General features: G+C 41.1%; 7 protein-coding genes and 1 pseudogene across 13 annotated transcripts in view; 4 read left to right on the top strand and 4 right to left on the bottom strand.

The window, feature by feature from the left end:
- The window catches only part of LOC115674569 (ABC transporter A family member 1), a 24,252-nt gene extending 21,238 nt beyond the window's left edge, over window positions 1-3,014 (top strand). For 4 of the 6 annotated variants that reach the window (XM_056302722.1, XM_030596981.2, XM_056302724.1 and 1 more), the window contains 5 exons: window positions 285-421; window positions 512-953; window positions 1,075-1,208; window positions 2,573-2,631; window positions 2,710-3,014. In XM_056302722.1, coding sequence (XP_056158697.1) covers window positions 285-421; window positions 512-953; window positions 1,075-1,208; window positions 2,573-2,631; window positions 2,710-2,791 — 854 coding nt within the window. In that variant the 3' untranslated portion in view covers window positions 2,792-3,014. The remainder of the gene's footprint in view (window positions 1-284; window positions 422-511; window positions 954-1,074; window positions 1,209-2,572; window positions 2,632-2,709) is intronic. The other 2 variants (XM_056302721.1, XM_030596983.2) reach the window with 1 other exon arrangement.
- Window positions 3,015-10,568: 7,554 nt separating this feature from the next.
- LOC115674586 (heat stress transcription factor B-3) lies at window positions 10,569-12,995 on the bottom strand. Its single transcript, XM_056302720.1, has 3 exons — window positions 12,864-12,995; window positions 12,453-12,747; window positions 10,569-11,340 (listed from the first exon to the last, which is right to left on the bottom strand). The coding sequence occupies exons 2-3, from the start codon at window positions 12,705-12,707 to the stop codon at window positions 10,816-10,818; spliced, it is 780 nt and encodes a 259-aa protein (XP_056158695.1). The 5' UTR covers window positions 12,708-12,747; window positions 12,864-12,995; the 3' UTR covers window positions 10,569-10,815.
- A 7,331-nt stretch (window positions 12,996-20,326) lies between these two features.
- Window positions 20,327-28,729, top strand: LOC115674837 (thioredoxin reductase NTRC). Of its 2 annotated transcripts, none has more exons than XM_056302884.1 (10): window positions 20,327-20,718; window positions 21,332-21,539; window positions 21,668-21,773; window positions 22,296-22,561; window positions 25,278-25,557; window positions 26,593-26,700; window positions 27,232-27,318; window positions 27,438-27,542; window positions 28,070-28,200; window positions 28,441-28,567. In XM_056302884.1, the coding sequence occupies exons 1-10, from the start codon at window positions 20,415-20,417 to the stop codon at window positions 28,481-28,483; spliced, it is 1,638 nt and encodes a 545-aa protein (XP_056158859.1). In that variant the 5' UTR covers window positions 20,327-20,414; the 3' UTR covers window positions 28,484-28,567. The 2 variants fall into 2 exon arrangements, with proteins under 2 accessions (XP_056158859.1, XP_030453209.2); XM_030597349.2 differs by having other exon boundaries at window positions 20,328-20,718; window positions 28,526-28,729.
- Window positions 28,730-34,377: 5,648 nt separating this feature from the next.
- LOC115674570 (protein MIZU-KUSSEI 1) lies at window positions 34,378-35,634 on the bottom strand. The gene has a single exon (XM_030596984.2). It carries the CDS (start codon window positions 35,445-35,447, stop codon window positions 34,542-34,544), a length of 906 nt encoding a protein of 301 aa, XP_030452844.1. The 5' UTR covers window positions 35,448-35,634; the 3' UTR covers window positions 34,378-34,541.
- Window positions 35,635-40,273: 4,639 nt separating this feature from the next.
- LOC115674672 (kinesin-like protein KIN-14L) lies at window positions 40,274-49,043 on the top strand. The gene is made up of 20 exons (XM_056302798.1): window positions 40,274-40,454; window positions 40,687-40,771; window positions 40,872-41,029; window positions 41,270-41,416; window positions 41,500-41,755; window positions 42,187-42,278; window positions 42,365-42,436; window positions 42,996-43,088; window positions 43,517-43,591; window positions 43,864-43,945; window positions 44,400-44,495; window positions 44,680-44,853; window positions 44,975-45,081; window positions 45,308-45,488; window positions 45,603-45,765; window positions 45,887-46,137; window positions 46,852-47,015; window positions 47,641-48,305; window positions 48,472-48,653; window positions 48,749-49,043. Exons 2-20 carry the CDS (start codon window positions 40,696-40,698, stop codon window positions 48,823-48,825), a joined length of 3,111 nt encoding a protein of 1,036 aa, XP_056158773.1. The 5' UTR covers window positions 40,274-40,454; window positions 40,687-40,695; the 3' UTR covers window positions 48,826-49,043.
- A 135-nt stretch (window positions 49,044-49,178) lies between these two features.
- On the bottom strand, window positions 49,179-53,456 carry LOC130134582 (xylan glycosyltransferase MUCI21-like). The gene is made up of 3 exons (XM_056302799.1): window positions 52,216-53,456; window positions 52,075-52,152; window positions 49,179-51,104 (listed from the first exon to the last, which is right to left on the bottom strand). The coding sequence occupies exons 1-3, from the start codon at window positions 52,412-52,414 to the stop codon at window positions 49,759-49,761; spliced, it is 1,623 nt and encodes a 540-aa protein (XP_056158774.1). The 5' UTR covers window positions 52,415-53,456; the 3' UTR covers window positions 49,179-49,758.
- Window positions 53,457-53,563: 107 nt separating this feature from the next.
- LOC130134945 (uncharacterized) lies at window positions 53,564-54,846 on the top strand (annotated as a pseudogene).
- Window positions 54,847-57,427: 2,581 nt separating this feature from the next.
- Window positions 57,428-60,378, bottom strand: LOC115674673 (xylan glycosyltransferase MUCI21-like). Its single transcript, XM_030597145.2, has 3 exons — window positions 59,516-60,378; window positions 59,307-59,384; window positions 57,428-58,899 (listed from the first exon to the last, which is right to left on the bottom strand). Exons 1-3 carry the CDS (start codon window positions 59,727-59,729, stop codon window positions 57,575-57,577), a joined length of 1,617 nt encoding a protein of 538 aa, XP_030453005.1. The 5' UTR covers window positions 59,730-60,378; the 3' UTR covers window positions 57,428-57,574.
- Between the last annotated feature and the right edge of the window lie 8,695 nt (window positions 60,379-69,073).

The following is a 69,073-nucleotide window of genomic DNA, read 5'->3' as shown; positions in this document are numbered from 1 at the left end:
TGAACCTTGACATTGTCTGAGTTGGTATGGAATTGTTAAAGTACTTTAGTTGTTTTAGACATGTATGGTTTCTTCTAGATGTTTGTTCCTGAGAGCAGGGGTGAAAGATGCTTGGACTATCGTGCCTAGATTTATCCTATCAAATCCTTTATATAAACGTATTGCAGGTGATGTGAACTATTGAGAGTTATTTGCTTTGGTCGATAGGCATTGGTTCTGAGAGGATGTACACTTTATGATACCTCATTAAATTACTGAAACACAAATGTCTTTTGCGGTGATAGGTATGGACCCCATTGCCAAACGGTTCATGTGGGATGTGATATCCCGTTTATCAACCAGGCGAGGAAAGACTGCAGTTATTCTAACGACTCATAGTATGAATGAAGCTCAGGCTTTATGTACAAGGATTGGAATAATGGTACTGATCGAAATAGTAGTTTCCATGAGCTGACAATAATATTTTCATCAAGGGTGGGTTAATTGTGTTTTCTTCTTGTTATAATTGAAGGTTGGAGGCCGATTAAGATGCATTGGGAGTCCCCAGCATTTGAAAACTCGTTTTGGCAATCATCTCGAGTTAGAGGTATGGCAATGTAAAGGAAGTTCTTATGGCTTTTGCAAATATTCATTGCTGCATCTTTTTCTTCAGGTTAAACCTACCGAAGTTGACCCCATTGACCTGGACAACCTTTGCCGAATTATCAGAGGAAAACTTTTTGATATTCCTCTGCCCAGAAGCTTACTTGATGACCTTGAAGTTTGCATCGGGGGCATGGACTCCACTACTGCAGAAAATGCAACAGTGGCAGAGATTAGCTTATCAAAAGAAATGATAATGACAGTTGGACACTGGCTTGGCAATGAAGAAAGGACCATGACACTTCTATCGGAGGTACACCTTTCTGACAGGGTTGTACGAGAACAGTTGTCAGACCAGTTATTTCGAGATGGTATAGTCTTCTTACGTTAATTATAAAGCTTTTGTAAGCTCCAAAGTTACAATCATATATTCATTGGTTTATTACTGAAGGAATTAGCCCCATCCGTTTGTTTGTATTGATTTTCGTGCAGGTGGTATACCATTGCCTGTATTTTGCGAGTGGTGGTTAACCAAAGAAAAGTTTTCAGTCATCGATTCATTTGTTGCATCATCCTTTCCTGGTGCGAAATTCCAGAATTGCAATGGGTTGAGTGTCAAATATCAGGTAAAGTCATGATGACTTCATAGTTTGTCGCAGTTTGCGGGAATATATGAATCTGCTGAATGATACCTAGTTTATGTCATTTACATTAGTTGTGGCAGGAAAAAAATCAACTGAAATGCCGTATTTTGCAGACATCTTAGGTTGTCATGTTATCTATATATTGACTTCCTTTTCTAACTCCAGTTCTGAGCAATAAAATGAGTTGCATCTAATATGAATAAACTAATTTTGCGATGAAAGAGGTGTTGTAAGATAATAGTTGCTAATTCCTTGGATCACCAGTTCAAACATTGAAGTTCCACCTTCATGGGATAACACTTTTGACCAATAACCTTGATATATCAATTATTCATTTTTCACCAAGTACTTTCGATTGTATCGATAATTTCATCCCATCAAATAATGCTTAAATAGTTCATTTTGTTTTCCTTAGAAAGCTTAAGAAAATATTTCTAGGATATGCACGAAAAACCTAGTGAGGTTTCAACTACAAGACGTGTTGAATTCAACAAGCGGATCCTTTTAAACCCTGGAGGCTCATTTTTTATGTCATACTGGTTGCCAGATTTGACAAAAGGGAGTTCTTTAAACTCAGGTTATCTGATGAGACTTTTTTTTTGGTTGAAAAAAGAAAATCCTGAACTATGAAGCCATTTTATGATTTGGCGTTTTCAAATAATCTCAGTGAGAAGTGAAGATGCCCTGCCTATTTCAAAGGGATTTGACTACAAAAGAGTTGTTGGTTATCCGCTAACCAACACACTCATCCCCTCCTTTATTCGGCCGGTGGGACTGGTTGTGAAGAAAATCTTGCATAGGCACAACGTAATCTATAAGCTATATTTGCCTCCCAACCCGATTTGGATAGAAATCCCTTAAGTCAACCTCTAATCGGTGCGTGATACACACCACATTGGTAGCTGAAAACACGTGTTAATTGTTAGATAGTCAGATGAACACATTGATTTTTTGTTAGCCAGGTAAACAGTATATAAGTTGCTTAGAATCGATCTTGAAGTGTTAAATTTGGACTCCTTAACTGTCATGTAGCTGCCTTTGTCAAGGCTGCTAATGATCGCTTTAGCCATTTGTGACGATTAACCATCTCGGGAAGCTTGTTTGTCGGCAAAGTGGATCAGAATGTTGGTTCAAGGTTAATTGTTTCTCTTGGTGGCTGGTTGGCCACTCTGACTCTGGTCATTGTTGCAGAATAACACCAAGTTCGTGGGCAAATGCATGTCTTTTTTCCGTTGTCGTTCTTGTGTACTTTTGACTAGTTTGTTTTGTTCCTCGCGAGACTATTCTTTAGTTTTTGACTTATGTTATTCAAGCAAGATCGAAATTCATCAGAGTATTTTCTGCAGTTGCCATACGGAGAAGGCTTCTCACTTGCCGATGTTTTTGGGCATTTGGAAAGAAACAGGTAACCTTTGTTTCGTGGTTGTTTCGTCCTTCTCTTTCTTAACACGGTTACTGACATTCTGAACTCCGTTTTTGTCAGGAACCGGTTGGGAATATCAGAATACAGTATTAGTCAGTCTACTTTAGAATCCATATTCAACCGTTTTGCAGCAAATGCCTGAAGTATCAGCAATTTTGCGTCGATTAGATGGAGGGGGAGCGGCAAAAGATGCGAGGTATAGGCCACAAGTTTACCGGCAGGAAGAGCCGTCTTTCTTGAGCGCTTCCTTTGTACAATTCTATTAGCCATTTGTGAATAGAACAAACTGGCACATTGTACAAGAATTGAAGTTGTGGTCTCATCTAATCACTAAAAGCTGCCCCATCAAAGTTATTAAGAGTAAATGAGCTATTGCCTCCTGAAAATATGTGTGGCGCGGGTATTATTTTGCGGGGATTTGGATGCTGCAGCTTAGAAAAAATCTATCGGTTTGGGATCTTGAAAGTGAATAGGAGGAGACGGAAATTGGCAGAGAAAAAAGTCGATCCAATGCGCAGAAAATACACGGAACCTCACTGCATGATGCGTAATGCGGGATCTCTGTTTCTGAACAGTGTCGCTGTTTAGATTGTGGCTTCTTAAACGTTACTTTTTTTGTTCCTTTCTCCTCCACCGAGAAGCCGAACGTGGGTCTTCTTTACTGCTCAAAACACAAACATCATCAATTCGAAGTCAAATTAAGATGGCTGGAACGTCTAGGTGCTGCTGCTAGCCTCCAGAGACTTGGCTCTCAAGTCACGTTCGCACCTTAAAACCCTCCTGAGATTTCTCCCATGTCCCTGTCATATCAGCCATCACTAAGCTCCGAGAGAATGGTTTAAAAAGTAGACGCGTGGTATGGTCTTTTCTAGCCTGCAACAAATAACAGTAACTCCCGCACGTTCTTCCTGCTTGGTGTTCGAGTTTCACTCTACCAAAAAAGCTTCCTACCTCAACTACAGTTAGATAAACAAGTGCTCCAGTTGACTTTAACTCTCGAAGACAAATGATCCACCAGTGGTCCCCTCCCTCTCTCTCTCTCTCTCCTCTTCAGCAAGTTCTTTTGGGAGGGCCCATGTACGTATTTTGAGAGACTTTGGGAAGAAAAAAACAGGCTTCAACTTTGTCATCATTATGTTAAATTGTCGTTGGCTGAGAAAGGTATGTTAGCCAGGACTCGTTCTCTCTCGCCTACACGGATGCGGATAAATATGTACTTGTGGTCTCTGTTCCTTCGGAAGCTCCCGTTTCGGTAGGTTATCCGAGTCCATGAGACTAGACAGTCTAAACTGACCTACCAAATTCTTCCTAGATTGTTGACGCTTGAGAAGGGATTATCAATCCAATCAGCTATCTACTCCATGAGAAAATTTGCCAACTGCTTTGACATTGGACGTGGGGTTTTCACCTGGAACATGGAGAGGAAAACGGCAAAGTCGAAAACTTGTGCGAGGACTACTTAAGATCGCATCGTCAAATTCAACGCCCGCTAGAGAAAACAACATCTACTCCCATCAGTGGCCCTGAAGTACATTTGCGAGGGAGCTGGAGGAGTTCTCGTTGGTCAAGGTTGGTTTGAGGTCTTCTTGTAGGAAAATGGGTCATATGTATATGCAATCCAAATCAAAGATCAACCGTGTAGACATGCATTCTCCCTTTCTTTCTTCATCATATACCGAAGAACCCATTTTCTTCCCCACCTAATGCATGACCAAGTGTGGTTTTGACTTCAAATCTTATGTGTTTTTGGTAGGCTAGATAGATTCTTTGTGCGCTAACCGCTGCAGTGACGACTTCGCAATGAGAAATAAAGTGCATAACTTCAAAACATGCACGACTTATTATGTGGTTCATTCGATTGAGAGCACGTCTATGGGGTTATATAAATCGATTAGATGCGGTTACTATAGATTGGATTGCCATGATGGTGATCCAATCACTCAAACATTCTTAGAATTTTCCTTATTTCGATTATACCCTATAATCATCACAAAATAGCCAAAGAGGAAGCGAATTATTTGTCGCTCATAAAGATTCTCCGACGGCTCTCCAAACTCACTCCTGTGTTCCAGAGTTCAAACAATGCTATATAAGGTTAAACACTCGTTTCAAATCAATTCCACGTAAGCGTGCTCGAAAAAAATATGGAGCTCTTTGGACATCGCATGTTCATCTGACGAGTTTCCGTCGGGCTCTTGGACCCCTGGTTGAGAACTCGGCCGCCTGACTAGAGGCTCGAACAGTTGCAGCCAAGAGCCTGCAGCATACCGTAGGTTTTGGACGAGTCAGGGGCTTAGGGCATCTAGCGTTGTGCTAGCATTGTTGGATCCACGACCCTGTTTTCTACTCACATTCTGATCATTTTCTTCGTGCAGGATATCCACAAACCCCATTTTCGTGTCGATTTTATATCTAATCGGATCTAACTTGGAGCCACAACAGATACTGTACATGTATCACAGCCGCAACTCTGCTCTAGAACAGTTCTAATCAACCCAGACTAGTTCTTACTACCAACCCTAAATATGGCTAAATTGCTCGTTACGACTCAAATGCCTTCTCGTGGCATTGCAATGGGCACCAAGGAGAATCTTCCACGCTATGCCCTAGCTAACTTAAAAACAAACGAAGCAACCTAGTCTGCATAGTATCTTATGGTTATAGGATACTTTCTCTTTGGCAAGTTAAGATCACACTTTGAATAAGATAAGATTAGTTGAGTCCATCAGATAATGGGGAAAACTACCAAAAAAGTCTTAAATCTATTGTAGTTGTACCAATTTAGTCTATCTGACCAATTTAGGATGGCTGGCACTAACGTGGACGCCGGCTGACGCGAACGCCAGCTGATGCTGAAATTGATAATTTTTAATTTTAATTTTTGTTTTTTCTTTTCTTCCTTCTTTTCTTTTTTCCCCATGGTGGCCGGCAAGGCTCGTTGGCCCCCACGCCTCGCGCCCAGATTGCGAGGCGCGGCTATGGGCGAGGCCAGCCTCGCCAAGTCGCCTTCAAAGGCGGCCGCGCCTCGCGATCTGGGTTTGAGGCTAGCCTCGCCGGTCGCGGGCGAAGTTGGTGGCAATGGCCGCCTTTGCTCGCGGCCGGCGATAGCCACGAAGCCCTCGTCAGCCATTATGGGGGAAAAAAAAGAAAAGGAAGAAAAGAACAAAATTAAAAAATAAATTAAATATTGAATTAAAAAAAATATTATTAAAAATTATCCGCTTCAGCGTCGGCTGGCGTTCATGTCAGTGTTGGTCGGCCAAAATTGGCTGAATGGACTGAATTGGAATAAATGCAAAAAGTTTATGACTGAATTACAAAAAAATATTTAAGATTGGATTGACACCATTATAATAGATTTACGACTTTTTTGATAATTTTCCTATTAAACAAAACCAGGGCAATGATTACATGACTAGTATCCAAACTTCACGAGTTGAGGCAAGAAAGAGGGAAACAGCCCTTGTCTGCCACTGGACATTTCCCTCGTTGGAACGGATCAACGTTGGAACAGCTACATCTAACAGTAACCCAAACACCACAATCTATCGACAGGTCTAAGTCAATAAAGCAAATGACCCGTTGATTCATTCTCTGCTGTTGGAGAAGTGCTCGTGACTGGAGAAAAAAAAATAGAAAAGAAAAGAAAAAATTATTTAAAAAAATCAAATAATTTTAAGAAAAATTCCAAGAATTGTCTATGTCAATACGGCCGTGCCACGTAAGACAGCTGGTGTCCACATTAGTGATTACCACTTAAGATTCACCGAAAGGATTACATTGGCAAATCTTCAAAAGGCTTAAGATTAAATTGATCAAATTAGTTTAGAATTGAATTGACATCCGTAATCGAAATTTGGATTGGTCAAGTAGATTTTAAAATGCCCTATTGAAAATGTTTGGCTCCCACCGAATATTTATTGCATGGGATTCAATTTAATCAACGATCAACGGTTTACGCAATGTCATGCACCTCTTCCTGTGCCGTCAAATCTTCCTCATCATTAATTTTTCTTCATTTTTTTGGGGTAAAAAAAATCATTTTGCCGGGTCAAAAATTCTCAATTTTGTTAAATCGTCATCACGTTCCCATCATGAATCTTCATATGTCAAATAAGATAGCCGCTCTTATCTTCACCATCCTCTGTTTTTTTCCCTTGTTTTCGAAAATATTTTACGTCTGCATAATTGTTTTTCAGGAACTCCAAAGACTAATGATATAATCATGAATTTCGTGGCGCGTGTGTCCTATGACTTTCTTGCTCTATATTTGGAGGTTATGATTGACTCTGGAGTTTTATATAGTATTTAAAAAAGTACATCGATTTCGTTTTTCACGTGACAGGGTGCATGTTATGTTTAATATCCGATTAGGTCTGAGATTTGTTAATCTTTTAAGGGACATATAGACCCTCATCACCGACCACGCCGTTCCCCGCAAAAGAAAAATCAAGGGAAGCATCGCCGACCATTTGAAATTTCGCAAGAATTTTCGAGATAATCGTCAGATCAGTCCTAGACCTACTGTAAATGCCGACTCAGTCCTAAACTCTTTAAATTTTGTCTATTTAGTCACAAATCTTGAGCGAAATTTCAATGTAATTAATCCGATCAATTCTCGTCAAAAGTCGTCGATAGGATGGCTGGTGATGACTAGAACCGCTGCATGACTAATCTTAAGCAAAGATTGACCGTAAGAGTACATTAGAATATCTTACAAAGGCTCAAGACTGGATTAGAAAAATTGGAAGGTTTGAGATTGATTGGGTAATTTATCCGAAATTTTCTATTTAGGCCGCAAATTGATGACTAGGATGCCGACCGTTTTACATGGCACGGCCGATGCCGATGTGGACATTTTTACATATTTTTAAATAAATTTTTTCACTTTCCTTTTTCTTTTTGAGGGTGGTCGGCGAGGGTCGCCCTCACCAGCCACAGGCGAGGTCGGCCTCACTGAGGCAATGCTTGGGTGAGGGCGAGCGTCGGCGAGGACCCCCTCGCTAGACCTGGCGAGGCCAACCCTCTCCCAAGCCAAGGTGTCCTCGCCGCACCTCTCCTGGGCGAGGGCAGGGCCCAACGGACCTAGATGACATCGACGGTGTGGGAGAGATCGGAGTGGAATCAAAGCGTTGAGAGAGAGAGAGAGAGAGAGAGAGAGAGTCGAATGCTAGATTGGACAAGCCGAAGCCGAACGGAGAGAAGTCGTTTGCGTATAGATTCATCTCCGATTCGATGGTGGTGGTGGTGGTAGGTAGTGGATTGTGGAGAGGTGAAGTGATGGACCTCGGCGAGGGCTAAGGGAGGGGCCTCGCTAGCGACCGGTGACCTCCGCTAGCTAGCTACTGGCAAGGGTAATAAGGAAAAAAGATAAAAGGGAAAGAAAACTCGAACTTTGCTTTTTGTGACACATTTACCCCAATGTATTTAGTCCATGGGCATTTTCGTCTTTTTTGCTTTTTCTTTTTTTCCTTCCTCCGTGAGGGGGCCTCGCCGATCCGCGAGGGCCCCTCGCCGGCGCGAGTGAGGCCGGCCCTCGCTGGATTCGGCGAGGGCGGCCCTCGCGGCATCGGGCGAGGTTCGCCCTCGCCGGCGAGCGAGGCGGCCTCGCCCGACTCGCGAGGTCGACTCCTCGGCGCGAGCGAGGTCGACCTCCCCGAGTCCGCGAGGGCCGCCCTCGCTAGCCCGGGCGAGGGCGACCCTCGCCGGCGTCGAGCGAGGTCCGCCCTCGCACGGGCGAGCGAGGCGGCCCTCGCCGGCGTCGGCGAGGTTCGCCGCTCTGGCGAGCGAGGGCGGCCCTCGCCCGATCCGGCGAGGTCGTCCCTCGCCGCGTCGGGCGAGCCCTCTCCCGGATCGGGCGAGGCGACCCTCGCCGGCCGAGCGAGGCGGCCCTCGCCGTGCGCCGGCAAGGGTCGCCCTCGCACAGGCGAGCGAGGGCGCCTCGCCCGATGCCGGCGAGCGGACCTCGCTCGTATTGGTCGGCGAGATTGACCCTCGCCGGCGTCGGGCGAGGCCGCCCTCGCTCGCCCGCGAGAGCGCCTCGCCGACGGCTGGCGAGGGCCGCCTCGCCGGATGCGCGAGGACCGCCTCGCTCGACGCCGCGGCGAGGACCCTTCTTGCTGGATCCGGCGAGGGCAGCCCTCGCCCGACGCCGGCGAGGCACCCCCCTCGCCGGAAAGGAAAAAAAAAGAAAAAAAAAAGAAAAAGAAAAAAAGACAAAAATGCACATGGACTAAATACATTGGGGTAAATGTGTCACAAAAAGCAAAGTTCGGGGTTTTTGGTGTCACAAAAAAAAGTTCGGGGTAAATGTGTCACAGATGAAAAAGTTTGGGGTTTTTTGTGGTTTTTTCCCAAGATAAAAAAGAAAGAAAAGAAAAGAAAAGAAAAGAAAAGAACAAATTAATAAATAATTAGAAAAAAGTATTTAAATTTTTTAAAAAAGATCAACTTCAGCGTCGACTGTGCCACATAGGATGACCGATGTCTATGTCAACAATTTTCGATTTAAATTGATCAGATGGACTGAATTAGTATCAATGTTAAAAGGTTTGAGACTAAATTGTTCCAATTGAAAAGTTTAGGATTGGATTTTTATTAATACAATGGATCTATAGCTTTTTTGGTACCTTTTTCCCGCTAACTGCTAAAAGAGGTCCAATCAAAACCGAGGGTCTCACAGCTACAAATTGCTGAGCATCGTCACGTCCTAAATTTCTTCGATTCATTTCGCACTAATTGCTCATTTGCAAATCAAAAGACTAATTAAAAATTTCATGAAAAATATTGACAGGTTACCAATAAGTCACCTGAAAAAAAAAGAAAAAAGCAACGTCTAATTTTTTTTTGGAAAAACCACCAAAAACTCCAAACTTTCCACTTTGACACATTTTACCCGAACTTTTTTTTGTGACACCAAAACCCCAAACTTTGTTATTTGTGACACATTTACCCCGATATACATTATCCATGGGCATTTTCGTCTTTTTAGCTTTTTCTTTTCTATTTACTTTTTTTTTCTTTCCGGCGAGGGCCCTCGCCGGATCCGGCGAGGGGGCCCTCGCCGGCGTCGTGCGAGGGCCGCCCTCGCCGGCGTTAGGCGAGGTCGCCCTCGCTCGCCCGAGCGAGGGCGAGCCCCGCCGACGCCGGCGAGGTTCGCCTCGCTCGGGCGAGCGAGGGCGAGCCTCGCCCAGCGTCGGGCGAGGCTCGCCCTCGCTGCCCGCGAGGGCGAGCCTCGCCGGCGTCGGGCGAGCCTCGCCCTCCCTCGCCCGGGCCAGGGGCGAGGCTCGCCCGGCACGCCGGCGAGGCTCGCCTCGCTCGCCCGAGCGAGGCGAGGCTCGCCTCGGCCGGATCCGGCGAGGGCCACCCTCGCGGCGTAGGCGAGGCTCGCCTCGCCCAGGCGAGCGAGGGCGAGCCTCGCCCTCCCTCGCCCAAAGCCGGGGCGAGGCTCGCCCGCGCCGGCGAGGCTCGCCCTTGCTCGCCCGGGCGAGGCGAGGCTCGCCCGACGCGGCGAGCCTCGCCTCTCACTGGGCGAGCGAGGGCGAGGCTCGCCCGACGCCGGCGAGGCTCGCCTCGCTCGCCCGAGCGAGGGCGGCCCTCGCGGATCGCCGGGCGGCCCTTGCCCGACGCGGCGGGCCCTCGCCGGAAAGAAAAAAAAAGTAAAAAGAAAAAGAAAAAGCTAAAAAGACGAAAATACCCATGGACAATGTATATCGGGGTAAATGTGTCACAAATAACAAAGTTTGGGGTTTTTGGTGTCATAAAAAAGTTCGGGTAAATGTGTCACAAGTGGGAAAGTTTGGGGTTTTTGGTGGTTTTTTCCCTTTTTTTTTTCACCAACAACTTTGTAAATCTTACCCATACTTTTTAAAATTTACCACCACAGAAAAAAAAAAGTCTCATTTTTTAGCACAGAACAATAGAATTATGCTAATATTCAACTTGATGCCGCAGAAAGTTACACATCTAGCTTGATTCACGAACTACTTTCACATTCGCATTTCAATATATACATTCATACAGTGAATTGTATCATCTATATAAGAAAACTTATGGCCACTATTTCTTTCTTCCTTAAAATCATAGTGGCCTCTTTTTTTTTTTTTCCCTGAATGATTATTTCTCACTATTCTGTAATCCGATATATATCCTTTTGAACTATCATCATCACTTGCATGACTGAGAGAGCAAAATGCTTGCGCTCTCTCTAATGCCTGCACCTTTCCTCTTCCTCTCCCCTCTCTGATCTCCCTTAACCTCCAATCTCACCCCAAACAACTTCAACCCTTCACTGCTATTGTTGTTTTCCTTCTCTTCCTCCTCTTCCTTGGCGCCCTCGCCCTCGTGTCGCGCGTACTTTGCGACGAGCTCGAGAAGCTCCTTGCACTTGTGCTTCATGCTGGTGAGCTCGGAGCTCAAGGCCCCGTTCTCCTTCTTGAGGCGCTTGTTCTCGTGGACGAGGTTGCTGTACTCGGACGACGATGAGGTCGACGACGACCTTTGGTCCTCGTCGGAGGAGTGATTGTTGTTATTGTTGTCCTGATGAGCTTGCGCCGAAGGGTTTGAGTTCCCGTTCTGCTGCTTGTTGGCCCACGCCTTTCTGCGGCGGATTTCGCAGAGCAGCTCTCTCTCCCCCTTTCGGAACATGTCGTTGCAGAACTCCCATCGGCTCGTCGCTACTTTCCGAAAGCCCTATTTGTTGTGAAAATGATTCAAAATAATTATATTAGATTGCCTTTGTTGCTGAAGGAATACACAGATCAATTCTCACTATTCTAATGACATGACAAAAACTAATGAAACCGACAAACGAAAATCGATATAATTATATATCATCAACGAACCAAATACGATAAACCATATCGAGGTAAATATTAACACCCAACTTCTCATTAATGAAATCGAATCAAAGTGCAAACTTCGGTTGACGTGTAATTCTGCATAATCCATGATCATAGGTGCAGGTTTTTCACTACACGGGCAAGACACAGGCGAGAATAATGGGACCGAGTGCTTAGAAGTCAATCTTGACTGCCAGATATCTGTGACTGGAGAAAATCTATGTGCATGTGTAATCTTCCACTATTGGTTCAATTGATCATCAAGCGTATAGATCATGTTACGACTTTGACTGGCTTATACTGTCCAGAGGATATTCCAATACTTTGTGCTGAGCTTTGAATAGTCTGCATTCGGATTACCTCAGGTTACCAAAATGGGTAAATATACACATTTATATATGCGTAAATATATATTTTTATATATGAAACCTCTGGCAAGATAATCAAAGTTGAACTTCATTGATATGTATATCAGATTTAACATAGATATCCAGTCAAACTAGCCTAGCTAACATGCGGTGTAGAACGGAGACTAACGACTCTTCTTTTCTGCTCATCTTTATCTTATTGTCATTTTCAACTTTTTTGGTGGAGCTACCTTTCTTCTTTTTTAAATTAGTCGCCCGGCGTTATACGTTATACAATACTTATGTACAAGCTATTTTCTCTCCTTAGTTTCTCCCCCCACATCCTACGTGAAAAATTTCACCGCCCCATTAACTTCGAGCATTTTTTTCTTCTTTGTTCTTTTTTGGAGTTAATGAACTTTTAGTATTTGCATGGGACTTTCTTTTCTTCCTTTTTCCAATTCATATGATACATGATGCTGAAAAATTAAGTCTAAACATAGTTTAACTATTCACATGACGCGAAAAATCGTTGACCGTTTTGAACTCTAACGGACGATCTATGTAGGAAGATTGAAAAGAGGGAAGCAAGCAAGCAAGCCTGATTGTTACGTACATAAGTGTTGAGCTGCCTCACGAAGCTAGAGAAGTTGCTGTGCTTGAAGAGCGTCGGGAGGAGATCCCTCGCAAACTCCGCCGGCTGCCACACGACAAAGGCGGTGCCGTCGGCGTTCCACGATATCACATCGTCCGTCGCCGGGTCTTCCACGAGCATGTACGTCTTCAGCAGGAACGGCGGCGGCGTCGACTTCCTCACGTACTCCAACAGCAGGCCCTTCTTCTCGGAAATATAATCACCGCTCGCCTCCATGACGATAACGATACAATATTACCTCTGGATGTATCCCTCTCTACAGATTGACCAACAAAGAGAGAGAAGTTGAAGAGAGAAGAAGAAGCTCTGATTAATAAGGACGAGGGAGATGATTAGAGGAGAAGAGAAGAAGGGCAGTTAAGAACTCCCAACCCCAGCAATAGAAACCCAACACGAATCCACAGTTCATGAGATTTGCAAGAGTCGCTTTTGTTCTCTCGTTTTCCTTCTCTCTCTCTCTCTCTCTCTCACACAAAATAGAAGAAAAATGGTTGAAAACGTACGTGGAAGGCGCGTCTCTCTTCTTATATATGGTCGAGAAAGATCATGGAAAGCTCCTAACTTTGCAAAAATTTTCTTTATTTTACTTCTTTGTTTATGTCTAGTGTGTGCGCAGGAAAATACGGTGCAAAGGGTGTAGACTTCTTTGGAGAGTCAAATAAAATAATTTGACGTTCCGCACGTAACCCTAGACAAAGCATGGGTGGAGCTAGTGCTAGTCCAAATAGAACCACCACCCATTTAATTTTATTGCCACACCAACTCCCTTTTGGCTTAAATTCCTCATTTGGATGGCGTACGTTGTTTGACCGGTCGTGCACGGCCCAAAGAAATTTTTGCTGGACAAAAGGGCATGCCATTCATAAACGCGGTTTTGCAACTTATTTATATCTTGAAATGTATACAAAAATATGGGGACAAAATAGTCCAAAAATTCCTAAATCTATCATATAGCAGTAAATTTAGTTCTAAATCTTTTGACAATTCACCACTGTAGCTTTTCATGTCAGCGATATCCGGTAATTACAACTTTCTCTATAAATATGCATGTGTGTACTAGTTAGTGTGGATATATATCTTCCGTAATGTCAATTTGAGAGGAGTTTCTATGCATATGCTGCATAAAATCCCGAGTTATTCGATTAGCTATTTATAGAAACCTCTTACTCATCAAATGTAGATGGAACATCATTCGTCACATGATATCAACAAAAGTTATCTCGTGCTTGGAATTGCAACATACTTAAGTTGTTATGCCATGTAATCCTCGGCGGCACATTATGTACCCAGAACGTCTATCTAGTTTAGGTGATTCTCGTCGGCCCCTGTGTCTTTGTAATCTCGTGTGATTTATCGATATAGTCATATGACCCGAAATAGGACACAAACCCTAGAGGACCCATGGTTCAGATTTGCAGGACTTGTAGTCGGAATAGTGAGATCTTGACAAAGGCCAATTCGACCACTGATATAAGCGAGACAAAGACAAGAACAAGATCAATTTCTTCGATCTGATCCGGGAAGTTTCTATGAGATTGTGTGCTGATAAAAGCTTGCAAGAAACTTATGTATAAATACAGATATTTTATCTATGCACTTCACACCTTCCCGTGGGTCGAGGCTTGAAAAGCTCTTGATGTGGCCCTTAGTTTTTCTCCATATAAATTAATTACTTGTTTAACTTCTTCTGTTGTGCTGTACTTTCTTCGTTCCTTTTCTTTCTTCGAATTGATCAAATTCAAATTTTAATAACTAACGTGAGAGTTCTTCTATCTAAAGAGCTTCCGACTGTTGATCATGAATTTCAACCTCCGTGATCTCACGCCTTGGACGTCTCCTTCTTCTCCATCTCCTTCTCCTTCTTCTTCTTCTTCTTCTTCAAAGAGAGAGAGGGGTCGCTTTATTGACTTTCTACGATGTTTCATATCTGAATTTCTCCAGTATGCATTACCTCCTCCTCACCCTCGTTGTAGAAACGCGTTACGTGGAAATTTTAACACTCAAAGTCAAGGGGACATTTGCGGAGAAAAAGCTGGGCTTGCGTTGGAATTTGGCACAGTGGACCAAAAATCATATGGTGGAACTTGGAAGTTGAGGTCATGCTTCAAGATGAAGAATCCACACATAGCAAGCTTGCCATGCGAAGATAAACGGGAAAATTACCAAAAAAAAGTTCTAAATCTACCGTACTAAATCTTTCAATTTGGCCAATTTAGTCCTAAACCTTTTGACAGTTTGCCAATGTAGTCCTTTCGGCCAAATTTGGCCAGAAATCTGCGATGTGTATGCCGGCCATGCCGTCGTATGGGTACGACCGGCATTGACGTAGATAATTTTTGCAATTTTTTATAAGAAAATATAAAATACTTAAAAAATCAGAAAAAATTAAAAGAATTGCAAAAATTGTCTACATCAGCGTTAGCCGTGCGACGTGGGCACGGTAGAATGGCCGGCGTCCATGTCACTATTTTCTGGCCAAAATTGATCGGAAGGACTATATTGGCAAATTGTGAAAATGTTTATGACTCAATTGGCCAAATTGAACGATTTAGGATTGAATTGATAATAGTATAATATGTTTGAGACTTTTTTGGTAATTATCCCGAAGATAAACCGCAATTGAGTAACAAATATATGTTAATTCTTCTTTATGACTACCTCTAGCTCTAGCAATGTCATTTCGGTTGATAAATTGACTTTTTCGGCTTAGAATGCTTCGATATAACTGTCGCTTGAAATTTCCAAGTTTGAATAGTGGACTTTGGTTTAGAATTAAACACCGCGAACCATTAAAAATACGAAATAAACGTTTGAAGTCATCTTGTATCATTTTCGTTTGGAAAAAATGAATTGATTTCCCTAAGGTCAAGTCAACAAAGGCCTTTCGGTCCAGTTTAAGCAAGAACAGGCACCCTCTTTAAGTTCTAGGAAAGTAAACCTAGAAAAAAGGGGTCAAACACCCATGTCGATCATTTCTTTCTTCCAGATCCTATTACATAGTATACAAAGTAAATTTGGAATATGGTTTAGTTGAATGAACGAAACTAGAGATTGTTTAAAAATAAAATAATCATGATTGACGAAAATCAGCTGTGGTTCAAGACTGCGAAGTCCCAAAAAACATATATGGGATAATAGCACCAATAGTCCATGAACTTTGATTTATTGTGTAATGTGGTTCCTGAACTTTTAATTTTTGCAATATGGTCCTTAAACTTTTGGCCCATTATGCGATGTCGTCCCTTGAATTATAATATGTTTAATGTGATCCTTGAATTATTGGTAAATGTTTGATATAGTCTCTATACTATGAAAACGTTTAAAATTTCAGCAACTGTATTGAATATTGGATCAAAGTTCAGGTATCACATTGAACAAATTAAAAGTTCAGGGACAACATTGCACATTGGACCAAAATTCAATGACCATTTGTGTCATTTTCCTTATATATGGATCATAAACCTATTGTACGTGGTCAATTCAGTCATAAACTTTTTAACTGTACCAATTTCGTCCTAAACCTTTAATTGTGCCAATTTAGTCCCAAACATTTTGAGAATTTGTCAATTTAATCGTAAACCTTTTAACGAATTACCAATGTAAACCTTATAGCCAATTTGGGCCGAAAATCACTGAGGTGGCGATCAGTCAGCGCCGACGGTCCTAAGTGGTGTGACCTTGGCGTGATTGGTGCTAACTTGAATAATTTTTTATTGATTTTACATATGTTCTCTTATCTTTTATTTTTCATAGGGTCGGCGGCCACTAGGCAAAGGGCTGCTGGGCACTAGGCAAGGGCCAGTGAGGGTCGTTGGCCCTAGGGTGAGGGTCACGAAGACCTCGCTAGCCCGCAGGCGAGGGTCACGACCTTTATTGGCCTCAACAAGAGCAAGTGAGGGCCGCGATGCCTTCGTTGTGGCCCACGAGGGCCTAGGCAAGGGCTAGCGACACCCTTGCTGACTCGCTGTGTGAGTGAGGGCCATGACGCCTTATCAGTGGCCAGTAAGGGCTTGGGTGAGGGCTCTCGATGCCCTCGCCAGCTACAATGAGGGCTCACAACCCTTGCCTAGATCTAGTGACCTCGCCCGACCCTATGAAGAAAAAAAGAAGAAAGGACAGAAAAAATAAAGTAATAAAGTAATAAAAAATTAGGAAAATTTCAATAAAAATTAAAAAATTCTGTACTATAGTGCTAGTCGCGCCACGTAAGATCGTTACGTCAGCGATTTCCGGTCAAAATTAGCCGAAAAGATTACATTGGTAATTCGTTAAAATGTTTAGAATTAAATTGACACAATTAAAAAGTTCAAGACTGAATTTACTGTCATACAATAGATTTATAACTTTTTAGACAAATTTAGATATATACACACATATATATATTTATAGTCCACCACTTGTGGGATAAGAACACTATGAAGCACATCATTTGAAAAGGTAATCATGTGTGCAAATTCGTTTTGACCCGGTCGGGAGAATGAGGAGCCGAAAGCGAATGATGGAAGGAACAAAAATCAATCGATCAATCAATTAATTAATCAATTAATAACGATTTATTGATGTAAAAATAATAATAATTTGGGGGAAGTTTTGGAAGGTAGTGAATTTTTGGTGGGCAGCTGAGCTTTCTTGACTAGAGTTTTTCAGAAAACTCTTTCTTGGTTTCATACTCTCTCTATCATCGATTATCGATTGTTCATCTTTTGGTTCGAAATTGCCGGTTTTGTCACTATACGACGTCGTCAAAGGAACAATCCATCCGCAGATTCTGCTCCCATTGGCTGATCAAGGTATTGCGTGGGGAAGGCCCCGCCAATCATGACCAAAATTTAATTTTTTTTTTTTTAAAAATGCTAGGGGTGTGTATCGGGACCGTCCAAAACAGGAACCGCAATATTTTTGATCGATTGATTCTAGAGGCCATTGGTCCGGTTCCTGATTCCAGGATGAGAACTGAACCAATGGACCGGACGGGCTACATTTTTAAATTTTTTTTATTTCTTAAAGAATAGTCTAAAGTAAATCCTAATATGAGTAATCTCTATTTTACAAACTCCTCTTTCTCATCTCACCGTATTGTCCACGGTGTTAAGCTTTGCAATTGTTGGTATTTGCTTTTTGCATGGCAAAGCTTCTCCAATCTAGATTTCTTTTGCTTTGTATTGTGCTTTTGTTTGGAAGGAGAACATTAGAGTCACTGATTCCATCAAACTCGATTGGGACCGATTGGTCCGGTCCCTAATTCCTAGGTGGGACCGGACCGGACCGAGAATCCGTCACCCCTAAAAGGATACTGTGAGCACCCCTTGAATATGAAGTTCATATTTTGGATAAATTAGCTATAAAATAATCGATTATATTGGAAGCAAACTAGGATTGACTAACCAAAGGGACGATTTTTTTTATTTTTTGGCGAAATATTGCTGAAAATTATTAGATGTGTTCTTTCTAGCAAGTATAGCCACAAGCCGTCGACCTGCAACGATCTTGTTGTTCTGCTTAAGAATGAAAACATGAGTGGAAGTTGCTGATGTTTGCCCTTTTTGTGTAGTTATAATGCTGAACATACTAAAATCGTTTCACGAAGTTGATTCGTCAAGCTACACGTCGGGCTATGAACGGGCCCTCTAAACAAGCAGATTCGCGTTCAAGAGCCACTAATGACCCGACACATCGTTTAGCGAATTAGTTTTGTGAACCGGTCTCAATAACTCTAGTATTTTCCTTTATGTTCAAAATCTTCGTATTTTGCTGCCGTGGCGTGATTAATCAAGAAGCCAAACCTAATTTTGCTCCTTTTAATCTAAGCTTCCGTGCCCACAAAATTTACAGATTTGGTAGATCGAAGCACGCACCGTTTCCAGTTTTGGGAAACTGATGCAATAATTTGGCCAAGAGGGCAACCAACTTGAGGCCCATGGTTTGATCGATTTTTTTTGGTCGAAAAGGCCCATGGTTTTGATTTGAATGATGTAATGATACTAGCAGCAGGTTGCGAAGGTAGAAGGAAATGTAGTGCATGGGCTCTCAGTATAAAAGTGCTTCTGTTTCTCCCTTTCTTCCGTTTAGAATTAGAATGCGCATGACAACGATTTTGTGCCCGAAAACTGATTTTGCTCAGAAATAATTCTTTTTTAATTTCGTACCCGGAAACAATTTCTAAGCTTTTGAATGCGTTTGATAACTGCCCATAATTTCTATTCTTAGAATAGAAAAAGAACAGAAATGCGTTTGGTAACTATACCAAATTTCTTTTTATTAATAATATTTTAAATATTTTAATATTTTTTTCTTTTTTTTTTCGTTTTTTTCTTTCTTTCCCTTCCCTTCCTTGGCCATGGCCGGTTGCCGGTGTCGGCGACCGGCCACAGGCCAGGGCCGGTGAGGGCGTCGCGGCCCTTGCTGCAGCCACCTAGGCCCTCGCCTAGGTCGCGACAGCGAGGTCGGCCTCGCCAGATCTGGGCGAGGTCAAGTCTCACCATGGCTAGGCGAGGCCTCGCTGTCGCGGCCGCGAGCCGCCCCTGCCCTCGCAGTCGCGGCGGCGAGCCACCCTCGCCCAAGCGGCGAGGGCTGCAACGCCCAAGCGGCGAGGGCTGCGACGCCCTCGCCGGCCCTGGCCTGTGGCCGGCGGTAGGCGAAGAAGAAGAAGAATAACAAACCAAGAAGAATCATAAATGGAAAAATTGTTTCAGAATCAAGAAGTTACTTTTTTTTGCTTTTTTATTCTATTCTAAAACTGATTTTTGGAACAATTTTTTGCACATTTGTGCTCGAGCACAAAATATTTAACAAACGGATTTCTGTTCCCAAACTGATTCTGGGAACAAAAGAACATAAATTTTCACTATTTGACAACTTGGCAAACGGGTCCTTATTCTCCAATCTCTTACGATCGAGAAATCGACATTCGAGTCGTGTACTAAACTAAATATAGACCATTAAAGCTTCACCAAGCTGCGTGATTAGGTAATCCCCGTCTAATTGCTTCACTAATTTGTGTGTTGTGGTGTAATTTGAATAGGCTTAATACATAACTCAAATAGATAGGGACTTATCCCTGTATCTTTATTGGGTTAACGATAAACACGTACTTACTTAAATGCGAGAGTATCGACATTAAAAAAAAAAACGCACGAGTTTTTGAGAATTTCAATAATTTGAAATGTATGCCCAACGAGAGAATCTAAGAAATTTTGGGAGCATAGGCCTGGGTGAGAATGGTTTTAGGGTAGAACCTAAAACTAGAGAGCCGAACCAATGAAAATTTGTCCTGTTCCAGATGTCACTGTATGCAAGGTAGGTTCTAGGTTCCAAAATTGAAGAACCTATTTTGAAGAGTAGGTTTCAATTCTACGCAAGTGGAATTTGGAACCTAAAACAAGTTTTTGTGTTTTTTTCTTGGTCTACGCATTCACGCAATCCTGGGGTATTCCTTGGCGACCGATAATGAATGTATAATCTGAAATCAACAGTCCGAGCTTTGATTTTATGACTGAGACTTTTACTTTGTTAATATTTCATATTTTTCGTGTGTCTAAATATAAGTTGTGGTAAGTAGATTGTAGTAGTAAGCCGTGATCATTAAATATGACGATTATGTGGAATTTGGGTAGACCTTAGAATCGATCTAGAACTTGTGACGGGATAGATTCTAAATTTCAAAAAATGAAGAACCTGTTCTAACACGTAGATTTCAGGTAGAATTTGTACGAATTCTAGAACTGCTTATCTCCAGTACAAAGTATGTCCATTTACCAAAATGGAGATGAGCGAGTAGCCTCTTTTTTTTTTTGGCCCATTCGCCCCGTTGTAGATAGGAGGCCAAGCCAGAGCGCGCGACACAACCAACACGTGGCCTTCAACACTCTTTCAACCGCTGGTCGTCCTCGAACCATTTTTTTTCTTTTGTATGGTCCGAAACCAATGGCTGCGAGCGCAACCGCGAGGATAGGAGCCACCGTCGGGATCGCGGCCGTGCCGACACACCGAGTCACCTCCACCGCCACCACCGCCTCCGCCTCCTCCTCCTCCGCCGCGGCCGCCGCCGCCATGACTCCGTCCGTCGCCGCCTCCCTCCCCCACCGCCACTCCCTCCTCTACTCCAACAGCTGGTTCTCCGCTCGCCGCCCTTCCTCCCTCCGCCTCGACTCGCCCCGCCCGCGCTCTCTCCTCCCTCTCCGGGTCAGAGCTTCTTCTTCCGACGACTCGCCCTCGTCCGGTTTCTCAGGTCGGTGCTCTCGATTTTCGTGTCCAATTGCGTGCCTTAGTGATGGTAGGTGGTTTGGTTCGTGAGAATGTTGCGTCAGCGATGTGTACGATGTGGTCGTGGTCGTCCCATTGCCTCCTCCTGGAACATTGGAACAACCTGTGTTGACTTTGGATAGCTCCGACAGCGTGAAAACGTGCCTGCGATCGCCTTTTAAGTTTTCGTGTCCGTTTCACGTGTTGAGTTAGGCTCCATCAAGTTGAGGCGTACGTCTTTTGTATCCATATCATATCTAGTACGTGGTGCGGATGTTGTGTGCTGGGTTAATGCATTGTGAGTCTGTGACTGTTACATTTAATTGCTTCTGCTGTCTAAGGATTTGAAAAGTAGGATTTGTTCTCTCCTGCCCAAGTTCGGTATTGATTGTACGGGCTGATTTAGACTGCCTGAATGGGTAAGCATTTGGTGTGGGAATTTCATCTTAACCATTGTCTGAGCTCAGCTCTTTATAACCGTAAAAATCCTGTGTGCAGAGTTTAACCTGTTTATCTTCGATTCTGGATAGTCAATACAGAAGAAATGAGATAGGTGACAATCTTAATTGATATTTTCCACCCCTCTCTTGGTTTTGCAGCCAGAGGAGTGGAGAATGTGGTGATCATTGGTTCAGGTCCTGCTGGATACACGGCAGCGATATATGCTGCCCGTGCCAATTTGAAACCGGTAGTTTTTGAGGGGTTTCAAGTAGGTGGTGTACCAGGAGGACAGTTGATGACTACCACTGAAGTGGAGAATTTTCCTGGTTTCCCTGATGGAATCACTGGTCCAGATTTGATGGACAGGTAAAGATATATGCGGGACGCAACTTTGTCTCTCGTATGTCGTCATGTATACGACAACGGTTGTATTCTTCTTTCAATTTATGTGATGGTGCTGATGAGAATCTGGCATGGCATGGTCCTGTTATTAGGATGAGGCAGCAGGCTGAGCGTTGGGGAGCAGAGTTACATCAAGAAGATGTAGAATTTCTTGATGTGAAGAATAGCCCTTTCACTGTGCGAAGTGGTGAACGTGAGGTGATCTATTGACAATTGTTTATTGGAAATACTGACTTGAAAGGAATGTTTTTGAAATGCAACTGATTGACCATGCTAAGTTTTATGCCTTAGAAATAGGTTCTTTTGCTAATATCTGAGAGAACTCTTTTTGGGAAATAATGTATCCTTCATGGCTAACTTTTCTGTATAACGCAAGAATAAGATTCAAGCAGAATTTAGTGTACCGAATCTGAACCATTAGCATATATTACAGAAGAATTTTGAGCATTAGAATCACATGCATATTATTACCACTGTAAAGCAAGAAGTTGCAGGATATTTATTGATAATCAAATAATCTGGTGATGAATACCCTCGTTCTTCTATTGTGATGTTCTATGTGTCCTCTTTTACTGAAAGGGAAAAGAATTATGTTTTAACCAGCTAGCTTTGTTAATGTCCCATTATCTTGTTCTTGCTGATTTGTAGTTGGCTTGGCTGCTGCTAAAAAATTGCATGTATGAATGGCTAAAAAGTTTTTGCATTGTGGTTGTATTCCAGGTTAAGTGCCATAGTCTTATATATGCTACAGGAGCTACAGCGAAAAGACTTAGGATACCCCGTGAAGACGAATTCTGGAGTAGAGGAATCAGTGCTTGTGCTATCTGTGATGGTGCATCACCACTCTTTAAGGGGCAAGTGCTCGCTGTGGTTGGAGGGGGAGATACAGCTACAGAGGAAGCACTGTACCTGACTAAATACGCTCGTCATGTTCACTTGCTCGTACGTAGGGACCACCTTAGAGCATCCAAAGCAATGCAAGATCGGTGAGACTCCGTCGATTATTTCATGTTTATATCACAGAACTACTTAATTTTGTGAGCACTGACAATTATCAATTGCTTAAGTAGGTTGAAATATGTTGCTGACATCGTTGAAAATCTTTTATATTTCATCTCTCTTTTAGTCAGTGATTTGTCATAACTTATATTTTTTTCTATTGTGGTCCCTTCTGGATCGTTCTTGACAAAGCATTGCTGCTTTTTTCTTTGCTTGAAAAAAATTGTCTTGCATCTCCTTTTGTCGTAGTTTTACCTAATTCATGAACATTTATGCTCTGAACTTCTAATAACCAGGTCACTAGATTATCCAGTCATAAGCTTTCCATAGTTGGTCATTTCATAGTAGATTGTGAAGATTGAAATGAATGAGACCTCCTCTTGACAGACCCTTAAAATGACAAATCAGCATCTTTCCATAGTTGGTTAATTCAGATTAAATTGTGAAGATTGAAAAGAGACCTCCTCCTGACAGACCTTTAAAATCACAAATTCAACATGCAAATGCTTTTGTATGGTGCACCTCCGGTAAAGTTCTTGGAGAACTTACTAGATGTATGGCCAAGAGTTGTTCCGCAACGAAAGGCTTTCTGTTTTGGGTGGGTTGGTGTGTTGGCTTTATAAATTCCTTTTTTTTTTATATATAAAAAAGGAGCTGGTGCTGGCAGTGAAATGAAAATCCCTCCTTTCTTAGTCATGTGCATGTTGGATTGCTGAATCAAACTGACGACTGGCTCCTCTGTTCTTGTATAATCCTCCACTTTCACAGTAACTAGTTAGCTCTCCGCTCAATGCCGCAAGCAAAAAGAAATGAAGCTTAATAAATTGATGGGGAAATAGAAATTTCTCAAAATTTTGTTTTGGTCCTTAAGTTGCGAGGTGACAGCCTGTGAATACACTGATGAAGGTATCTAGAACATAAATGTTGACTATTTAATTTCTTGAAAGCATGATTAAGGTAATTTCATATACAATCCTTATCTTAAGAGATCTAATTTTAGGAGATAATGGTTTGAAATGTTATATTCTTGTTTGGTCATTATATAGCAATCGATATGATATGATAGAGTGTTCAAGACATTATAATGTCATACGAAAGTTCCCTTGAGAATCGATATCTCAAATTAAAATGGAATCATATCAGTATAACAACTCCAAAACAGCATTCTATTGAACATTCTTATTGCTTTCATATATCAATTTTTAATTTTAGATGGAATCTATTAGCAAAATTACATGAACCTAAGCATAGTTCAAGCGCTCCTTAGTCATAATTGCCAAAGGTTTTTTATTTATTCTGCGTAAAAATATTTGGCATATGGTTGAAGCATAATACAAGAGTACCAATTTATAATTGTTAAGATTGGTTTGTTTAGGAAAACAGATTAAAATAAAAGGAAGAATAGTGGAGAAATAAAAAAATAAACATGGCCAAAAACTAAGTCGAATGGAAATGTAGTCCTAGGTATTAAGAGAAAGTTTCCAAATCATTTAGGTTGAAATGAAGTTATTTGTTTATATGCATGAAAACCTAGTTAGACTTGGATGGCCGGTTACATGTGACGAAGAGTTAGCATTCTCATGGCACCTTTTCAGTACAACAATTTGTTTGTCGCTTAAGTTCTAAGTTAATTAGTCATTTGATTTCGTAAGTGCGAATTATTCAGATGCATGATATTGAATTTTTATTTTGTATCAAAACCTTCCATTTTAAAAGATTAACAATTATCAATATCTAAGGTCACTTCGAAGTCTTTTTACAAAATTTCAATATTTTCATATACTTTTCCATGTGGTAACTGGTAAGTAGTTTTTTGGCTTTTTACCAAGCGAAGCCAAGCTTACAAATTATTTTAGGCAATAAACTTAAGAAAACATACTTAAAGAGAATGAATCAGATTGAAATAACTTTATAACTTTAAAGAACTTTTTCTAGAAAACTCTATTATTAAGGAAAAGATAAGCGAATAGTTTAAAATGAAGATGAAAATCTATATATAGATATGAACCGTATATAAGTGTAACTTGCAATTTTGTTGATAAAAGTATTTAAATTGTTATTCCAATTAAAAAATAAACCAAAAGAAAGGACTAGGTGAATTGTGAATATGTAATGAAGAAAAAAATGAAAGGAGGGCTTGAGTGGGTGACACATGTCCACCCCAAAACCCTCCTTTCATCTATTTTAATAGATTGTAGATATCAGCTGCAGGTGTTCAACTGAGCTTTTTAAATGGGTACAGACCACAGTTCTATATACTGAGAAAATTAACTAACATCTTACTTCTTGACCTGCAAAAGTATGAGAGAATACACCACTTTCCTTACTATATAAAATGTACATTTTGATACGCAATTACTTGTAAGGATCTCGATCACTTGTTTAAGTGTACAATATGTTTCTAGGAATAGTTGTCTGCTTATGCAAAGTTATTGTTAATTTGTGGCATCGACTTACATTCTGCTAAAGAAAATTCTGGTCACCATAACACAACTTAGCATATCATGTCATAGACTCTTAGAATATTAAGCAAATCACCTAGATACCATATCCGGAAGGTACTGCAAACGTTTTTGGGCAATCTTCTCCTTAGATTTGCTGCATTAGTGTTGGGAAGTTTACCGTACTAATGAACCATCCGTATGTTGAGTTTTCAACTTCCTGAATGTTTGTTTAACAGGTTGATTATCGCGAATGTTTCAGAGTGTACAATAATCCAAATATCACCGTGCACTTCAACACGGAGGTTGCCGATGTTGAGAGCAATTCAAAAGGTCAAATGTCTGGCCTTCTACTTAAAAGAGTTGACACGGGGGAAGAGTCTGTGCTCGAGGCAAAGGGTTTATTCTATGGTATAGGCCATTCTCCAAACAGTCAGTTGTTGGAAGGGCAGGTTGAACTTGATCATACGGGTTACGTGTTGGTCGAGGAGGGTTCTGCAAGGACTTCCGTACAAGGTGTATTTGCTGCTGGAGATGTACAGGTAATGAAGTCGAGATTTATTTGTGCTTCAGCATTTTTCTACTTTAGAGTCTTTCGAGGCTTGTCAATTAACATGTCAAGCCTTCTTACTTGCTCTGCTCCTACTCTGCTGCTTTCTTAACCATAGGAGCATTCTTACTTCTGTGGACCCTATCTGTCCACCTTTTCTTTGGGGTCCAGCAATCCAGTTCAGCTTGCACATAGACTGATAAAGCACAGAATGTATATCAGAGCTCTTTAGTTAACGTGTCTTTTTATTTGCTAATTGATGAGCTTATTAGGGACGGTTAAGTGCATTTTTTTTTCAAGAATGTGGAATGATTGATGTTAGAATAATTAAATATCAAACCACGTCTTTATGTAACAGCTTAAGCTTTTAGAACAGTTGGCAGTAGTCTCACAAAATCTCACATGGTATCAGAGCGAGAGGTCTTGAGTTCAAATCTTTCTAGGTCCCATTTACCTCCTCAATTAAATCTGTCCATGCTTAGTACTAGGCAAAAAGACTAGACTAAGCGTGAGGGGGAGTGTTAGAATAATTAAATTTAAGCCAATGCTTTATTTAATATGTCACCACCGTATGTTCAATGCTTATGACAGAAAACTGATATTTCGTTCTGACGAATTATGTATTTGCTTGATTGAACTTTGGCCATTAGAATATGATATGATTTAGCATGCCAGGCCCAGCGATTATGTTAATCAAGATCCAATAGTGAGGCTATTCTAGCGTAATATATTTTAGAACATGGTTTGTAATCAGTCAGTCCCTAGGTTATTATGATTGGGCTCTGTACATTATCGTGATTCAATTGGCCCACTCATTCGAGTTCAGGGGTTTGGTGCATTTACTGGCATCATCATAAATTCACAAGCGTTGCCTGTAGCTATGCCCCAGAGTTCCTAAAATGTTGTGAGCGCAATATCTGAATAAATCACATTCTCTTGTTACACTCATAATGTGGTAGTATCTTTGCAAAATAATCATATGATCTTCTAGATTCCTAATAATTGTTAATCCGTGCCTATTAAACAGGACCATGAATGGAGGCAAGCCGTAACTGCTGCTGGATCAGGATGTATCGCTGCTTTGTCGGTGGAAAGATATCTTGCAAGCAATAATCTGCTTGTGGAGTTTCATCAGGTATTTGAACTTTGGAAGAAATTTCGTTGCAGTTCCACTATTTTCTTTTTGAGAAATTTATCAAACTAGTCTGCCATGTTCAATATGGCTCTATTGAGAAAGCTACAAACTACGGTAATACTTATGCTCATTTTTTCTTCAGAATTTTGGCATAACGAGAGAAGGAAAGTCTATAGCTAATGAATATTTGCGCTTGCCTTGTCTTTTATATGTGCATTTAAGATGTTACACGGTTGTTTGACGCATTTCCTGTAGCTTAGATTTGCTATTAGTTGCTCTATATGTGTATATTGTACATCTTCAATGGCCTAGATGTGCTCTCGGTATCTTGGTCAGCTAAATTATCTTCTGATTGGTCTTTTAGATTTTCATAAGCCACACTGTTAGCTGGTCTGAACCACTTCGTTGTGATATCTAGTTTGCTTCTTTGAGCTGTGTTGGAATTCTTTGCTGTTCTGGACCCATCAATGAAGGGGGAACTTTTAATTATCCGAAATTGATGACGTCCTCTTGATGTAAACTTTTTGGCAGCCTCATACTGAAGAAGTTAAGAAAGAAATTACAGATAGAGATGTGCAAGAGGGTTTTGATATCACACGGACCAAGCACCGGGGGCAGGTGTGCTTTTGTGCAGATACGAAAATTAGCACGTGATGATTAATATTTCCCTGTTGGAAAATTTAAAGTTCAGGCCTTTAGTTTTTCCTTAACTTGTATTTTTGTTTTCCCTAATTCAGTATGCTCTACGGAAGTTGTACCATGAAAGCCCTCGGCTTGTATGTGTACTATATACAGCACCAACATGTGGTCCCTGCCGAACTTTGAAGCCTATTCTTGGCAAGGTACTTTATGGTGCTCCCTTCAATTCAAATTCCATGGCATTTCATAAATGTATTATGCCTGCACAGTTTGCTTTCCTCTTCCTCTGGCTTCTGCGCATCAAATTTGGAATTATACTTTTGGAGATGGCGACTCTGCATGAGACTTCTAATTTCTTTCTGAGGAATAAAAGTTGTTGATGAATTGTGAACTACAAAGATCTAGTAGCTCAGAGAAATCAGAATGCGCTTTCAGGCGATGGCTGATTTATAGATGACCATCCTAAGGTTTGAGTGTGGTATGAATAGCTTCGTTTTGGGTCATTTTCAACAATTGCTTTAATCTCACTCTAGGTGCTGAGTAGTAAAATTGGGTGCTGTGCTAGTGACACGCTATTCCTGTGGGGATGCACACGAGATTTCTAGCTGTTATAATGAGCATATATTGATTGTTTGTCTCTGCATTTAATGGGTCTTATTTATTTTGCAAATTTCTGATTGTGATCACCTGTTTGGCTAACTATGTTGCTTTATCTATTTCCCTCTAGCAGGTGATAGATGAATTTGATGAAAATGTACATTTTGTTGAAATTGATATCGAAGAAGATCAAGAAATAGCAGAAGCAGCAGCAATTATGGGCACACCGTGCGTGCAGTTTTTCAAGAATAAGGAGATGATCAGGTTAGATTATTATTTTCTCTCATTCCGAACTTCTTTATTTGCCTCTGCATCTGGGCTTCATATCGCTATTATAACTGAGCTAGTTACTTGCTTATTCTGCATGTTTGGGAAATATATTTATATTTTGGTTCAAGATCAAACAAAGTACTCCTGTCTTGTTTGCTGTATTTAGGCAATTCTATGACATCTTCGATCACTTTTGACTATCTCGTCCCCATCCAGAGAGTTCTTTCTATTCAGGAATAGCCATTTGGCAAATTCACTGTCTCCGTCATTGAGCTAGCTCTGATTGCTGGTGCAAAATTATTCTATGCTGGTCATACAGGATGATCTCAGGAGTCAAAATGAAGCAAGAGTACAGAGAATTTATTGAGGCAAACAAATGAGAACATTTCCCGTACTTGTTTAGTTGCTGCCAATGTCTGCCTATTCAGTTTTGTTCCATCCAAGCTAGCCGGTCGAATAATGCCCATTCTATTGCTCGATGAGATCTTTCTATTTGTTAATCCCAATGGATTATCTCTACCGAGTTCCAAAAAAGCAATATAGAGGATTTAACATTTGATTGAATCATTGAAAATCTCATGTAAGTTTTGATAGATTTATAGAGGGAGAAGTGGAATCTTCTCGAATCATTCTTGTTGCACCCTCCATACATGCATGGTTAACTCAAATTTTGGTTCAAATGTTGCATGGATATCGTGGATTATTTCTTTCGATTGTATATGTCGAGATTAGGACTGATGACATATCATATATCTGTTATACTGTATACGGGATGCTTTGTCGTAAGGGAGAGTCGTTCTGTGATTGATCCTTGGTAAACAAATGAAGCTAGCAAACTCTTCGGGTCAGTCCTTCGGCCTGTGCAAATCCAACCTCCACTTCTCGAGACGCAAAGTGATAACACCTTTAGCAGAATGGCAACTCAGTCAGGTTTTATTAATGTCAATTTAAAGTTGATCCAAACTTTTTGAAAGTTTATCGTCTGTTTTACCTTGATTTAGCTGGCTATTTGGAAAAATCGAGCCGATTATAGTCAATAAGTTCAATTCTCAAACATTACTCAGCTCAAAAAAGGTCAAAATCTTAGACACGAGTTCAACATGCGTGATGTTGGTGCGATGTCAATATTTTCGTACTGAACTTGATTCGATACGAGTTATTTAGGCTATAGGTACGGTTCTAGAAGTGCAAGAAAATTAAAACGACGTGTTATTTGTGTTGGCACATTAGTTAGTAATCTATCGCAGAAAACAATCAGGAAGAAGCGTGTCTCGGATTGAAATATAATATTCTATACCTGTGCTCAAAATGTGATGTGAAAATTGGGATCAATGACGTGCAATGTAGCAGTAGCACTCGATGCGGCTTTGCGTGCGAATCACTCAAATCTAGTATTGAAAAGCTCAAATTCTGACTCCCTTTTGCGGTCGAGCTACTGGAACTTGATTAAGAACCCTCAAGTTCAATGCTTTCGACCAAAAAATAAAAGTTAGATATTTCGATAAATCGAGCTCAAGTACTTTTAATTCAGTAGGTTTGTCTAACTTAATTTCCCTTCTTGGTCACATCTATCCTCTCATCTGTTGGCACAAGTTGGACTTTTCTGTCCAATTGTCGACACTAAAACAAGAGCATTTCAGCAAATCTCCATATCCTCCGAGATTTTATTGCCCATGTGCCTCTCTTCCTGTAATGACCCTTTTCTTTTCATGATAGTCAACCATATTCTCAAAACCTTTGACTTTTGTTCTCATCTTTGTTCCCCCACAAAGATACTTCATATCCTCTTGTCCTAGTTTGTGCCCTTCCATTATTTTCATGCACCATGTGTGGCACTGGCAAACATTTACGGACAGTGATGAGTTTTTTTTTTGGTCAGAAAAGTCGATCACATCCTAGAAACGATAGTGCCTGAAAATATTGATTTTAAAAATGCATGTGATCTTGGTAAAAAGGAAGTCCTCGTCATCGACATACCGAGGGGCTAGCCGGCTCTATGGTCTCTTCAATTGCTCAACGCCAAGTGTAAGTTTTGGGAAATATACACTACAATCCTGGAGATTCGACATAAAGTTTCACATGTCGGGTCGACCCAACTAGAGTATCACAAACTTTATTTTTATTTTTGCTATTTCGTTTCCCTTATTTAAATTCTCAAATTCAGCACTGCTTCACATTCTACCTTTTCTTCTCCAATTTGTCTCTCTGATCCTTTTATGTCAGTGAGATGACTCTCGCATCCTTGGATCTTGTCCCTAATTCTTCGCTTAGCTGTTTTGATGTTTTATGTGCACGTCCACATGGGTGACACACCCATGTCCTTGCATGCGAGATCTGTGTAGATATGCCCCTCGATCTTCTCTCCTTTCTATATGTGATCTTGGGTTGCATATATGAATAGCACATCTTGTCGTCGACTGTTTGTTCCTTGGTGTGAACTGAGCCACATCAACTTGTTTTTTTATCTTGCTTTGCACTCGGATTCATTCAGAAAGAGATAGAGAGAGCGATATCTATACGAGTATCCTGCCGGATCTCTAGGTGACGTGCTGTGATCTTCAATCGATAAATATATTCTTGCAAGGAATTTATGTCATGATACAACCTTCAACATGTAATTTAATCTCCATATGCATGTGTTTTAAGAGCAAAAAGAAAGCGGTTGCTCCAAATTTTACGACGTATGATCACTTTGATCTAATAGAATAAGTCCAGGCGAGACTTACTCTATATGATATCGTTGTTTATGGATCTAGCCAATGTGGAGGATTGCTGCCACTTCTATCCATGTTTTATTTTTTTTTCTTTCTTGCTTTTGTTAGATCCCGGTCAAGAACGAATCTAGACCAAGTAAATTGGGGAGCCAAATGTGTGGATGGTGAGTAGACAAATTATTTAATGAATATATCATATTGATTAGTGGGTAATTTTAGTTAGTGAATGTACGATGGAGAATTCTCTTTTGTATGATTAAGATCTATTATGTGACAAAGATGTATCTTTTTTGAATATAGAAAGATGTTTATTTATAACATAAATAGTAAAAGATTTCTGACTCGCTTAATAATCTTTAAGCATGACAATAACTCTTGACTTTTTACGATTATAATCACAAGATTCACAATGTCTCTTATAAGAGTCAATAGATGCAAACTTTCAATGGATACTTAACATTACCAAAATTACATCTAATAGTAAATAAAATATTCCCATAGGCACAAAAAATATGCTATTTCTCAAGTCGGAAACAACCAATTGCATTGCATTGATTTATCCTAAAGACATGCGAACTAGTGGAGTGCCACACCGTAGATGGTGACTGATATGCCCTTAGGCACGGCCATACAGTCTTTCACTATGAAGTTAATTATAGATGGAACTCGACCTTGGTTCCATAAGAGCAACTCACATGCAAAATGAGTAACTTCAAATATGCTCATTGCTCGAGCCCGAGTCTAATGTTTGTACAATAGTATCCGAAATTGATCAAAAAGATATACATTGGTAATATTTCATCTCAACGTGGTGGCTTTCCGGACCGCCTAGATCCCACCTTATGGTGTTTGCATTGTAATGACTAAGAGAGCTCGCGCATCTTTAATTCCAAGGTTTCTCCGAATTTTTTGATCCCATCACAAATGATTTGGCAATCTCTCAAGTGCAGGTCTAGCTATTTCATAGTGCTCGAGGGTGTCGTTGTTGATTCAAATGACAGAGACATTGTTACATGCTATTTCTCAAGTCCGAAACAATTGGTTACTTAATCATCTCATACTTCGTAATCAGAAGCATCGTCATTTAGCTTTTAAGTTAGAAGGTATTGAAAAGTTCCTACAAAAACTTTCCAAGGCTATGAAACTAGAAGAGATCTAAGGAATTTCGGGAGTCAAATTGAGGACGCATTTGTGAATTGTTCTTGCTTTAGCCTAATTGATATGGTAGCAAACCATTTCGACTCCTTTTTGTAGACGATAAGCTATATGGGTGAGCAGTTTTAGGTGGAACTTGGAACTTGAAACTTATCTATTGAAACAGGTTCTTCATTTTTTTGAACCTCGAACCTATCCTATATACTTTGGAACCTGGAAGTTACCCTGTCACGGGTTTCAAGGTCGATTCTAGAGTTTACCTAGGTTCCACCTGTATAATTAATTGATTTTTAATGATCACCACTTACTATTACAATCCACTGATCATGCTTTTTTTTTAGACACACGAAGAATACGAAACATTAACAAAGTAAAAGTCTCAATCATAAATTAGAAGTTCAGATCAATGGTTCCAGATTATACACTTATCATCAGACGTCATAGAATACTGCAGGAGCATGCGAAGACATAGATCAAGAAAAACACAGAAATTTGTTCCATGTTTCACTTATCTAGAAACTACCCGTCGAAACAAGTCCTTCAATTTTTGAAATCCGATACCTATACTGCATACCCTTGTTCCTACCGGTCCACTTTCAGATTCTACTCTGAAATCATGCTCACCCTATTACGATACCCGAAAGTAATTAATTATATTATAAGCTGTCGCTTGTTTTCCTTAAGTGTGGAAAGATTGGGAAGATATCAAGGGGGTGGACGATGGGTTCAACGCTTTCTCCACAAATAACGGGAGTGAACAATGATGTGTCCAAAAAGTATTTTTCACCCTATAGTATAGTCATAGGGTAAGATGCTCCTCTTTGTTTTAGAGCATAAAGTTTAAGGAACTTAGTGGGGCCCACCCTCTCTTTTTCAACGAGTGTCATTTCATCCGGACGGTGGGGGCGCGCCCACCCGATCGGTGCCTCCCCCACTTCCTCAAGATAAAACGCTCCCATTTTCTCCTCCTTCATCGAGTGGTTTTTTCCTTTTCTTTGTACTTTTATAAAAAAATATATCTTCTCAAATCATGATTCCACGAGGAAGGGAAAGTGGTCTCTCTCTCGATCGATTATGTCGTATCATTTAAGAGGTGTAATTCTTGCATATAAAAACCTATTATGCGAATTGATACTGTACGTTCAAATCTATTATCGTCGATATATATTTTCTTTTGAAGGAGAACTTTATGTGTCATCTAACCCTTATTTTTCCTTGAATATCGAATGTGGCAGTTCAAAATCCACTGAACATGAACATGATGGCGTTGCAGACATTAGAACCAAAATCTAGGCTAAGTCGTATTTAATAATTAATTGGACATTGATCTTCGATCGACTAATTAAAATCATGAATTTCCGGCTATCACAATCTTGCTAAAAATTCCACAGCGCGCATTATGTAAGCGCTGTGAAATTTCCAAAAGAGAGTAACTTTGGGAATAGACTATCCACACGTTGATAATTTATAAGAAGAATATGCACCTTCAATATGTTGCTAAGTCTATTTTTATAACTTCCATTCTTTTCGTGTCTAATAGAAATAGGAAAGGAAGACACGTAGGAGATTTGAGTTTTATGACTATAGTTCCTAAGTATAACGATGTGATGACAACAACATTAAAATCCCTAAGACTTCAACTTTACATTTACTAAACAACAACAAAAAAAAGTTATTCATCTTATACACCGATTTTGTCTTTGTGTACATATGTGTGTACGCGAAAAAAGTTATAAACAAAAGCATTATAGGTTGATTGTGTAAGCAGAAAATTGGCAGTAGAGGTCAAATTCTGCGGATTATATAAATATACTTGACTTAGAGCATGCTCAATCCTCTATTTCTTCAATTCTTTTTCTTTTTATTGATTTATAAAAGTCTATGTTTCTTCTATGAAAAGAGCGGCAGCATGCGCGCAAAGAATTAAACTATAGAGAGCGATGATGATAGGGGAAGGCGAGGATGATCAACACGCTGATAAAGACTTCTCTTGCAATGGAAACCCACCTTAGTCAATCAAACTAATTAATTAATGGAAAATAACAGCTCACCGAGAAATGAAATTAAAACTTTTTTTTCTTTTCTTTTTCCTGCATGCATGTGTAGAGAAAGGTGAAAACAAAAAAAAAAAAAAAAACGAAGTGTACATACACGCACATACGTCTAAAAACATCATCGTCGTCGTCGGATGCAAATAGAAAAACAAAAGAAATCGCATGGGGTTGAGGTCATGCGCGCTAAGTAACTACTACATATTAATATTGAATTACACCATGATATGTATAATGTATCACTGACCATCTTTCTTCTTCTTCCCACACCACCACTTTGAAAAATGACTAATTGACGATGAGAACTTCAGCTCGGCGGACAGCTGACGGCGGCTTTGATCATTCCATTAGCCCTCTTTACCGGAGAGATTGGAGACTGAGTTCACTTCACGTCGCTTTCTCTCTCTTGTCTCTTTCATAGTCTCAATAGGAAGATGCTGAGCTCGGGTCCCCCGTTGCCGTCCGGGTTCAACATGTAGAACGCCTCCGAGTCGCGGCTCCCGACAACGCGCTCGAACCTGGCCCTCATGTACAGCAGTTCCCCGTCCCCGCCGCCGCTGGCCTTCTGGCCGTCGTCCGCCAGCACTGGGATCACGCCGGCCCCGACCGACATGGTCCGCACCGTCCTCAGCACGTGCAGGTCGGACTCCGTGCACGTGCGGGACGCGGCGTACCCGCACTTGCGCCCGTTGCAGTACATGGTCCAGGCTGGTTCCTGGAACAACCTCGGCGGGCGGTCGGCGGCCGTGGAGGCGGTCTTCTCGCACTCGAGGGCGATGCGGACAAGACCAGAGGACATCTCCTTGACGAGGGCGGAGGTGGAGATGGCGAGCTCGAGGAGGAGGACGGGGTCGGACTGGGGGCCGTCCTGGACCGCAAAGGACACGTGGCCGCGTCGCTGGCCGAAGAGGGTGCCAGTGACTTTGCGGCCGAGGGAGGTGGAAGAGGAGGAGGAGGAGGAGAGGGAGAGATGGCGGGGGAGGGAGAGGAAGCGGCAGGCGGCGGCAGGGGCGGGGATGAGGCTTTGGAGCTGGAAGGAGGAGATGAGGCTGAGGAAGGAGCGGAGGAGGGAGGAGATTTTAATGTAGCGATGATGGGTTGTTGCTGCCGATGACCTGGAGGAGGATTTGCGGAGGAGGAGCTTGTTGTCGGAGGGGGCAGAGGCGGCCATATCTTCATGGTGGGATCGAGAAGGCGGCGGTGTCGGCGATGACGGGGTGCATGGTCGAGGGAAGCTCGAGGAAGGAGTGATTCTTCTGGCGCTTCTGTAGCTGCCGCTGCTGGTGGTGCTTCTCTGGAGAGCGAGTTCTTGTGATCTCATAGTGCGTGCGACAGAGAGAGAGAGAGAGAGAGAGATGAAAGGACAATTTGACGAAATGGGAGAGAAAGTGGAGAAAGCTTTTGTTCTGGTGTTGCTCTGTAGCTTCGTACAGAGAGAGAGAAGAAGAAGACTTAGAAGAGGAATATTGGGGAGGGAAGGGGGACAAAGATGATGATGGTGTTGGGGGGGGGGGAGGTGGGGAAATATATATATAAGGGGAGACTCTGGAGGCTTTGTGGGTTCGTGTGTTTTATTATGATTATCATCATTTGCTTGTGCATGCTCATCCATTTTTCTCTCTACCATTTCTTTCTTTCTTTCTTTTGTTTTTTTATCTCCGCCAATTGTTATACAACATATACCCAAAAGAATAAATGTTTACCATGGTTGATGAGTTCTACTGCATATGTACATGCAAAGTCAATAGGGTTCTGTGTGCTTCTCCCCCTTCAGGAGCAGATTGGCCCAATGTAAATATTGCTGTTGAATGGAGAACCTCTAAATCTAAATCTAACCTTTCAAACATCAACAAGTGACGTCACATTCTTGAATTGATTTTTCTCTTTCATCGTTTTCCCATTCTGGCCCTCCTCCTGTGGCTATGGGCGCGCGTCGTGCGCCCGCGTGTGGGATATACTCAAATGACTGAAACGAAAGTCGTAATCAGACCGGATCATGAGTTTGGGCAATTCGATGGCCCGATCAAAGAGCATACCGGACGAGAAGCTACCAAAGATGAATTAACAGTATAACTCAACAATTATTTGATAGAAAATTATTTAACAATTATGAGAAGTTTACTAAGATGAAACACAAGCGAGGGCCAGCCCTTGCCCAAATATATCCAAACTAAGATGGAAATATTGAAAAGAAAAGATGATCCCCAAAACACTCGGCGGAATAGGTAATCGCTCAATTCATATACAACAAACCCTAATTTTAAAACAGAACGTCTTCCACGCAGAGTAATTATGGGAATCACCCTCGCCACTTGAGGATTGAGCCTTATTGGATATACGTGAACGAGACCGTCTGTGTACATTTATAAAAATTAATCTGAGTCAGAAATTTTGGATACCACATATATAAAGAAAGGGAAGCACACGATATTATGTCCTCATGTGCCCACCATACATCAAATTCTTAATCTTTGCCATCAATTTCATCGAGCAATAAAACCGGCCTATTCGAATTCAGGCCAACACAACGGCTGTGATTTTGATTGCTGATTTTTGTCTATCGTTCTTCCTCGAATCACATAAACGTCGCAATATATCTTGAGATTTGTCTTCTCTTGGAGGCACATAACATTATTTTTGTGGGCGTATCATGTTGACCGTCGGGATTAGAATCACCACACAAATATGCCCAAATATGCCCAACGGCCCTCGGAAGTGGTAGGAACATGATGAAGACGTAAAGCATAAACTATGCATATCATTGTTCCCACGCTCATCAATACATGTAACTTTCCCCCTTTGAAGTGGTGTTGAACTTCGGCTTTCTCTCTCTCTCTCTCTCTCTCTCTCTCTCTCTCCCTCTCTCTCTGCAAGAACAGTTGTAAATAAGCTTTGTTGCCTTCGTTACCGGGACATCAATGGGCAATTTTAGGGTTTCTTTTATGGGTGGAGGGGCATTGGCACCTTTTACCAAATGGAACGACCTTTTCTTTCCCATCTTATAGTTGTAAAATAAGTTTTGTTGCCTTCATTACCAGGACATCAATGGGCAATTTTAGGGTTTTTTTTAAAGGGTGGGGGGGCATTGGCACCTTTTACCAAATGGAATGACCTTTTCTTTCCCATCTTGTAGAACGCCTCATCATGTCACCTTTATGCCATTCATACACACACACACACATATAAATATAGTTGTCCAATTAATTTAGCATCCCAAGTTTGCTAATTCTTATGCGCGTTTTGCTTGCTGGGTCCTCGTTAACATTCCACTTAAGAACCCAAAAGAAGAAAGAAAAAAAGAAACACAAATTTGTTCGACCATAGCCTTAATCATGCTTAATTTCATGATATAGTCTAAGGAAATGTTAATGGAGTTGCGTGAACTATGTATTGTTCGAGTGACGAAGTATATGGGAACATAGGTCAATGCGAAAATGGATTATATATGGCTGAAGAGGACCATAGTTTGTACTTGGTACACGTCCCTTTTCGAAAGAAACAAGGTCGACCTTATTAATAATAATAAACCCTAACAAATTATGATAACCGGTCGTTATCATTAACGTAGGTCCAATGTGGAGATGCGATAAACGATAGATTAATCTGATTTTCTTCTCTTTTTTTAATTTTTGGACGGTTCCAAACAAAGGAGTATCAAATGCCTCATGACCAATCGGATTGGTGGCCTAACAAAATTTGCGAGGGCTCGAATTAAAACCCTCAGGGTCGTGCCACGCGGGCAAGAGCATGGTCAGAAGAGGACGTGAAGTTGTCCTTTTCATGCATGCCATCGTCTTCATTTGTACGTGATTCAGCATCGAAGCTGTGTCATGAACAGTAGGGAAATCAATCATTTTCGTTTGGATTGATTGATTGATTTCAAGAGCTTTGATCAGTTTTTTAAAAGGGTGGACGAACCCGTCTCGTTCCTTAATGTCTTAGGAGGCCATATGATATGATTTGGTCTATGGAAAAACAAAATCTATCTATGTTATCTATAGGTCTCCAGATCAAATTGATGATTGATAATTAAGGTAACAGTGATACTGGCCCTACGATGTCTGTGCCAAATTTGAGAAATCGTGTCATCAAAGATTATCCGAATTGAGATTTGAAACACTTAGTATTATGACAACGTGATTTGTTATTCGACATGGAGTAAGGTGTAGTACGAGAGGAAAAGGGCGCAAATTCGTCGTCACGAGTTCCTGCCATTTAACTGTAGTTGGAACAAAATTGGAATGATTGTCAAATACATGAAAAGCAATGAGCTAGTTACTTATAAAACCCAACAATTCATGAAGCAGATTAAGCATAGTTACTATAGAGAATCCCTAAAGTTAAACTTAGTGCAACCTAAAGTCAATATAAGTGGGTAGCGTTGAAACTTAATAACGGGACCTGTTGGATTCAAATCAAGCGCTTAACCACTCAGTCAATCTCTTGAGATAATTTTCACGGGACTAATTAATCAACTAAATTCGTATCCAAGAAGTAGTAGTGGTGGTGTCTCTATAGATTAGCTTTGTTTTTTAAAAGATGAGGTTAGATTGCACTTGTGCTTGGGTGGACCATTTAGAGGCATAGGACATAAGTGGGAGACCTTGACAAGCTCTAACTACTTAAAGAAGCAACTGCACTAATAATGGTGTACCTTCCGTTCCGCAATGTAAAGGGCATAAAGGATTCATTAACAAACATAGTTCACGAGTAACAAATATCAAGTGGGAATTTAAAATCGATGAGTTTTTAGTCTTCTTTTTTTATAACGAGAAAACCCTCTTTGAGTAGGTTAATCTCAGGCGATATGATGGCAAACTAACTTGACGGGCCAAGACATGTTGAGCATCCGACACAAGAGTTTAGTTGTGTCGGTTCGTGAGTGAATTTCGCCGAACCACTCTTTGTACAACCTAGAGTTGTTTCATTATGCAATCTAGATTTTTTCAAGCTGCTACAACGAAAGTGCCACAAATAGCTCTCCCAGATCAAGCACTTGAGATGACCGTGATCCAAGAAGTTGTGGCACGTATATAGCTAACTGAATCAATTAATCAACTTGCTATATTATTAATATTAAGACGAAATCGATCATAATATAGAATCCGCAAGAGATTTCTTGGAGTAATGAGTCACCGTAACTTCGGATCTTTAGCTTATTCGTGTCATCAAGTTGATTCTGCCAATCCTTTGTCGGTAATATAAAAGAAACAGCATATAAGTAAGAAAGGACTGTATCATAATTAGAACCGTTCGATTTATTGAGCATCTACTCCCACATCTATATCCATATATTATTCATCTCGTAACAAGTACGAGCTTTGTTGGAATTATCGGGAAAAAAAATTGAAGGTTGGAAATTATTTTCAGTTTGCTTTTATTGTGCGGAAAATCAGAGGTATAAATATGTCAAGCTATTTATTGATCATCTCATGAATTAATTGAACTCAACACCATTCTTCTCGAGTTTGAGATTTTGAGAAGCTCGAGCATTTGATTCACTTGAGATTCGAAATATTTAATCTTTTTTCCCAACGCAGTTCAATACACACACTGAGTGCAGCGAAGGGTCTACTCAGCACAGATTCTGCCCTTCTAAAAACTGCTCATAACTTTCCTTATTAGTAGTCGATCCACTGATAATCAAAACGACCGCTCCGCATTCGATTCCTTCTCGACAGAACTACTTGACGATAAGGAAATAATTCCTTGGGAATCCCCTCGTTCCGATGTAGTTGACCTGCCTATGACGGATCGAAGAGGAGAATTTAAGTCCGATGAGCAAATGTTTAATCTAAACAAGATTTATTAAAAAAAAAAAAACCATGTACTAGGATTTGTGCACCTTTGACCATTTAGATGTTCGATATTAAATTAATTAAAGCCGAACATCATCGTACTAAAAGCAAAGGCCCACCGCTCGTTCCCCGCATTTTTCGGGCCCAAAGCCCAAATTGCGCATCCCAAGCCCCAGGCCCAACTCAAGACGTCCCCTCGAAGGGAATCGCAGCCGTCCGCCTGCGCCGAACTCGACGGCCACGATCTCGATGGGTCGAAGTGACCGTGCAGCGCACGTGCCAGCGAGAGAGATGACGATGATGTCCCCACAGATTTGAATTCAAAAAATGTCAAACGCAACGTTACGATTCTGCAGCCTCATGAGGCACGGACTCGAACCCCAACTCCGAATCCTGAGTCACAGTGCCACTTTCGATCCTGAAAGGGCGATTCAGAAGTAGGAAGTAACTGAAGCAGTATCGGCGATTTCGCTAAGCGGGTCCGCTCTTTTCTCTGACTGAAAGTCTCTGTCCGAGATCAAGAACAGGAGGTATATTCTTGGACCCATCGCTCGGGAAGCATGAATGTCTACGGATATGTCGAGGACCCATTTGCTTTCTGCTTGTTCATTTCATCCTTTGCCCGTTGAAAAGCAATGGGGAGACGAGTTCTTGATGATTAGTGCGAGAATTCATTTTCTTCTTTTCGTTTTGGGATCATGGGACGCGAGTTTGGCATTTGATTCTTGATTGTAATTCTGCATGTCCAGTGTTGCTGGGTAGATAAAGGAAATGGCTCTCGTGGAGGACTCGAAGAGAGCAAGAATGCACGACATTACTTTGGCTTCGAGAAAAGCTGAAGAGGCAGGTTGGTCTTTTTTTATACGGCTCTTAAAGATCCTTTCTTTTGAAGATTTTGGGACTGGGGGTTTGACGGTATCGGGTTTATTTGATGTGCTTTTCCGCAGCTTGGAGACGGTATCAGGCCGCCGAGTGGCTTGAAGGTTTCGTGGGTCCACTCGGATTGCCTCGACAGCCATCGGAGAGAGAGTTCATATCTTGTTTGAGAAATGGCCAATATTTGTGCAATGCCATCAATAGAATTCAACCCGGAGCTGTCCCCAAGGTAATATAGTCCATCTCATTGATTGTTCTCCTGCCCAGGAAAAGGAGGCGCTTGCATATTTAGAGTAGATGGAATGTGAGTGTGATCGTGTTATCATTGGACCACCTTGCATCTCTAGTGGGGTCAATTGGAGTAACCGAAATGTTTGGCCTGTATCTCTTCTCAAAACACATTTACCAAGAAGGAAAATTGAGATTTGTTTGGTCGATTTGATTTACCTTTATTTGCAATGATTGTTAGGTGGTGGAGATCAACTCTCCTCAGCTATCGCACACAGGCGAAACCCAACCATTGACCGCTTATCAGTACTTTGAGAATGTCCGGAACTTTCTCGTAGCCGTTGAAGATCTAAAGCTCCCAGCATTTGAAGCTTCGGATCTTGAAAGGGTAAGTTAAGACTAACTACGGTTTTATGCTTTTTAATGTGTTTATATTGGAAGGGGGGAATGATTTTAAATTGGATCTCGCAGGACACTTTGGAAGCAGGCTCAGTGGGTAAGGTCGTCGATTGCATATTGGGTCTCAAAGCTTACTACGAGTGGAAGCAAATGAATAACAGTGATGGACTTCATAAACACATGAGATCTCCTCTAGTCATGCATTCTACTAATAGGATGAATGCTAGATCCTCAGCTGCGACTCCATTGGACTCTCGCAGACAATTGTTCGACGCATCCTGCACAAATGATAGACAGGACCCTATTGGTGAAAATGGAAGATTTGAAGGTTAATTTACTTCACATATCTTTGAGGGCAACCTACGCTTCTTCCATGTAGGCTAAGCACTGTAACGCCGGGGCTCTCTTTGAAGGAATAATATGTTGTTTCATTTATGCCAAAAAGAAGAAAAAATTAGCAGGAATTTGGTCCATTTAAATTTATTTTTTGATAAATAAATGATTTTGATGCGCATGGAAACACTTCACCAGAAATATTTTGCAACTACAAAATAGGTATTCATACAAGACTTGAAGATAAAAACTGCAGAGCCTTAAATAAGTATATGTCCTTTTGTTGTCCTTGGAAGTTGGTGCCGGTTTCAACTAGTTACGTAGAATGCTGCTGGTTGAACATGGAATCTGCATGTCAATTTAGTCCTCAATTCCCTTCACTTTTTCCCCACTGACAATCTTTCGGTGCTTCACTTGATATTGTAGAATCAATAGTCAAGTTACTCACTGACTATATGGTTGAGTCAAAGGAAAATGTTGACAGGAACCTTTTTGCCACCATTGCTAATGGTAAACAGGTAAGAAGTCAGATTTTGACAAAATCACTATGAAATTGCTGGCATGGTTCCTGATATCTCTTCTATTCTGTTTTCTTCTGTCATAGGATTCCATGAAGCTCTTCACAAAAATAATCTCACATTGTTTGGAGCAGCAACTTCAAGGCAAACACCCTGAGGTAAGAAGTTTGATTTTCTTCCATAGCAGCATTGGTTGCTCCTTGCCTTTATGTTTTGGATGTAACAAGTTTTTCTTCACAAATACACTAGAAGGTACAAAGGGTATGAAAACGTAGAGCTCTTAGATTGAGAAGGCATCACTCTCTTCTATCGAGTAGTTAGACCAAATATCTCCTGTAGAAATTTTCCACACTTTTTTGTGGCTAGTTGATGTGTATAAGGTTAAAATTATAGTTTTTAGACTAACCAGAGTGGTAAGTATGTTGCTTTTTCCAGCGCTTCCTTTGCATCTGTGCAAGAAATAAAGTGCACTAAACGTCACGGGAGTGGCATTTCCATTTTTCTTTCTACAAACAAAATAAGCTGCTAATCTTCTTTGCTGAACTATATGTCATATTCAACCATCAGGGAAACATTTTGTACTCAAATCTTCTGCCCAATATAATTGATATAGGGACGAGAAACTTTGATTTTATTGAGTTTTTCATTTTTTGATGCTCGTGGTTTTTTTACTATCGTAATCGCAAATGACATAATTGTTTCAACATCCAATTTCAGCTGGATTTAGTTTTTGGAGATTTACTAAAAGAAAGAGGCAGGTTGCTTTCAGCATCCTCGCCGCTGGAGGATTTGTCCACTCGAGGATCCAAGGTATGTTATCTTTGTGAACTTACTCCTTTGCAGTTAAGTTGCACTTACTGACATTCTTTTTCGCACCTATGTCATATAGTGATGTCCACTGGCATTAGATAATTTGTGCAAGAAATTTATATCTATTTTGTTCCCTTACTTTGCTCTTGTCATCGCATTAGTTAATGCTTTATGATGACTGTTTGGTCGATTGGCATGATAGGGTTTCGGTTATTGTCCTCATTGGAATGGGTATCGCGTTCTATTACCCATAATGAAAAGAAGTGGCTCATTGATCAAGCATCACTTGATTATAAAAGCTGGAAATTAGTTCTCAGTACATATGCTTACCAGAATATCTTTCTGCCAGCAAGTATTTGCATATTTAGTAGCTATTATCACCATGGATAATTTGTAATCTGATGCCTCCACACTCTTCTTGTTCATAGTGCTGCAGAACCTGCTCGAAAGAGGGTAACTGCAATCATCGAAATGTATTTGAGATGCAAGAGAAAGAACTTTTGGTGAGTGCCTCTATTTATAATGCAGCAAATCTTTAGAGAAAGTAAAGCTTGCGGACTTCTTTTGCTGAAATTTGCAAAATCATTTGGAAAGATTTTATTTGATAAAAAGATTTCAGGAGGGGATGTTGGGACTATAATAGAAATTTTTTAAAATTTTCATTTAAACTTGCTTGCAGAATAGAATAATAAAGCAAGGTCTTTAAGTTATTGTGATTTCATGTTCCCGTCAACAATTGTAAAGGACGAGACAGTCTAATATTTGCATCTTGCAGGATCTTAAAACTTTGCTGGTGAAGACAAAAAGGGAGTTTGAAGATCTGCAGTCCCATTTTCAGAGAGATCTAAAACAGCTAGGTGGGAAAAGTAGACTAAAAAGGAGTGGTCTAATTAGTTCTTTTTTTTTCCAAGCACGGACGAGGCTTAGGACATTAAGCTCCCTGATGCAATTGCCACGTCAATTTTTTCATTTTCAAATTTCCTCTACTTGGGGAATTGCATGTTCCCTTATGACACGGTTGATTTCCTTTTCCTTTTGCATTGAATGTCAACCATTTTAGATGAGTGTCGTCTATTTACTTAAATTATTTATTACGGCTCCTCTGAATGTTATTATCTCAGAATGAGGCCATTGTGATTAATATGCTTCTTAAGATTTGGCAATAATCCTCAAATTTCAACTTCAAAAATGAATTAATGGGATCTTGTTACGATCTTTTTCTAGCTTTTGCATTTTATTAAACAGAAACCAAGCTCGATGTGACATGCTTCCTGAGCATTAATATTTGTTTTTGCTTTTCCAATGGATCAGGTAATCAAGTCCAGGAGATGTCTACAGCTGCTCTTGGATATCATAAGGTGGTGAAGGAAAATCGAAACCTATACAACATGGTTCAGGATTTAAAAGGTTAGCTCTCTTTTCAAGGAGAGTTGTTTGTTTATGAATTGGATCACATAACTCAATTTTTTGAACAGTCCGCATTTATCCGCAAAAGTATATGCTTATCTAGGGGTTAGTCGCTATTAAGTAAAGGAGCTTTTGTGGTTTTAACTCCAATATTATGAGTTTAATTTAATAAACATCTTTTCAGGTAATATACGAGTTTACTGCAGAATTAGGCCCATTTTTAATGCGGAAGCCAAAAATGTGGTAGATTTTATTGGAGAAGATGGTTCACTTGTGATTGTTGACCCTTTAAAACCCCAAAGAGATGGAAGGAAAGCGTTTCAGTTTAATCGGGTTTTCGGTCCACTTGCTACTCAAGGTATTGTTACACTTCATCTTACTATCAAGGGTATATCATTGGCCAAGTGATTGTTTGGAAATTGCTGTTCAGCTTTTAAACAACAATGTAATTGTTTTCCGCCATGTGACCCTCTTTGCAGATGATGTGTACATGGATACACAACCTTTGATTAGATCGGTCATGGATGGTTACAATGTCTGCATTTTTGCTTATGGTCAAACTGGATCGGGTAAAACACATACAATGGTAAGAACTTGCACATGTAGCTTTTGTAGATCCTACCTTTGTGCCAGATCACCTCCTAGGCTCCTAGATGATTTGTTGAAAAGTGTGCATCCTCACTGGCAGATGGATGTTCTCTTAATTTTATTTATCTACCTGCAAAGCATATACATAATTAAACCTAAGCAGATGCTTATGATTGCTAACATTGATTCGAGGGATAACTACTTATTGCCTTTTGGAATTACAGTGTGGTCTATCGGGCGAACTGACAAAGGACATGGGGATTAATTACTTGGCTCTCAACAATCTCTTCGAGTTGTCTAACAGAAGGAAAGACATTGTAACTTACGAGATTCACGTTCAGATGGTTGAAATATATAATGAGCAAGTGCGTGATCTCCTGGCTGAGGATTCAGCATCCTCAAGATATCCTTTGAAATGAATGATAGATACATTTGTTGTCAAATAAGTAGATAAAAAGACTGAAGAAAGTCTAACTAAGTTTCGAAATGTAAATTTGGGTTCCTTGACGATGCACAAATTAGAGATTCGAAGCTGTACCAGTGACGGTGGCTTGAGCCTTCCAGATGCTACCATGCATACCGTCAAGTCCACAACTGATGTGGTCAACCTAATGAAACTTGGTGATATGAATCGTGTCGTCAATTCTACAGCACTAAACAATAGAAGTAGCCGGTCACACAGGTCAGTTTTTGGACAGGCAGAGTTTCCTTCCCATTCTTTTTTAGTATAAATTGTGATGTAGTTTCCAATGGATAGATTATTCGAGAGAGTGATATTGATGCCATTGGATGCATCCTTGCAGTGTGCTGACAGTACATGTTCAAGGGAAAGATGTCTCTGGATCCATCCTCCGTAGTTGCCTGCATTTGGTTGATCTTGCAGGAAGTGAACGGGTAGATAAATCTGAAGTCACAGGAGAGAGATTGAAGGAGGCACAATACATTAACCGGTCTTTGTCCTGTCTGGGAGATGTTATCACAGCTTTGGCCCAGAAAAACTCCCATGTACCTTACCGCAATAGCAAACTTACGCTTCTGCTGCAAGATTCTCTAGGTACCTATTTCGAAGTTTGTCAGGTGTTATTGAAGCTAAGGGTGAGCATGGTTCTAGGCTAGAACGTGGAACCTGAGAACCTGACCGGTGGAAACTCGTGGAACCTAAGAACCTGACCAGTGGAAACTTGTGGGTTCCAGGGTAGGTTCCAAGTTCCAAAAACATAGGTGAAACCTAGAACCTGGAATCTGAAGCCTTAAATAAGTTTTTTTGTGTTTTTTCTTGGTCTACGTCTTCATGTGATCTTGCTGTGTTTCATAGCGTTAAATGATAAGTGTATAATCTGGAACCACTAGTCTGAGCTTTCATTTTATGACTCGTTAATGTTTCATATTCTTCGTGTGTCCATATATAAGTTGTGGTCAGTGAATTGTAACAACAAGTAGTGATGATTCACAGCAATTGTTCAATTAATAATACAAGTGGAACCTGGATAAATCTTGGAACTGACCCTGGAACTTGTGACAAGGTAGGTTCTAACTTCCAAGGTATGTAAGGTAGGTTTCAAGTTCCAAAAAATGACAAACTTGTTCCCATGGGTAGGTTTTAGGTTCTAGGTGGAATTTGTACACATCCTAGAACCACTCACCCCTAATTGAAGCTTCGTTTTAGGATAAAATTACTAATACCCGAAGTCAACATTTCATAAAAGAGAGGCACCCTGATTATGATCTTTGGGAAATGGTGACATTGCTTTTGTGCATTTTATTTCAGGAGGGCATGCAAAAACATTGATGCTGGCTCATGTGAACCCTGAGGCGGATTCATTTGGGGAATCAATGAGTACCTTGAAGTTTGCTCAGAGAGTTTCAACGGTTGAACTTGGTGCCGCACTCGTGAACAAAGAGACCAGTGAGGTCATGCAACTCAAAGAACAGGTAAATGTACTCGGGTAATTTCTATGTTTCAGATGCCTTTGTAACAATAATCAACATTACAAGTCTAGGGGCTGGATCTGTGGATCTCGGCTTCCTAATTTTTCTTAAGCGACAAAAGGCATCCTTCAATTGGTGTAATTGCAGGACTGGCTTGTGCATGTTTTGCCAGTTTCTCCTAATTAAAACTTGGATACATCAATCTGTTTTGTACAGACATGATCTTTTTCTGATTTGAGCATGGAGATTAACAAGTAAATGTTCTCGGTATTGCTGGTTGATTTTGAAATCCATTGTCCAAAGAACTTATAAATAATCTCTCTCTCTCTCTCTCTCTCTCTCTCTCTCTCTCTCTCTCTCTCTCTCTCTCTCTCTCTCTCTAAGCTTTTTGTATCATTATTTATTCAGTGTTTCTGTTGGTAAATTTATTCTTCGACAGCCTATTAATGTCATAAGAGTGTAAGTAGGTTTTTAAGCATCTAAATGAATAGACCATGTCATCATACTCTCACCTTCATGATTTCTCAGATTCAAATACTGTGCAAGGCCTATTATGTCTACATACAAAACCCCTTTTAGCTGCAATTCTGACTTGGAGATAATTACTTAATTTGTTGAAATCTTACAGATTGAAAGTCTTAAAAAGGCACTGGCAAGCAAGGAAATGCAAAGCATGCAGTTCAGTAGAACAAAGGAACCCAAGTCTCCAAATGGACCGAAAGCAGTAAATGAACACACACCTCCACGTTCGAGAAGATTAAGCATTGAAAACCGTACACCAACAATCAAAACTGGGAGAATCATGAATTTTGCTCAGATGAAGGCAAGAAAAACTCCTGCATCTACTCGCACACGAAGATTGAGTTTGGAAGGCCCAAGAACTGCCAAAAATAATAATCTGCAGATCAAAGTACAGGATGAATTGAAGCCCCCACTATTTGAGCCAGAATCGAATCTGAAATATGGGCTGTTTCAAGATACAAAAATCTTCCAGTCCTGTGAAAGTCTGAACCATCAGGGTTCCGCGACGGATAAGCACCTTCGAAAGACCGCTAGGAGCCCGACTAATTACTTTAGTGTGCAAATTCCCCCTCTTGAGCTACCAAAGACACCTAGTCCTGAACCACTCTTACCTAGCAAAAACGAGATCCAGATTGTGATGCCAGGAGAGCTCACTCTTTGTACTGATCCTCGAACACCCAACTTGCCGATTCAAAGCGTGAATGGCAAAGAATCTCACATAAGGAAATCCCTGCGCACCATTGGGAAGCTCATCAATGGATCTGAAAAGAGGTCAGTGAAATTTTTGTTACTAAATAGTCTTAATACTGCTCTAGACAAATATAGTATAGTAAGAAATACACGTAATGCAACTGAAAATTCCAAATAATGACGGGAATGTGAGAATTTGCTCACATCAGTATCTTGCCATTTAGACTTGGTTTCTATGCAACTGCAGGAACCAAAGAAATGTGACAGAAGCTCATTCACCTGTCAGAGGCTCGACCACATTTGGTAACAATGGAGGATCAGCAATTGCAGCAAACACAAGGACACTGAGGAGACAATCACTAACAGGTGTTCAAACAGGTTCAGACCGGTCTCGCCGGTCTTCTCTGGGTGGCAAGTCCACTAATTCCGGTAAGCAGAATCAATGTAATTAAATTGAATTTACGGTATATATTTCATCTCAGTCTGTCCATCATCTGAGTATTTACTTTTGTTTCTTCAATAAGATGTAAAAGATGCAAGGAATGCCAAGACGCCTCCTCCGGTCCACCCATCATCGAAGATAGCAAAGCGTTGGCTGTAGCTATAGATTGCGAAATTTAGTGTTCAATGACCTGTGCAGTTATGCTTTGACTCGAAGCCGACTGAAGCTCTGACACGATAGATGAGACACCAAGAATTGACGAGAGAAAGACTGAAAAGTTAGTTGACAAATGCAATAGCAATTTTTTGGTTTAACACGCTGCTTATGTACATATTCAGACAAGTTTCTTCAAATAATACCCGAAATTTTTCCGCCAATGTTTTCAAATACGACTGCTCTTGCCCATTGTTCTCTGAATCTATGACTAAATTCATTGAAGCTATTGGCATCATTTAACAGAGTTGGAGGAAATGACGGGTGCCTTTGCTAAAAAACCAGCTGCTCTTCAATTGTATAGCTTAGATTCAGAGAATATAACGTGACATTCATATTACGTGACACCAAAATGGTATTATCGTATTAAGTGTTCTTGTTTTTAGCATAGTTTATTATAATAGCTTCACATGTCCTGAAACTGAGAATCGCTTTGTTTATTTAGGCGACGCCGCTCGTGATATAGATTTTACATAGTTAACTTATTTAGCTATAAACCTACAATGCAACTGAGGGGCTCATCAGTCTAAAAGAAAACACAACTATAGCAACAACTTCCATGTTTCATTTTCTGAAAGAGGATCACTTTCCCATCTTTTAAGTTCAGCTTAATTTTGTTGAGGATACAACCAAGCAGATGGCCATTGCCTTAGATATACCCAAAACTCCTACTGTCAGGTAAACACATATGAAGGGAAAGAGCAGCATCATTAACAAGTCATCCAATTCACCAAATTGTTAATAATGCCTTCTTTACAAGTTTATGATGAACCTGAAAAACTGATTTACAGATGAGAGTACTTATTCCAGTTCAACCGTTAAGTCGATGGAAAAAAAACTATTAACAATTATTTAAGGAAGGTGAAGATAACGAAGTAGTTAGCAAAGCTTAAACAATTTGGTTGTTTGATTGTAGCTAACTTGACCGTTTATTTTCGCGAAGGAATAGTCATAAGCTTGAAGCAGCCGCTTGTGGAATCTCCTCATGTCCAAGCTCACATTCTGTCTGTCAAGATAGATCTCCTTAGTGTATTGCCATCCCTTCTTAGTCACACTCTTTGGATTTGTAAGGACTGGGTCGCCTCTGTCGTATTCGCTATACAACGAGCTCTCTCTAGGCAAAATCTTATACCCGATATACTCGCAACCAAGCTCTCTTGCAGGTTTACCATAGCATGTCTCAGCTGGCGAATCTGTCCCTAAAGGAATGACTTGGATGAGCACGGAACCAGGCTTCAGGAAGAGGAGGTGGGTCAAAGCAGCCCCGTGTACACCAACCATAACTTCGCTCTCATTAAGCAAGCGATACATCTTCGCCAGTTCTGTCGTTCGATGAGGCCTCGAAACTTCTACTATGAACCCCATCTCCTCTGCCATTTTAACCAAGCAATCCTCGTTAACTAATGCCCTCGACCCACTGCGCGATAATATTATTAGCTTCGGTTTCTTCACCCGGTGTTTCTGGTCGTCCTTATTAATTGTCATCGATTGCCTCAAAGCTGGCGCTGAAGCCGCTTGATTCAGTTTCAGCTGTACCCCTCGCTTTTTGTCTGGTATTGAACCTTTTCTCCGCGGCTGGTAAGCACGGTCCAGGAAGTGTCTGAAATCGAGGATGCTCTTATTCCCCTTCATCAGTGAAGGATCCACAGTCAAATCATCATGGATTTTCAGACCAACAATGGCCTCCGGGAAGCAGTGGGTTCTTTTATCTCCACTAAAGTCGATGGGCGGATAGTTCGAGAGGCGAGAAAGGATGTTCTCATACTTCATAATCCACCAATTGTGATATGCAAGGATGACAAACACGACCTCCTTCTTGAAATGCTGTGACGTAATGTACAGCGGAAGAATCCCATCATTGAATTCATGGTAGAGGTTACCTGTGTAGCCTCCGGTCGAAAAGAGCAGCGCGGGAACGTTGTGCCAGACATCGCACCGATGGTGAGCGCCCATGGTATCTTTCTTCACGATAAGGTCAAGCTCATCAATTTTATCCATGATAGTGTTCTCCCATTTTCGCGTATAGGGCCTTATCTTTTCGTGCTGGAGTTCCTCATCATCGTGGCCTTCGGCTGCTCGGTGAACGCTTGAGATGAAGTCGACGAACCTGCTTGGCTGTTTCGAAAGATAAAGGAAGACTGAAGAAGAGGGAGAGTGTGTCCTTACGTCCCCTTTCATGATGCATACATCAGAGCGAAAGCCGCTCCTATCACAGCATATGGTCCCTGCAATTGTTTGCAAAAAAATGCTTTAATTCAAAAAAAATGGGAAAGGCCAAGAGAGATTCAAGTAGTCCCGCTCCAGCCTAGAATTTCTACATGCAACAAGGGCACGATACACCGGGCAGGGCCAAAAGTGATGGGGGGGGTGTATCGCTAACTGAATCAGAACGATTACGCAGAAAATAAAAGAAAATTAAATGATGCACGAATTTACCCAGATTCACCCCCGAATAGGATTACGTCCTGCAAAGGGATTCTATTATAATTTTTAAGGTTTACATCTACAACCACTTGTTATAAAGATCTCTCGTACGAGTACAATATATAGGATTTAAATGGGTCCAAAGCCCAAGTCTATCAAAATCCATTTGATCCCACAACAAAAGGGCCAGCAAACCCGATGTTGTTTTGAGGGCACTGCCCCCGAGCCCCCGCCCGCTCACCGGTGAGGGGGGCCGCCGTCTGCTCATCGGGGAGCGGAACCCCCGCCCGCTGTCTGATCAGCGAGACCCCCGTGTCAAGGGCGCTGCCCCCGAACCCCCGCGTTCCATGCGTAGAGGTCGCATGTCGTCGGATCATACTTCGGTTTCCCTAAGCTCATGTGGGCGTGCCCCGTATGAGAACGAAGGGTCCCGAAGTATTCGCCAACTCCAACAAAAAGAAACTGTCATTATGTGTTTGATGATTATGGGCTCGAAGTAAGCAATGCTACAACAAAATAGAGAAAACGGTCACCAGAAACTGAGGGCAAAAAACAGAGCAGCAGTATGCAAAGTACTGAAGTTCCAATAATTTCAACTTGTTTTCCGCCATGTTTTACTTGCTGGACACGCATAAAGAAAAATTCCAAAACAACTACAAACGCAGTTTTCAAGAAACTCATTTCGTTCAAGGTTTTGTCTGGGATTTTTTCCCTTGTTTCGCCTCCTTTTGAGCTTGCCTTTTTCAATGCAGTTAAGGAGTGAGTACCCACCATTTGACATTGAAGAACAAGGAGGGGCATTTGCATCGTAGTTCTCACCAGCGCCTTCACTGTCCACGACGAAAGAATCTGCCAAAATCCCACGAAAGAAAACCATCAAGAAAAGGTGAAGAAATAACAAAACAGAGGAACAAAGAGAGGCGAGCAAAACCCAACGGAGAGAGAGGCTACCGGAACCGAGCAGCTCAGGGACCACCACAAAGCTGCAAGAAAGAAAAGAGAGGAGGAGGAGGTAGAAGAGCTCGGGCTTCTTCCTGCCACGCGACTCTTCATCATCGAAGATATGCGCTTCGCCTTCTCTCCATCGATGGAACCTCTGGCGGTGCACCATCTCTCCCGCACCAATGCCCACAGATATTTTGAAAAACCAGATTTTTTCCCCTGTTTCAGTCCTTCTGCCAAATGAACCCAACTGGGAATTGAGAGAAGTACGTAAATCCAGGAAGATTGGAAGCGAGTGCGCAGGGATTTTCTCGGGAAGCGAGAGTTGCACGAGTAGCAGAGACACTGTTTTCTGAGGTTTAAGTGCATGCACTTTTTTTTTTTTTTGGTGACTGAAACAGAAATTTCATTCAAACTAAGCAACAAGAGTTGGAAATGGTAAATGGGGAAGCGCTTCTCTGTTCAAAGGTGGCAAGAGTCTTTCTGGGCGGTCAAATATGAATAGAGAGAGAGAGAGAGAGAAAGAGAGAGAGAGAGAGAGAGTCTAAAATGGGATAACTTCAACGTGAAAAGCTACCATATAAGATGACTAGCATCTCGTTTATTGGCTAATGGTATATCGGATTACACGGAAACGCATACGAGATCTGGGTGATCTGATAAGGTAATTACTCTTGCCATTACTGATCGAAGCTTTTGAAATCAGTGGTATGGATCGAGCCTCATAGGCCCAAGCTCGAATAATAACGCATCTCATGATCGACCTTCGGACAACTTTCCAAACGTTCGAGAATTACGGCATTCCACGTTAGGATCACAATGAATGGCGTATTGCTACAACGGTTCGAGACTGGGTTTTCGAGAATAACGCAAGCGGTGCCCTTTTCTTCTTCCCTTGGGCATGGATTCAAAGTTTATTCATGAAGAGGAGGAAGAGAGAGAGACAGTGTGTGTGTCCCGTCATTGACCGGATAGAGAACGTCTCCATCTTCCCCCTCTTCCCCCTCTCCTCCGACGTCTCTGTTTTCGGCCTGACCCGTGCTTATGTATGCTTATCCTGCCGTATGCATGGTCGTCACGTTCTCCTCCAGGCCCGAGTTTTCGGCCTCCGGCGGCTGACGGAGGCACTGTCCATTCTGTTTGGGAGATGCTATCATGGCTATGGGCGCAGAAGAACTCCCACGTCAGGCTTCCTGACGCTTCTCCTACATGATTTTTTCTAGGTACCAATTTCGAAACGCCAATTTGTCTCACGAGTTGGCGAAGCACCATTTTACGATTAAAAGTGCTAATTACTCAGCATCTCAAAGAATAAGAGATGACTATGTTTCTTTATGCCATGACTTCGAAGAGATTAATGCTTGCTTATGTGAACCCTGATGCAGATTTGTTAATCAGATCAAAGGTCAGGATGCCTCGATCAAGCGCTCCCTAGTTCCGAGATACAGAAATTCTCAGGTCCTGCGACTGTCTGAACCAGCAGGATTCCGCGACAGAGAATCACCCTTGAAAGGCCGCCAGAGCCCGACCGATTCCTTTGACGTGTGAATTCCCCCTCCGAGCTAAGGAAGATTCCTAGTCCTGAACGGGCTCGTAGCTAGCAGAAACGAGACCCAGATTGTGTTGCAAGGAGAGCTCACCCTTTGTACCGATCCTTGAACACACGGAGTGCCAATGGCATCATATCTCATGTTAAGGACATCACAGCACACCTTATGGGGAAGCTCATCAATGGATCCGAAAAGAGGTATGGTATCATGTTTTCTTTACTTAATCGTCTGCATTCGACAAATTCAGTAGAGTATAAAATGCACATGATGCGACTCCAAATTCTGACTGAAGAATGACTTGCGAATCCGTTCACATAGGTGTCCGCCACTAAAACTTGTGGTCTATGCAACAGCAGCAACCAAAGAAATTTGACAGAAGCTTGTTCGCCTGTCAGAGGCTCGACCACATTCATTTACAATGGAGGATCAGCAATTGCAGCTAACGCAATGACACTTCGTAGACAATCACTAACAGCGGTTCAAATGTCCAGTTCAGTCCAGTCTCGCAGGTATTATCTTGGCAAGCCCACCAAGTACGGTCAGTCAGAATCAAGATAATTAAACAGCAATGTACGTTTACATCTCATTTTTGTCCCTCATCTGAGTATCCGCTTTCGTTCTTTTGGATAAGATATGAAAGACACAAGGAATGCTGAGACGCCTCCTCCAACCTCACCCATCATCGAAGACGGCAAAGTCCTGGGTACAGCTATATATGGCCGGTTCGATCACCTATTGCAGCGGTGTTTCGACCATCTGAGTGTCCGCTTTTGTTCTCTGGATAAGATATAAAAGACGCAAGAAATGCTGAGACGCCTCCTCCAGCCTCACCCATCATTGAAGACAACAAAGTGCGGGATATGGCGAGATAAGGCGAAATTTAAGTGTTAGATCACATATTGCAGTGGTGTTTCCACTCGGAGCTGACCGTAAGTTCTGACACGAGTGATTAGAAAATCGACCGACGAATGCAATAGAAATTTTTTGGGCTTTACACATTGCTCGTGTACATATACATCGACCCAAGTTTCTTGAAATGAAAATCAGAATCTCCAAGCCAGTATTTCCAAACACAACTGCTCCTGTCTATTGTTCTCAGAATCTCTGACTGTCATTGAAGCCGTCATTTAACAGAGTTCGTGGAACATATCAGGTGCCTCTGCTCTTCGATGTATACAGCTTAGAATTCGGGATAAAGTGAAGCTCGACATTTATATTGTAAATTCTTTTGCGACCACTATCAGATGACACTAAAGGCTTAAACTCTTTAACGAAAGTGTGATTTTAATATTTAAATAAACACACATGACATGACGCTAACATGGTATCATCCAACTAAGGTTAGTTGATTTTGGCATTAATGATGATACGGCAGTCGGCAGGTGCATATGAACTTACATAACTGGCTCAGTTCAATAAAAGAAATACAATGCAATTTATGGGATCAGTCACCCTTTGAAAAAACTCCGACCAGCAACTTATATTTTGGGTTAATACCACGAAAAACCCCAAACTGGTACACTTACGATAAATTTACCCAAACCTATTTTTTTAACTACAAAAAAGCCTAAACTGGTATACCTGTGAAAATTTTACCCCGAACTATTTTTTTTAACACCAAAAACCTCACACTAGTACAACTGTAACAAGTTTATCCCGAATTAATTTTTTGATCGCCAAAAATCTCAAATTGGTACACCTATAATAAATTTACCCTCCGTTAGTTTCCGTTAAATTTTACTGTCAAATTGCTAAGTTTGACGACACATGGTAGTTGACGGGTGTATTGGTTTGGGGTTTTACCTCTCTGCTTGTCACAAGTTTACCAATTTGTAATTTTTCGTGATATTAATCCAATTTGACGGACACTAACGGATGGTAAATTTATCACAAATGTACCAGTTTTGGGTTTTAGTAGTCAAAAAATTAGTTTGGGGTAAAATTGTCACAGGTGTACCAGTTTGGGGTTTTTGGTGGTTAAAAAATTAGTTCTGGGTAAAATTGTCACAAGTGTACCAGTGTGAGGTTTTTGGTAGTCAAAAAAATAGTTCGGGGTAAATTTGTCACAGATGTACCAGTTTGGGATTTTTGGTAGTCAAAAAATTAGTTCAAGGTAAAATTGTCACAGGTGTACCAGTTTAGGGTTTTTCGAGGAAAATTCCAAAAATGAGCCCAAAATAGAGTTATTTTCTCAAATAAGGGTCAAAAGCAGACATTGTCTCAAATAAGAGCATGAAGTGACCATATCAGTGTCAAATAAGGACCTATTCTCACTGGCCAAAGGATATTTTCGTCTTTTACTTTTTTGAATTCTTTTCTTTTTTTTCTTTCTTTTTTCCTTTTTCTGTTTTTCCTTTTTCCTTTTTTTTTTCCTCTCTTCCCTCCACCGGCCCCGGCTGGCGGAGGTCGCTGACCTCAGGCGAAGGCCGCCCTCTCCGGTGTCAGGCAAGGGCTGCCCTCTCCGGATCTGGCGAGGGCGACCCTTGCCCGACACAAGCTGGGCGGCCCTTGCCCAACACCAGCGAGGGCGACTCTTGCCTGAGGCCAACGGAGGTCGCCGGCCAAGCACAATGACGCTGGGAAGCGAAGCAGAAAAAAGGAAAAAGAAACAAGAAAAAGGAAAAGAAAATGAAAGTAAAAAAAATAAAAAAAAATTATTTTTTTATTTTTTCTAAAATACCCCTTCTCCGGTGACGGAATAGTCACCGGCCAGCCAAAGATCCTTATTTGAGACGATTTAGCCACTTCAAGCCCTTATTTGACATAATATCCATTTCAAGTCCTTATTTAAGAAAATGACTCCACTTCGGGTCCCTTTTTGAAATTTTCCTGATTTTTTGTGATATTAACCCTTATATTTTTCATAATTTGAAAGTGGATCACTTGCCCATTTGTTACCAATTTCAGCTTAATCTAGTTAAGGATACAACCAAGCATATAGCTGTTGCCTTACATTTACATTATCCTCTCGAACTTTACAAAGAAAAACAAGATTCCTGAAAACTCTGACAGCACTCTGCTCCAGAAACTGCTATTTTAGCCAAAAGATATCAAGAGCATAACTTCATGAAACTCAAAGGTCCTATTGTCAGGAAAACGCACATGAAATGGGACCTGGAAATTTGTCATCCTAAAAGCTTTCAATCTTTTTAAAAAGAAAAATTTGGGACCTGGAAATTATTGAAAATGCCCTCTGTACAAGTTAATGATGAACCTGACAGAGGAAAACAAGTCATCTCTCTCGATTGTAAGCATATGTTTTTCTTAAACATGCCTTGGACTTGCATCAAGAAGTAAGAAATTGACCCTTCGTTTTTGCCACTGAATTAAGAGATTGACCTTGAAAACTGAAATTGCAGATGAGAGTGTGTATTCAACTTCAGCCAAGAAAGTCGATGGAAAAAGTTGTAACACTAGTTTAAGGAAGCAGGAGAGAACAGAGTATTTAGCAAGGCTTGGCCAACTTGGTAGTGTGATTGCAACTAATTCGACAGTTAAGGACCCATTTCTATCCACTTTACACATAATAGCAAAAGATTCTTATTGAAACCTCGCTTACCATGTCTATCTCTACTACATTGCGATTGCGCAAAGACCAAAAAAAAGAACTTACTTTGGTGCATACCTTGTACATGAAAAAGAAAAACTGTGAATAAAATCTCTAACCTGTACAAAAGGACTGTCCTGGTTGCAATGTACAGCAATGAAATGTAACGACAAAAAATGGCAAAGAATATATGAACGACAAAGCTAATCAAGCGAAACCGTTGACTGGAACTTCAGCGGAAGATTGGCATGCCATGCCAGTTTATTTTCGAGAAGGAATAGTCGTAAGCTTTAAGCAGCCGCTTGCGGAATCTCCTCATGTCCAAGCTCACATTCTGGCCATCAAGATAGATCTTCTTAGTGTATTCCCATCCCTTGTCTGTCACACTCTTTGGATCCGTAAGGACCGGGTCGGCTTTATCGTATTCACTATACAATGAGCTCTCTCTAGGCAAAATCTCATACCCGATATACTTCAAACCAAGCTTTCTTGCAGGCTCACCATAATATGTATCGGCCGCCCAATCTGTCCCTAAAGGAACAACTTGGATGAACACAGAACCAGGCTTCATGAAGAGAAAATGGGTCATCGCAGCCCCGTGTACACCAATCATAACATCGCTCGAATTAAGCACGCGATAAATTTTCGCCAATTCAGTTGTTCTATTAGGCCTCAAAACTTCTACTTGGAACCCCATGTCCTCTGCCATTTTAATCAAGCAATCCTCGTTCAATAACGCCCTTGACCCACTGCGTGATAATATTACTAGCTTCGGTTTCTTCAGTCGGGGTTTCTGATCCTGTTTATTGATTTTCATCGATTGCACCCGTACTGGCCCTGAAGGCGACTGGTTCAGTTTCAGCTGCATCTCTTGCTCCTCGTCTTGTATTAAACCACTAATCCGCGGCCAGTAAGCACGGTCAAGTAAATGTCTGAAGTCGAGGATGCTCTTTTTCCCCTTCATCAGCAACGGATCCACAGTGAGCTCATCGTGGATTTTCAGACCAACAATGGCTTCAGGAAAGCAATGGGTTCTTTTATCTCTACTAAAGTCGATCGGCGGATAATTCGTGAGGTGAGAAAGGATGTTCCCGTACTTTGTAATCCACCAATTGTGATATTCAAGGATGACAAACACCACCTCCTTCTCGAAATGCTGCGAAGTAATGTACAGCGGTAGAATCCCATCATTAAATTCATGGTAGACGTTACCTGTGTAGCCTCCTGTCGAGAAGAACACCGCGGGGACATTATGCCAGACATCGCACCGATGGTGAGCGCCCGCAATATCTTTCTTCACGACAAGGTCTAGCTCATCGATAGTTTCCATGGTAGTGCTCTCCCATTTTCGGGTATAGGGCCTTATCTTGTCGTGCTGGAGTTCCTCATCATCACTGTCTTCGGCTACTCCGAGAAAGCTCGAGAACAAGTCAACAAACCCACTCGTCTGTTTGGAACTATAAAGGAAGACTGAAGAAGAGGCAGAGTGTGTCCTCACATCCCCTTTCATGATGCACACATCAGTGCGGATGCCGCTTCTGTCACAGCATATGGTCCCTGCAAATTTTTGTGACAAAATGCTTAAATTCACAATTGGGAAAAGGCTAAGAGAGATTCAAGTAGTCCAGCCTAGAATTTAGTTACGCAATGAGGGCACAAGATACCATAACGAGCAAAAGAATAAGCCATAACTAATGAAATTTCTGGGATGATTATGTTCTCTGATTAAGCTATGTTTCAACCCAACAGAGGAACTGAGGGCAAAAAACAGAGAGCAGCAGTTTATGAAGTATCGAAGTTCCGAAAACACAACTTGTTGTCCACCTTTTTTAGCTGTTAAACAGGCATACAGAAAAAACTTCGATGAACAAATACAAATGGATTTCGTTCAACATCTCGTATAATTTTTTTCTACTTCTTTTTTATTTGCCTTTTTAAGATGCAGAACAGGAGTGAGAACCCACCATTAGACATTGAAGAACAAGGAGGGGCATTTGCGTCGTAGTTCTCACGAGCGCCTTCACTGTCCACGCCGAACGAATCTGCCAAAACCCACCAGAGAGACCATCAAGAAAAAGTGGAAAGAAACAACAAAACAGAGCAAAATAAAGAGGAACAAAGACAAACAAGCAAAACCCAGAGAGAGAGAGAGAGAGAGAGAGAGAGAGCTTACACAAGAGAGAGAGGCTACTGGAACCGAACAGCTCAGGGACCAACAACACAAAGCTGCAAGACACAAGAGAGATAAGGAGGAGGTAGAAGAGCTTGGGCTTCTTCCTCTTGAAACCGGAGCTCGCGCAGTCAAGCACGACGAAGCCATGCTCTTCGTCGTCGAAGATATGGGCTTCGCCTTTCCTCCACTGATGGAACCTCTGGTGGTGCACCATCTCTCTCGAATCCCCAGAAAGTTCGTTCACAAACACAAAACAAAACACCAAAAAACAGATCTTTTCTTCTTGCCTGGCCTTGATGCACAAAGCCTCACGCTTTGAAACGAAACGAACCGAACTGGGATTTGTGAGAAACACGCAAGGAAGGGATATTGAGAGCGGCTACAAAGGGATTTCCTCAAGAGGGGTTGTTTTCCACACAGAAACGAAGAAAGAGAGGGAGAGGGGGGTTGTATGTGAAGCGGAGACAGCAACCGAGTCCTGCTTTTTGAGGCTCAAGGGAGCTCCTTTCTTATTTCGTCTCTCTTTTGTAGTGCTTGGAGAGAGAGAGGAAGGAGCGAAGGGAAATTGCAAATGGGGGAAGCGCTTTTCTATACCTTCTGTTGAAAGGTGGCAGAGCCTTTTCAGGGCTGTCAAATATGAAGAGAAAGAAAGACAGAGCGTGTGACGATATTGAGGCAACGCGTCCGAACAGGGATTATATATATTGGCGCTGCATCGCTCGTTCAGTCAAAAACCTTCTGCAATGCGAACAACTCCCAACCAAGCAGCTTCGTTTCGTCCATTAATGATGTTCAGTATTCACAGTGGAGAGAATGCGTGTGAGGTTTTCTGTGATTCTATGAGCTGATCTTCCCTTGTGTAAGGTGTCCAAGCTTATTGAAATTAGTAATAATTTTCAAATGTCCGTGATGTGTTACGATATGTCATGGACGAATTATGGAAGGTCGCGTGCATGGTTACGGTCGCGTCGAAATCGATACATGTCGTTCGGGGAATTGTACACCGGGGCCTTTTTTCTTCGTTTTCCTATAGAGCACGAGAAAATGTTGTGTAATTTATAAAATGAAAAATACCACCAAAAATCCCGAACTATATCACTTGTGATAAATTTATCCTGAACTTTTTTTTTGGGACACGAAAAATTTGAAAGTATGCCACTTGTGACACATTTACCCCACAATACTTTTGCCCAAGGGCATTTTCATCTCTTTCCTTTTTTCTTTCTTCTCTTTTCCCTCCGCCGACCATGGCGGAAGGAAGCCGGCGAGGGCGACCCTCGCCTGGGCGGGCGAGGGTTGCTCGCCGGCGTCGGGCGAGGGCGAGCGAGGGCGACCCTCGGCCGATGCCAGCGAGGGTCACCCTCGCTGGCTTCCCTCCGCCATGGTCGGCGGAGGGAAGAGAGAAGAAAGAAGAAAAAAAAAACAAAAAAGGAAAAAAGAACATAAAAAGGAAAAAGACGAAAATGCCCTTGGGAAAAGTATTGTGGAGTAAATATGTCACAAGTGACATAATTTGAGATTTTTCGTATCGTAAAAAAAAATTCATGATAAATTTATCATAAGTGATATAGTTTAGAATTTTTTGTGGTATTTTTTATTTATAAAATCACGCGGGTCGATGCTATTCGAAATATAAATGACGGGACTGTTCTCGAGGCATGGACTGGATTCGAAGTCCGTTCAAACGAAGAGGGGGGGGGGGCGGTGAGATACAGGGAGAATGTCTCAATCCGGTCAATGGCGTGTGAAGGAGAAGTGCAGACTCGGTGTATTTGGGTTGGCTCCGCCCTTTGACGAACTCTTTAGTTCGGTCCTCGACGCGCTCTTTTCCCCTCTTTTTACTCAACCATTTTTCTTTTATCTTATTACTCATCGATTTTGATTAAAATATAATTGTGAGGGCTAGACATATAGCTATTATTTTTGCATTTTCTCCTTTCACTTTTTCTAGTTTTTGAAGTTATTTTTAGCTGCTAAAGATGGTTAAGCTTGGGTTTTCTTTATATTTTCAAGTTTAACTCTCCGGTTCGAGTTGGCTAGTCATCTTTTTTCGCCCATTAACTGTAATCTCACATTGCTTATGATGTCACCGTTATGCATGTAATCTCTATCTAACTAAAAGCCCAAGTTTTTAGATTAGATAATCTCTAACATGATATCAGAAATATGGGATTAAGAATTCGATTCTTGACATCGCACGTCGCTTAAATGACACGGTTATAACGTGCTTAAACAGACATTTTAACGCTGTCCTCGTTGGTAATGGATGTTTCTGGGGAAGCTAAGAAGCTTTGGATGTAATAATAATTCGAGCGAAAAGCATTTTTGCTCTCTGGAGCTAACTTTTGGGCAGCTCGTGTTAGGAAAGCAAGTGGGCCAAAACACGTCCGCGACAGCTGGTATTACTCATCCAGCAACTTTTGTCGCGTTAGCTTCTCTACACGGTAAATGCAGCATCATGGGATAAGATGCCCCTCACGAAAGGGAGAGTCGGTTTAATTCCTTTCGTCACGAGTTGACGTGAAGCATCGGAACTCGCCAAGTTTCGCGCTTATTTACGATCAAAACCACCATGTTTATCAGGAAAAGCATCGACCGATTCTTTGATTAGTAACGCGTGTGGAATTCACGACGCTTTGATGTTAATTTCCGACAGAGCATGCAAAAGCTTCCACGTGCTTTTCGGTATGTGCTGCTGCGTTGGCGTTTGCATCGTTCATACGAATCAGGGTCTCCTTTTATCGACAATGGTTAAGTCCCTAAAAATATATATATTATTATGGGGACGGAAAAAAGTACGAATGCATGTGATTTACTTATTTTCGATTGCTTATTAACACAAACCACCGAGATCCATATGTCCTAAAGACTTTAATCGGCGTATAAGAGTTCACGGGGTGCGGCGCAACCGGCGGTACTCCTTTGATCCTACCCACTTAACGCGAGTTCGAATCCTCCAACTTGCGTCACATCTCTAGGTTGAAGGTTCAAAGTTCCACGGAACCTGAAATCGCTCGCCCCTAAAAGTAAGGTTTGCCTGTAGAAATTGACCGGTGCGAGTTCCCTCGCGATCATGAGCCCGAAATTTCCTCTTTTGTTTTTTTTTGAAAGCACGAGCAAAGAGCTTGGTCGCCGAGAACGATTAATGAACCATTTCATTTCATTTTCTGAAAAACTAGCGACCAATTCGAACCCCGCAAGCGGGCAGCGGCTATATAGTACAGCTCGACGCCCGTCCGAAATTGACTGGCCCAATGATCGCGATTGCGACGTATGCCTGCGTTTGCGATAAATTGTGATTTTGATACGTGTTGACTTTAGGTGCAACTGAAAAGTAATTGGCCCCTTTTTTTTTTAATTTTTCAAAACTCCAATTATTGCAATAATATTGAGATGTCCCTTTTCGATTAGGCGTATTGAAAACACCTACCATAATTAATTAATACCACACATCATACCCGAGAAATAAATAATTTTTATTTTGCCAGGATTCTTGAAAAACACTTCTAACAGATACCCTCTTTATACGTCGGTTTATGAGCGTGTGAATACTTTAATTAGGATAAATCTCTATTTTTGAGTCTAATACACTCGATAAGAGGGGATTAAAAGCGAGCGTATCCTCCTCTTTTATTATTTTTTTTGGGTGAGGAAGTGCGTTGAATTTTGACAATTCTCTATGAAAGGAACTTTTGGCGCATGGTCTGCAGCCTGATTGTTAGAATATTCGGCGATTTAATCATGTTTCATTTTCAGGATGTTGAATATATATTTATTTTTCTCTCGGAAATACGTTCGCAAAGATCGTTCTTTTTTATTCGACATTTTTGGTTCCGCACGTGACTTTACATTTTTGTTGTGCGGTGACTTTTGGCCGAAGCACTATACTGTAAACTTATACTTTTCGACTCTATGATTGAGGCTTTTATACTATAATTAAAAAAAATCACAAAGCATAAAAAAGAAATGAGAATATACGATGTGGTTTTCCATTTTAAAAATGTTCAAAAGGAAATTTACATCTTCGACAAAGGAAAAGATGTAGAGTACATGATTCCCACGCTCTTATTTTTTAATTTCTATAATCTTTTCGGTGGCTATCGTCTTGGTTTTGACAACGTTAATGGCCAACAGTACAACATATTCTAAATTAATTAATTAATTAATTAATACTTTACCCCCCGATTGCTCTTTTTGCCAAATTATTTTTGTCATACTCATTTTATATACATGTGAAAAATTACTTTCACCACCAGCAAAAATTGACTTTTTTTTACTTAGGGTAGACTGGATTTAGTAAACTGGACCTTATCGTGGCATACAAAACGATGGCGCGTCATTGCATGGTAATCCATGTTAATTTGATGCAATATGTGATATACATATATACGGCGAAACAAGAAATGACATTGCAGTATACGTTATTAGAAACATAAACAGACTAAGGTATATTAAGGGAAGGAGTAGTTCTCTACACAGTCCAAAAGCCACAAGCCAAAAAAAATGTATCCGACTCGCTCAAAGTAGCAGCATCAATGCAATTTCTTCGAACGGTCGAGGTACCGAATACTATTTCCTGTGTCTCGATCGAAGTCGATATCATTAAGGAAAATGCATAAATTCGCAACTAACTCAGAAAAGTCCCGACTCTCTTGTCTACACATAACTATTTAAGTAGGTCATTGATCCACATCGCTTGAAATGCACCCAAGAGCGGGCTAAGAATGGTTGATTTTATCCCGCGAAGAATAATATTCTTCGAATTTTTTTGCAATGGACAAAATGAGGCGGCATTGGGACAAGAGATTATATAAATAAATAAGCATGTAAATATAATATAATAAGCACACGACATGGTAATTCTCGAAGAAATTGGCATCATGCATGCAAAGTCCAACATTTTTGTGTGGGAATGACAAAAAGCATTTCACTTGGGCATGGTTGCGACATATTTAATTTGACTTAGGTACTGCGTTCATTGGATGGTGAAATCTTGTAATTCGCATGCTTCACGCCAATTGATGATGCCAATTGAATTCGTCCCCACCCTTCAAGAATAGCTTTAATCTTCAATTTAATTAACAAAATAATTAATTTACGTCCTTTTTTTTTTTTATTAAGCCTGTCTCTTTCTAACGCGAAAGGTCATACATATGACGATTTTTCTCCATCACCATATATATCTTCCGTGTGATATGTGCTATCTTAGTTGTTACAAGTTGCCCCAGGGCACTAATTAAATTTACCTAAAAAAAATAGAAGAAAATTCTCTTTTCGAGACACTTCGAAGATTGGAAAAGTACACGATGTAAGAAGATTAATTACTGGAAATGGGCGATTTTATATTTTCAAAGCACGTCAACGAAACTCGATAAGTGCTCTAGAGACACCCTAAATTTCTCAACAAAAAAAAAAAATATGCACACATGCATGACACATCAAATCAAGTTATTAGATTGACTATGTGTTGGGCAAGGTTGCTCAATCTCCAGATACATGGTCGATGACGATGTACGAGGACATCTTAACCTACGCTCTATTTATTTCGTGTAAAATAATCTGTTTGGAAAATATTTACTTAAAAATAATTGCTTGTATTTCTTGAAATAACTAATCAATAAAAAATGTTTTCATTATCGACAACAGTTGATATACACAGATGATGGATATTTTTCATTCATTCATTTTTATAGGCAATACAAGCAATCATTTTTAGGAAAATATTTTTCAGAACATTCATTTTCCGCGAAACAAACACATCCCTAGTTTTGCCCTATTTGCTATAGATGAAGTGAACTATTTGTACGCACTAGAGGAAAAATATTGCATATTTATAAAAGCCAGGAATATCAATTTGTTTAAGTAAGAATGAAGGATTCCGTGCTAACTTCTAATATATAATTTTTCTAAGTGGATAAAATGAATCTAGACAATTACAAGAGCCTAGCAAAATAATGTGGAGTGAAGCAGCATCCACATCCCTAGATCTATCTTCAAACTTTTCTTATTCACTTCTTTATTCTAATCTATTTTAATTCTCGACTTTAGCAATACCCCGTGCAATTCGTCACGTAAGAAAAAGCTAAACTCTTTCCACCACGAGAATGTCTCCCTTTCAAGCTTAGCCTTAATAATAATAATAATAATAATATGTTATTATTATTATTAATGGAACCTAGAATTTCTTATGGTTGAAGTGTCCACAGCCGAAGGCCGCTGTATTTGATCAAGTGATATGCTTACGTAGGTTTGTGATGGTCCAAACTATATAATAAAGCTCTGACCGGAGCATATATTATATTTTGGGAATATTGATGTTACGCAATTTAGTTGGAATTAGTAAAAACCGATTTAAACATGTAAAAAAAAGGGGTGGTGACGGTGAAAAATCAACATCATACCATCGGAATTCTGACCATACGTATGTTAGGAAAAAAAATAAAATTAAAAGAAATTAAAATTAAGTTGGAGAAGGAACAAATTTTTATTTTTTTTTTTTTTTTTGGTCGTGGGAGAAGGAACATTGGAGGGTGGGTTCAGCCACCTGTTTAGACTTTTGATTACTGTGAATGGACAGCTTAGCCTGTCATTGAACACGGTTGGAACGGGCTAATCGCCATCAGCTTTTTCTGCAATTCATTGATTAATTTAATTAAATGTTAATTAATTATGTGCAAGATTTCAAACGAATCCCCCAATGGAGAAAGAAGAAGCCGGAGTTCTCGTCAGCTATTTCTAGAGGCGGCGGCCGTAGGTGAATGGGACTGGTCATCCGAGTAATGAAATGGCAATTAAGATCACGTTTATCTTATGAAAAATAAATAATTTAAAAATGATCGCTTATTCGTCTATAGAAATATACGGATGAAAAATATTTTTATCATTCACGAAAATATTTAGCCGTAATTCTCATGGGTAATGAAAATATTTGTTATTGACTAATCAGTTTAAACGATACGAGCGGATCATTTTTTTGAAAAATATTTTCCTAATTATTTATTTTTCATGAAACAAATGGAGCATAAATTAACAAGATAATTGCATGATATATACTAAGCTGTGCCGGTTCGAAATAAGTCTGAATGACATCGGGAATCGCGAAATCAAGATTATAGACCCCATTAACCTCAAACGAATTCTCGAAGCGAGTTTTAGCATGCCGGAAAACATTCGCCCATTTGGAAAAACCAAGCACGCTCTGAATCTTTCGGTATTTTTGCTCCCGTGAACTCCAATCCACAACGCCTTTCTTCAATTGAGTATTGCAGAATCTACCGAGTCCGGACAAGGACGTTCAATATAAGTAGCAGAAAACCTCATTAACGAGTGTCGAGCATACTTCGCACGGAATATTTATGAATCCGAAAACGTTGAATATCCCGATCACGAGAAAGACGACGTACTAAGAATTTGTAAACATACTCTAAAATGACTTCTCAACAAGTGCCTACAGGTACTGTTTGACAAAATCCCATAACAAATAAAGAAGAAACAGGGCTCGTGTTCATCTTGGAACTTCCCTCTATAGAGATCAACTTGAATGACGAGATACCATTGAATTCTCAAAGTCGACAACTGAGAAAGGGTCGTCTTGGGTAGTTCATGGGCGACATCGCATTCGTGGAGCTTTCGCAGGATTTGACCGTTGGACGAAAATCTCGAGATACCCTTTTTGGCTCCATCCGAACGACCCGACCTGACTCATCTGAATCGGACCCCCCCGGCCCGAGAGGCCAGATTCAGTCACGTGCGCACGGCACGTGCATCGGGCCAGGCTAGACAACCTTGGATTCCATTGCTACATATACACATACGTATGTAAAGGCCACCGATGAGAGGGATAAAGGTTTGTGTCTTCAATTTCTTGACCTTTTCGATTAAATTTATTGGTAAATGCGAATTCACTGGTCCGTAGAACCCCCCACATCGATCCCGCCATGAATGCGGCAGGTAAAATCCGCAATTCGTGAATTTCGACGAGAGATGGAACTTGGGCACACAGGGCGGGACACGAACAAATCCACGGACTCTTCACCGCAACCCGTCGTTCAACAAGACCTATTCTCTATCTATGGCCGTGGGCTTTACCTAATCTCGATCTTTTTCGGCACAAATCGTGTCACTAGGACATGATCCTCAAATTAGAGCCGCGTGGTCCAGATCAATGTCGAGCAAGACAAATTACATGACGGGTCAATTTCAATCCTCGTGGTCCGTGATGGTGTGGATATGCGGATCTATAAGAACATTTTACCGCTCTCCAATAATCCAATCAATGGCAGTTCCTCGTTCAAAATGATGCTGTACCAAGGTCCCGAGGGAATCCGAACGTTCCCGTGGTTAATCCGCAACCAATGGTTGATGAGTAACGAGTTTAGAAGTCGACGCCATCTGTCTACAGATTCTTCATGTCTCCGTTGCCGTGAACTTGAGAAATTGTCCAATCAATCTTAATCATATTGTACAAATGCCAGTTAAGTCCGGAACTTTTCCATTTTCCCAATTTCGTCGTAAACCTTTGCGCGAAATTTCAATATAGCCCTTTCGGTCTATTTTTCCCCGGAAATTGCTGATGTGACGATCCAATCATAGCCAGTTGTCCTATATGGCGTAACGTCACGTTAGCAATTGGCCAGTTTTCGTAGCAATAGGGTAATTCCCCCTCTAGACAGTAGCTCTTTCATCTCCTTATCCAATGGAATTTCGCGCACTAATTGACAAAATTAAAAAATTTAAAGGTGAGTTGGCATCCGTAATTTTCCCGCGTTGTGCGCGGCTGCCTCAGATGTGCTAACTCATGGAGTCAAGAGCAAGTCAAAAGCAAAGTGGGACAAAGACTCGACAAAGATGGCATTTATCACGGGATGGACTTCAGACCGCCCCCCCACTTTAAGGGACATGTGATCTGCAGGCCTGATCCATTTGGAAGCTGTCCCTTAGCAACAAATCCAATTTCCTGGACACTCCCTTTTCTTACGAATCGAGAACGCTGCCCGAATTTGCACGGGGCGAACTTGATTTATCCGGCAATCTTCTTGTTTAGACCACCGTAATTGATCATTCTTATATCTGGGGCACTGCGAAAAAACAACCATATCAGCATATGATGCAAAGCTCGTCGATGAGGATATAACCCTAACTAAATTGTTCCGTGATCGGGCGATTTTCCCGTAATTGGTAGTAAAGCGAATTGCAAAATTCCCTGAATTTCACGGGCTCGAAGCTCGTGCTTAATCAAGTGGTGAATGAATCCGTGGACGGCGCCCCGTTCTACGAATCGAGCGAAGCACGTTCATTCATTCGCAGCTCCCCAAAGCTCAAACGTGCTTGTCGACTGGGTGATGCCCGTCTTCTTTCGACCACTTCCCGTAAAGGTTTGCTTCCGCATCGCCGTACGTCTCTGCAACAATCACGGGCTCCTTGGGATCTGCAGATTTTCGCCAAGAGATCTAATTGGAGCGACGCATGAGATATATATGAGTGACGAGCATCCTTTTTGTTCCAAATCTTTGAAAAGAACTTGGAAGAGAAGAGGAACAGCAATAGCATCCGACCATG

Source organism: Syzygium oleosum, unplaced genomic scaffold (assembly GCF_021117445.2).
Source record: "Syzygium oleosum isolate NSW1041296 unplaced genomic scaffold, Sole_v2.1 Sole_v2.25, whole genome shotgun sequence".
Lineage (NCBI taxonomy): Eukaryota > Viridiplantae > Streptophyta > Magnoliopsida > Myrtales > Myrtaceae > Syzygium > Syzygium oleosum.
The sequence above is the reverse complement of the archived record's forward strand: the minus strand, read 5'-3'. Positions and strand labels throughout refer to the sequence as shown.

What these genes read in the sequence shown, in the direction of transcription:
- LOC115674837 (XM_030597349.2), top strand. Translation starts at nt 20,415, where the DNA reads ATGGCTGCGAGCGCAACCGCGAGGATAGGAGCCACCGTCGGGATCGCG. An exon ending in GGTCCAGATTTGATGGACAG is followed by an intron (nt 21,540 to 21,667) that starts GTAAAGATATAT and finishes TCCTGTTATTAG; the next exon opens with GATGAGGCAGCAGGCTGAGC. An exon ending in TGAAGCCTATTCTTGGCAAG is followed by an intron (nt 27,543 to 28,069) that starts GTACTTTATGGT and finishes TCCCTCTAGCAG; the next exon opens with GTGATAGATGAATTTGATGA.
- LOC115674673 (XM_030597145.2), bottom strand. Translation starts at nt 59,729, where the DNA reads ATGGTGCACCACCAGAGGTTCCATCAGTGGAGGAAAGGCGAAGCCCAT. An exon ending in CAGTAGCCTCTCTCTCTTGT is followed by an intron (nt 59,385 to 59,515) that starts GTAAGCTCTCTC and finishes GGGTTTTGGCAG; the next exon opens with ATTCGTTCGGCGTGGACAGT. An exon ending in TTGTTCTTCAATGTCTAATG is followed by an intron (nt 58,900 to 59,306) that starts GTGGGTTCTCAC and finishes AAAAATTTGCAG; the next exon opens with GGACCATATGCTGTGACAGA.
- LOC115674672 (XM_056302798.1), top strand. Translation starts at nt 40,696, where the DNA reads ATGGCTCTCGTGGAGGACTCGAAGAGAGCAAGAATGCACGACATTACT. An exon ending in AACCCGGAGCTGTCCCCAAG is followed by an intron (nt 41,030 to 41,269) that starts GTAATATAGTCC and finishes AATGATTGTTAG; the next exon opens with GTGGTGGAGATCAACTCTCC. An exon ending in TTCAAGGCAAACACCCTGAG is followed by an intron (nt 42,437 to 42,995) that starts GTAAGAAGTTTG and finishes ATCCAATTTCAG; the next exon opens with CTGGATTTAGTTTTTGGAGA.
- LOC115674570 (XM_030596984.2), bottom strand. Translation starts at nt 35,447, where the DNA reads ATGAGATCACAAGAACTCGCTCTCCAGAGAAGCACCACCAGCAGCGGC.
- LOC130134582 (XM_056302799.1), bottom strand. Translation starts at nt 52,414, where the DNA reads ATGGTGCACCGCCAGAGGTTCCATCGATGGAGAGAAGGCGAAGCGCAT. An exon ending in GGTTTTGCTCGCCTCTCTTT is followed by an intron (nt 52,153 to 52,215) that starts GTTCCTCTGTTT and finishes GGATTTTGGCAG; the next exon opens with ATTCTTTCGTCGTGGACAGT. An exon ending in TTGTTCTTCAATGTCAAATG is followed by an intron (nt 51,105 to 52,074) that starts GTGGGTACTCAC and finishes AAACAATTGCAG; the next exon opens with GGACCATATGCTGTGATAGG.
- LOC115674586 (XM_056302720.1), bottom strand. Translation starts at nt 12,707, where the DNA reads ATGGAGGCGAGCGGTGATTATATTTCCGAGAAGAAGGGCCTGCTGTTG. An exon ending in TGAGGCAGCTCAACACTTAT is followed by an intron (nt 11,341 to 12,452) that starts GTACGTAACAAT and finishes CACAACAAATAG; the next exon opens with GGCTTTCGGAAAGTAGCGAC.